The 60948-nt window shown below is 39.8% G+C and overlaps 4 protein-coding genes across 9 annotated transcripts; 1 reads left to right on the forward strand and 3 right to left on the reverse strand.

Moving 5' to 3' along the window:
- Positions 1-105: 105 nt before the first annotated feature.
- On the reverse strand, positions 106-4919 carry LOC134220937 (uncharacterized). Of its 2 annotated transcripts, XM_062700092.1 has the most exons (4): positions 4463-4919; positions 1166-1275; positions 735-1100; positions 106-653 (listed from the first exon to the last, which is right to left on the reverse strand). In XM_062700092.1, exons 1-4 carry the CDS (start codon positions 4810-4812, stop codon positions 310-312), a joined length of 1170 nt encoding a protein of 389 aa, XP_062556076.1. In that variant the 5' UTR covers positions 4813-4919; the 3' UTR covers positions 106-309. The 2 variants fall into 2 exon arrangements, with proteins under 2 accessions (XP_062556076.1, XP_062556066.1); XM_062700082.1 differs by having other exon boundaries at positions 106-1100.
- An 8184-nt stretch (positions 4920-13103) lies between these two features.
- On the forward strand, positions 13104-14381 carry LOC134205941 (uncharacterized). Its single transcript, XM_062681644.1, has one exon. The coding sequence runs from the start codon at positions 13104-13106 to the stop codon at positions 14379-14381; it is 1278 nt and encodes a 425-aa protein (XP_062537628.1).
- Positions 14382-24523: 10142 nt separating this feature from the next.
- Positions 24524-28912, reverse strand: LOC134220995 (uncharacterized). Of its 3 annotated transcripts, XR_009982162.1 has the most exons (4): positions 28590-28912; positions 28360-28528; positions 25291-28298; positions 24524-25225 (listed from the first exon to the last, which is right to left on the reverse strand). XR_009982162.1 is itself a non-coding variant. In XM_062700179.1 (3 exons), exons 1-3 carry the CDS (start codon positions 28872-28874, stop codon positions 28144-28146), a joined length of 609 nt encoding a protein of 202 aa, XP_062556163.1. In that variant the 5' UTR covers positions 28875-28912; the 3' UTR covers positions 25290-28143. The 3 variants fall into 3 exon arrangements, 2 of the variants coding, with proteins under 2 accessions (XP_062556155.1, XP_062556163.1); XM_062700179.1 differs by lacking the exon at positions 24524-25225 and having other exon boundaries at positions 25290-28298; XM_062700171.1 differs by lacking the exons at positions 28360-28528; positions 28590-28912 and having other exon boundaries at positions 25291-25637.
- Positions 28913-29768: 856 nt separating this feature from the next.
- On the reverse strand, positions 29769-57996 carry LOC134220952 (uncharacterized). 3 transcript variants are annotated; one of them, XM_062700125.1, is made up of 9 exons: positions 57787-57996; positions 56705-56820; positions 49826-50043; positions 39970-40091; positions 39468-39893; positions 39226-39394; positions 30772-30908; positions 30396-30558; positions 29769-30325 (listed from the first exon to the last, which is right to left on the reverse strand). In XM_062700125.1, exons 6-9 carry the CDS (start codon positions 39359-39361, stop codon positions 30135-30137), a joined length of 627 nt encoding a protein of 208 aa, XP_062556109.1. In that variant the 5' UTR covers positions 39362-39394; positions 39468-39893; positions 39970-40091; positions 49826-50043; positions 56705-56820; positions 57787-57996; the 3' UTR covers positions 29769-30134. The 3 variants fall into 3 exon arrangements, 2 of the variants coding, with proteins under 2 accessions (XP_062556109.1, XP_062556099.1); XR_009982133.1 differs by lacking the exons at positions 29769-30325; positions 30396-30558; positions 30772-30908; ... (1 more) ...; positions 56705-56820; positions 57787-57996 and adding exons at positions 54129-54206; positions 54278-54461; positions 55672-55914 and having other exon boundaries at positions 39472-39893; XM_062700115.1 differs by lacking the exons at positions 29769-30325; positions 30396-30558; positions 30772-30908; ... (3 more) ...; positions 56705-56820; positions 57787-57996 and adding exons at positions 44472-44935; positions 45235-45403; positions 54129-54206; positions 54278-54461; positions 55672-55913.
- Positions 57997-60948: the final 2952 nt, after the last annotated feature.

Below are 60948 nucleotides of genomic sequence, written 5' to 3' on the forward strand. Positions count from 1 at the left end.
TGGACCAGTATATCTAAAGTATGTCACCCTGCTTCAATCCATCTAAGGCCACAAACTAGGTTGATTTCATACTTCGTATGCATTCAAGATACTCTCTAAAAGGCGATAAAATTCGGTGAATAGGCTATAAGTGCATATTATGTACTATATTATATATTTAGTAACAACTTATACTATTGTTTCTTGTCAGTATCTATTATAAATCATAAATTAAATCTGATCAAAGCATTAATCTAGACATATAAAATGCCAATACTTAATAACAAACAGGAATATTTCCATCCCTCAGCATTGCATCATACGAAGTGATCATGTGTGTCCAAACGTCCAACACAAATCCGGCAAAGGCTTTGGAGTGAAATCGTCATCGACTGATGTAAAGTCGGCTCCTGCTTCGACGATCGGGACTGCATCGCCCAGGTTGGAGTTCGCTTCCTCTCCAATGGCATTCAAGTATTCCATAGCTCTTCCCGGCTTCAGCATAAAACCGACGATGCGGGGCTTATCCTCTTTCGCCGGAAGGGGTGGAGCAATCGTTCCATAGCGTTTCTTATCTTCCAAGGACATTTTTTCAACATCTATCATTAGGTTCGGTTGCACTCCAGCCTGGACCACGATAGCTTCTGGGTTGCATTCGGTGCACGGAATGTCACCTGGTAGAATATGCAATAACATATTGTCTTTTATTACTGAGATATATGGTAGGGACAATGGCTGAACAGTAGAAGCCATACCGGGCATATCGATTGGTGCTGAAATGGGAAATCCCATCGCGCTATGTATCTTTGCCGAATTGACCGCTCCCAGGAGACTTTCGGGCTTTCTCATCTCAATTTTTCCTGACTCCGGTTGCAAACTTTCGATCTGCTCCACATTAGGAGAATTTGGCAGCTCGACCGTTGGAGATATTTTATTCAACGCTTCGGATTTTGGTATCTCTACCACTGGAGAAGGGTTGAGCTTTGTGGCAGTAACACGACTTTTCAATTCTTTCATTTCAATTTCCTCTTTTTGCTTTTCCGATTCCAACGACATTTCAACAACCGATTTGAGACTCAGCATCATCTCATAAGACATGCGGCGGTCATATAGACCCACCCCTGCAAAATAAATATACCAAAAATATCCGTCTATAGTGTTCCATAGTGAAGGTATTAGGACTTACCTTTCAGATATTTAATTACAGTTTTACGTTCATTTCTCAATGTTTCCATTTCAATCTGCTGCGGTGTTTTCTTTTTAATGAAAAATCTCTTGAACCGCGTAAGTGGATTGCTGAAATATTGAACAAATTTAATGTTATAGGCTAATGTTATCTTGTTTAGATTCCAGACTTTCAATAGTAGAGACAAAATGTTCAGGAATCAAATGAAGCCTTTTTGCCTTTCATTGTTTTTTCTCCCCTTGGAATTTTTTTTTTCAAAATCGAAGAAAAAAATAGTAGTGGTGGGAATGCATAGTAATTAATGCAAAAACATGTAAAATGATAGAAAATATGCGATCTATTCCCCCAAATGCTTTTTTGACCTTTCTTATGTGATTTTTACAGTACATTTTACGATGCACGAGAAAGGCATCATCGCCGCTAGGTGGATTAATCTGGGTTAATCTAGGAATCAGTCCCAAATATATTAGAGTGCTGAGTGCAGATATCCGTGATAAAATACGATATTCATCTCCCTTCTTGTCGTTATTGGCATTGCAATAAAATGTGTTGTTATACAGTGTTGACCCGATTTTGTCACTCCCCGATTTTGTCTACCCCCGATTTTATCACGTTTTCGACCCGATTTTATCACGTCCCGATTTTGTCACGTTTTCGACCCGATTTTGTCACCCCAAAAAATTTTGTCATTCTTTTTATTTTCGTAAATAATACCAAAAACAACATTGATTTTCATGAAATAACTTTCCGCCTTTAGTTTATTACGAACGACTTCTGAGTACCTGGGAAATATTCTGTAAGCAATTTCGACAAAAAATATCGGCTACCATTCACGCATTTGGCCTTTCCAAGGCATAAAATGATTCATATTTGTGGAATGAATAAAAAAAAAGAAAAAAAATTTTTTTTCCAATTTTGTCACATACCCTGGTTTATTCTTGTTATTCTTGTTATACTCAACGTATCCCCGGGCCGTGGCCAATCTACGTTGTATGACATTAGGCAATACGTTTACACTGCTGGCTTAAATTTTCAACGTGACGATTAATTTATAGAACTCATGAAATCAATATGAACTCGACTCGTGGAAAACTTAGTCCAGGTTATCCGAGGCTTGTGATAGACCCTTTATCACAACGGACCTTTCCATCCACTGACTGGTAGGCTCGAGTGTCCCGTCCTCTGCTTCAGACCCATAAGGGGTCCGAAACAGTTCAGTTTCAGGTAGTAAAATTGTGAGATAATAGAAGATAGAGGAGGAGAGTATGGAGCGGCTTGTTGACCGCTTCCGGCTCTAGCGACTGCTATGGAACCTTTTTATTAGAGAAATGTTTGTAGAGATAGAAACGGTTGTGTTTATGTTCATAATAGACAGTGTTTAGATGTTTAGACAGTTCGGGATCGCTACGATAGAGTTTATTATAGCTTAGATGATTTATACTTATGGTAAAAGGGAAATGATTGAAATCCGTTTTCTGGTGATTGTCGCTTCTTGTATGTAGATTCGTATGTAGATTGATATGATAGAGGTACGTGCAGTTTGGGATTAGTGTGATCACGTTGGTTTAAGTTTGGAAACATAAAATAGAAAAGGAGGGAGCAGAAGGAGTGGGGGAACAAATATCTAACCATTTGACGCAGAAAGATTAAAATAATTAAAATGAATTAAAATAAATCAATTAAATTTTACAATTTTGGTCGAACTTGAGTTAAAAATATGTTCCAAGCGTGCCCACCGAATTAAGTATATTACGAGTACTGATAACCTATGCTACTAAATAAAGCTCGTGATTAAAAAATGGAGGTTGGCTCATCAAAATATAATATTATCCTAGATATTCTCTTAAGTATGAAAACTGAATCCTAACTATCCCGAAACTGCTTTCACCATGCTGCCGCCCAGAGCACAGCTGCCTCTGCCACTCATAGGCAATATCCCTCCCACCGTCTTGACAGCCTCCAGAAGTATCTACCAAAATATTTGAGATCTAGAATGAATTATTAACATGTCCCGCCATTACATAAAATGATTTGTTCAAGCAAAGGCGTCATAGATGCGGGAACGACATCGCCATAAACGACACGGGACAACCATGCCCCACACGACAGTGCAACATTGCACCGAATCGGGGACCTCCTAAACTTTTCTATGCAACGCAGAGTTTTACCCTCTCTTGCGTTATGTGATGTTGAAAATAAGCTCCTAATCATTTGATGGCAAAAATAAAAATAAAATAAAAATAATCAAACAAAATTAAAATATTCTAGCTAAATTTTACTATTTTGGTCGAGCATGGGTCAGCCGCCTGACACCCGCGTTGAAAAATATGTTCCATGCGTGCCCCCACATAAAATAATAACGCGTGAATTAGGTATTGTTCCCGCTTATCATTTTAGCACCGCCAGGGGGAACTTGGCCGATACCCACTGCAATTTTCTTTCCCTTAGCACAAACAATTAACCATCATTTGTGATATTTAAACGGAATATTATTGGGAATTCTGAAAAGGCAGACAATCAATGCAGTTAGATTGCCAGGTAATACGTGCACATCGTAGCACTGGTGATGCATCACAATCGTATATATACAGGAGTATATGCACTATATGATGACATTGACCGGAAGATTAAATAAGCATTTCCCCCCAATTTTGTCACATACCCTGGTTTATCACCCCAAAATTCACCAGGGGGTGATAAAATCGGGATATTACTGTAATTTGATACAGTGACAAATATTGCTGTTCCAGAGAAAGTTCTCCCTTTTCCGGTTCAATTTATAAAGTACCGCTCAGCTGTCCTTTCATACATTTTCTCCTAGATTTTCTCTTTCGTTTCGCAAGGCATACTTCGATGACAACACCAAATAAATATCTGGCTTTTGTTTGTGTTTCAAAGATTTTTAAGTATAAGTAGTATAAGTATATTTATTTGTTATGATAGCCTACCAGTTACAGGACTTTTACTTAGGTCTGCGGAAGAACTTTACGGATTCCACAAAATGAAAATATTTCAAAAAATCCGCAATATTAACGCAATAGCTTTATGTATAATAAGCGATAAGATTTTTTTTTCATATTCTATCTCTATCTGGAATAGAAATAAATGTCGCAAGTCCTTTCGCCGACTTTTCCTCTTTTAACTACAAAATTATATAAATATAATATAATATATAAATTATATCAAGCATAAAATTGTAACTTGGTTTAGCATTATTTTTTTTAAAGTAAATAGGTAATACGTATAGCATTTAAAATATTGTTCGTATTTAATTATATCAAAAATGTTAATTCTTACCGCTCATCCTGCAAGACCGCTGAACCTGCTACAACAGCCTGATCTTCCGTGGCTTCCGGGGCATCAACAGCATTAAGGCGTATTTCCTCCAAAACCTCTTCGCAACAACGGCTCTGACCGGCCCAGTGCTTCAAGACACTGGTAGGCTGTTGCATTTCGGAGACCTGCCCCGGCGAAGACCCCTTCTCCATCCGATCAGGACGGAACTTTTTGTTGCGTTTGGCTTGCTTGGCTTTGGAACTGTTACGGCCGATCACGGCTTTGTAGCTTCTTTCTTGTCCATCTCCCCGCCAAATTCCGTTTGAGAAACAATTCGGAAAACACCAACGAAATAGGTAACAAGAAGCCATTTTCGGAACCACTTTATATGCAACGCACCAAATCGAAACTTGCGAAGAAAATTACACACGCTTGAAATTTAAACTTTGAAGTTTTTTCGTTTTTAAAAATGTGGAGAAATAATTTGTAGAGAAGGCACGCACGCATGAGAGCCCTACACGGATAAACACAAACTGCTCATTATTGGGTTTTTATTCTTTCGAATTTTGAATACTTCTACACGGAAGAAAAAAATATACACTATAAAAAAAATACACGAGAGGACCGTGTGTTCTACACATGAATTTGCGCATGTTGTCAGAGCAAATCAATATCACGTGTAAAACATTCGAAACTCTGCATTTGTTTATAAACAAACCACACGGTATTAACGTGTAAAACAAATAGAATTCTGTTACTTGACTTGTCACAGTCACTTGTTTGATATGTGATATCCAAATGTATTCGTGTTGAATTTCGTTTGTTATAACAAGTGAATTTCGTGTTTTCTTCCATATTTAAATGATAATGATGATTGGACATTAGAGTGGGGCGCAGTTGTATGGGAAAACGCAAACTTCGTCTGATCAAGTGAGATCAAGGTTTTTCTGAATCATTTTGGGACCCCAATCAACTGTGCAAAATATGGGCTCGATTGGTTGCAACCTCGCATGCCGCATCGCGTTTCAAATTTACATGGAGATTAGTATGGGAAAACGTACTTTTTTACATTTTAGCTCTTAGCAGTTTTAATTTATCATCAATCACGTGACTCAATACGTTAGCATATAGCCTGGAAGATGCCGAAAAACTTTGCCGAAGAAGGTACGCAGCTGGAAGGTCCACAAAAAATGTTATTACGTTTCGAAAATTTATTGTTCAAACCATATGCAAGAAATCAATGTTTCTGCCAGCACTACCGGACAACCTATGGTTATCGAAGAGCAAAACCCATCTTCCTTCTTGTCGGATTTTTTTATTTGTGAAATGATTCCGAATAGCTCCCATTAGCTCAATAGCCCTATAAGATCAATTATTTTGAAATAACACTCAGTTAAATTATTGGTCTACGTAGTTCGGCAGTGCTGGCAGAATAAACGATTTTTTGCATATGGTTTAAACACTCAATCTTCGAAGCGTTATAACTTTTTTCGTGGACGTTCCAGCAACGTGCCTTCTTCAGCAAAGTTTTTCGGCATCCTTTGGGTTATACTTTAACGCAATGTGCCACTTGGTTTACGATTAACTGAAACCTCTAGTAGTAGAAATGCAAAAATATACGTTCTCCCATACTAATTTCCATACAAACTTCAAACGCGATGCGGAAAGCGAGGAAGCAACCAATCTCTCCCAAATTCTGCACAGTTGTTCAGGACCCAGAAAGGCTTCGAAAAACCATTGATTTGAAAAAATGACCATGACCCCCCACTCTATTGGACATCCATCCGTAATCCGATTTCCGTCAGCGGATCGAAATCCATTTCGAAAAACAGTTTTCATAACTTCAACTATTACTTGATTAGAAAAACCGTCACTCGTTGGTTTTCGAAACTATGACGGAAATCGCATTCCGAACAAATAGAATAAAATTCGAACAAGTGTGATTGAAATGTAGATGATTGTATTTATTATGTTAAGAAATGCTGAACCACACCAACCAGCATTAACGACTTGAGGCCGAAGAGTTTGTTCTAGGACAGGTGAGTGCTTTCATCTTCCGAAATCTGCAACCAATGAATAAGATTCTCATCATCTACACAGATCACCAAGAAATTCAAAGGATTGCTGTCGGAAAACGGGATCGGTTCGATGCTGATGCCAATCAATAACAGGAAGCCACCATGAAGTACGTACGTCGCAAAGAATATTCCAAGGGGACCGATACTGAGGATTCGTCGTTGTTTTTATGAAAAATGCCGCAGCAGCGGGAGGAGAACATGCATAAATAAGAAAATGCACCAAATTAGTATGCTCCGATTCGATTCAACACCAACGAGGAGCCACAGCAGGTCAGCCAGTTTTCCCAGAGCAAGAAAATCAATTTTGAAATATTTATATAAGTATATAAAAAATAATAAAATAATCAACTTACTTTTGTATTGTCATTGGTTTTCAACCGTATAATAGAAATCGCATTCCGAATGGATCAAATGAAATTAAAACAAATTAGGTATTTAAAGAAAAAAAAAACAAAAAAACTACATTTTTTACAGTTTTAAATGATATAGAATAAAAAGACTTCGAGAACTTCTTTGTACATAGATTTGTAGGCGTATACTTATGTTTACCTAAGACAGCAGTTCAGTTTAAATTTGGTAAGCTTCACTTTTTCGTCTATTTATGGTCGAAGTTGCTTGTTCCACACATGCCGCAATGTCTTCTGCCCTTTGGGTCACTGAACAGTGAAATGCCTCTTCCTTCCACCACCGCTTTATAGCCATTATAGAAACACGAATATATATATATCTTCATAAATAATATTCAAACATAGTATTTTTCATCTTTATTGAAGTGGAATTGAATATGAAACTATAGTTCACTATCGCTGATAGCTGAAAATTGTTACAACCTTTTCGAAACATGCATGAACATGTGCGATTTTATTGGAATGATGACAATTGGAGACTCATCAGAATCCATACCTAAATTCGTTTCAATTGATTCATAATATATTTAAGATAAACATATGACATCGTGGTGTATCAAGTATGAAATTTTCTATAAACATTGTCATTTCAACTGAGTTTGTAAAGAACATCGCAGTGATGTGAAATACATTAGACTTGCTGGTGTAACTTGGAATGAAATATCAACATTTTGAAACATACGAGTCGAACGTGTATTTGTTATGGGTTTTCATGGATATGCATATCATATCGTGGTGTATCAATAATGAATTCGAATACTAACTTTGTCATTTGAAATAAGAATGTCAAGAACGTCATAGTGATGTGGATTACACTAGACTTCATGGTGTCAGCTGATTGAAAATATCCATATTCCGAAAAACATGAATCGAACGTGTTTTTTTTATCAGTGTACTCAGAAATAGAATGTACACTCAGAATTTAAAATAAACGCAAATAGTTTAAATTTTAATCATTTTAGTGATTTTTAACATTAAAACATATTGTCGCGCTTATCTTTTTCTAGAATGTTGCGGCGGTCATACACTCGCAGGCTCGACTGCGAAGGTAAACGTCAAGATAGCCGCAGTGTTAAAAGATAGGCAGAAATTTCCTGCTCAAAACAAAACCACGTGCTTTTCGCAAAATGACAGCAGTGTTCGATTGTATTAGTGAGTGGCAACCGGATAGTCACTTTTCCAGTCCCATCTTGATGAGCTCAGCTCCGATACCATCCTTACCAGCTGCTTTATTGGTCTTTGGCTGTTGCATGGCATCCTTAACTTCCCTCAACGTGGGGGCTGGTTGGCTTCCATCGTCCGCTGAACTGACGTAGTTATCTCCTCCGCTGCCTTGACTTTCATTGCCTGTACTCTCAGCGCCATTCAAATGTTCCTCGTAGTGCTGCTTCCACCTTTCGATCACCACACGTTCGTCCGTCAAGATGCTCCCATCCTTATCCCTGCACATTTCGGCTCGCGGTACGAAGCCTTTGCGGGATGCGTTGAGCTTCTGACTTCTGATAGGACTTGCGTGTTTCTTAAAACGGCACAGCTGTTCCATCTCCTCGCACTCCGTTTCTTCCAGGCGGCGTTTCTTCTCCTGAAAAGGCGGGTCTGCTGTCTCCGCTTCCGTCTATAACGTTCCACGTTCTGCCGGGTAACTTGCTGCATTGCGATCGCCCGCGCTACGTCCTTCTCCTTCAGAATCTGTCTGCACTCTTCGTCGAACCCATCGTTCCGTCGACTTTGTCCCATATACCCGACGTTGGCTGCTTTGACTGTATACCAGCAGTCCTCAAGAGGAGCCCCATCGAGCTCACCCTCTTCCGGCAACGCTGCCTCGAGATGCTGCGCGTATGCAGTGGCGACATCAGCTTGCTTCAGTTGCTCTAGATCGTACCGCGGTGGTCGTCGGTACCGAACATTGTTGATGATGGATAGTTTTGGGCGCAATTTAACCATCACCAGATAGTGGTCAGAGTCGATGTTAGCGCCACGATATGTCCTGACGTCGATAATGTCGGAGAAGTGCCGTCCATCAATCAGAACGAGGTCGATTTGTGATTCTGTCTGCAGTGGTGATCTCCAGTTGTACCGATACGGGAGGCTGTATTGGAAGTAGGTACTGCGAATGGCCATATTCTTGGAGGCGGCGAAATAAATTAGTCGTAGGCCGTTTTCGTTCGTCAGCCGGTGAGCGCTGAACTTCCCAATAGTCGGTTTCAACTCCTTCTCTTAGCCAACCTGAGCGTTCAAATCTCCTATGATGATTTTGACGTCGTGGCTTAGGCAGCTGTAATACTTACGTTCCAGCTGCGCGTAGATTGCGTCCTTATCATCATCAGTACTTCCGGAGTGTTAAATTTGGACGTTGATTATCCTGAATTTGAAGAACCAGCCTTTGATCCTCAACCTGCACATTCTCGCATTGATCGGCCACCACCCGAAAACACGCCTTTGCATGTCCCCCATCACTATGAAACCGGTTCCCAGCTTATGTGTGTTGCCGCAGCTCTGGTAGATGGTATAATTACCTCTAAACGTTCGCACCATTGATCCCCTCCAACAAACCTCCTGCAGCGCTACGATGCCGAATCCACCGTTCTTGAGCACATCGGCGAGTATGCATGTATGTACTCCCGATGAAGTTGAGAGATTTGCATTTCCACGAACCGAGTTTCCAATCGCTAGTCCATTTTCGTCACAATGGTCTTCGCCGATGGTTCCGGTCCGTACTCTCTTGTTGATTGTTCGTTACGTGTGTTTTTTTTTAAGGCTGGCTTGCAGGGCCTGACACCATTCACCAAACCCCCTAAATTTCCGGAGGACCATTCCTCCTTATTCCCGGTGGACCATGGTGCACAGTTTCACTTAGAGTCCCTCGCTGGCACTCGGACGATGATCAGCCGCCCCTATTAAGGAGAACAGATGCTGTTGTGAGCCGAACCTGACATGGAGAACAGATGCTCAGTAAGATTTGCACCTCGGGAGATAAGCAAACCCCCTCCCTGTCCGCATACGACCATGGTTCCCACCGGGGTTGGTTACTCGATCTTCCCTAATGTTGCTCGTATCCCGGCCAGCACCACGAGGAGGTAGGGATAGGAGTTGCTGGGTAAGAGGCTAAAGAACGCAAGATGGGGTCTATTTTATTCTTTTAGGTACGCGAAGTCCCGAGCAGCACACATGTTACACATAGTTCATAGCAACTCATATATGACCAGATTTAGTCACAACTAAGTTGATGCAGCCAAATTCGCTTAACTTGTGCTGCTAGGGGTACCAATGGTACGCTTTATCCAGCATTTGCCGTGCCCACGATGTTAAGATTGTTGCGACGATGCGCACAATGATGGCAACACTGCCAAGGACGACCCTGTAGATGACAGCGGAGCGAATGGTGGAGAGACACCACCGAGCGTTGCAAAGGAGAAAGGTAAAAAAAAACAACAACAAACAGAAATAAACCACGTTTTTAGCTGCCGGGTGTAAGCAATTATATGGTAAAATTAATTCTACATTAATAGCTAATTAAAATACTAAACCTATTATCACAGATATTTGCAGTGCATAACATAATCTTACACACTTATTCTCGATTCTCTTGTTCGGTAAATTTGTTTACGGTTTTGCTCCGTAAACCTTGAAAACTATACCGAGAAAGTCATCTATTTCATTGGAAATTACTGATTTTTTGTAAACGTTTTCATTATTTACTGTATACAGTAATGCTTAGAACCGAATTTTTACTGAGTTTTTGAACAGCTGACTAAAGTCGGTAATTATTGCAATTACTGAGAACTCGGTAACCCGAAATAATCATAAAATGTGTCAAAAAGTACCGATCTATTCAGTACTTGTTTCTACTGACTTTTTCGGTAAACTATTTGTTTACTTTTTGAATGCTGAGTTTTTCAGTAAAAATATCGCCAAAAATATGATGCAATAATAGAAAACAAAAATGTTGAAATATTTAAATTCAAACTTATCCTTTTCCTCAAAAAAGATTTCTAATGTGCGATGAGAGAAAAATTAAATGTTATCCCAATCACTTATCGTTGCCGTCGTCTTAATGTACAATTTGTTATGTTCTTGGTTCCCAATCCGGAGCCACGAGTATGGCTCAACCCCAGCAACAAAAATCGCTTCTGGTATTTTTTCATAATTTTCATTGTAAAATAAATAAATAAATAATGTTTTATCATTTACATGCACTTTTTTCTCTGCAATTTGGCTGATTGGAACATTTAAAATCGGATGAGTTTTTTTAGTTTACGGTCCAACAGCATGGGAAAGAAATGGGTTTGGAAAAATGTGGGGCACGATGTCGTTATGAATAAACTAATAACCACGCTGAAATCTGTCAACAAGTTAAGTTGTCATTCTAATTTGATGAAAACTCAGTAACAAAATTGTTAAAACCGAAAACTCGGTAACAGCTTTTACTGATTTTTTGTTCGATATCAGTAAACCTCACAGTAAACATCACAAATACTGAAAATTCGGTTCTAAGCATTACTGTATACAGTAAATAATGAAAACGTTTACAAAAAATCAGTAGTTTCCAATGAAATAGATGACTTTCTCGGTATAGTTTTCAAGGTTTACGGAGCAAAACCGTAAACAAATTTACCGAACAAGAGAATCGAGAATAAGTGTGTAACTGTGTAAGTAAACTATATACGTAAAAAATGCGAAATTATTGAACTAAACCTATCGTAAGTACAGATAAAATGAAATCACAGTAAAGTTAAAATTAAATGCTTTTGTTTGTTAGATTAACGATAATTAAAGCGAGAAGCCACATCAATCCACTACCAATTCTAGACTAGAGAACACAAGAGAGAACACCAAATTTGTAAGTCGTAACTAAAATCTATTAATTGAACTCATTAATGAATAAAAATCTAATTGTAGCTTAAAGCATACCAACACAATACAAGTGTGCTAAACAGAGTTGGTGACATAGCCTAACAATTTCTTTAAGAAATTTGTCCGGGTATCAGAAGTATGGATACTGTATGTGGCTCCCCCCAAAATTGTCAGTCCTGCTCACGGAAGGACTCCGCGGAAAGTGAAATGGTCCAGTGCGATTCCTGCAAGCTATGGGAACACTTTGGATGCGCCGGGGTAGATGAGCAGATTCGACAGTCGCACGCTATGTATACTTGCAGGCTATGTGCATGTTCAGGGGTTTCCAATAATCTTCTCAAGGTCCCTCCTGCTGGTTCACGCTCAAAAGGGAAAGTAGGTTCGAAGGCCAGCTCGAAGGGGGGCTCTAAAAAAGGGAAAAATATTCCCGACCCTACTGGTAGCCTATCGTCAGGTGCACGAATTGCAATGTTGGCAGAACAACTAAAGCTTGTCGAGGAAGAACAAATATTGGAGGAACAGGAGCTAAAGGAGCAGGAAGAAATAAGAAAACAGCTATTAGAGGAAGAAGAACGCCAATTGGAGGAGCAAAGGAAGCTGGCCGAGGAAGCGAAACGGATTCGCGAGCGTAAGTTGCAAGAAGAATTGGAAGCAAGACGAAAGCAGCAGCAGGTAAGAAGAGAATCACTCGAAAAGCGCCAAGAATTAATTCGGCAGATGGCAGAAGTAAGTAGCAAGAGCGGATCGATGGCCGATGGATTCCGAACGACGATGTTTTTGTATACACCTTTGGTGCTAGAGAAGATCTCACTCGCATTCTGCGCAATGACTACGTTCCTACGAAGCGTGAAGTAGCTAGAGTGGTAATGAGTCTTTTCGACCCTCTCGGACTCATTGCGTTCCTACTTGTTCACGGTAAAGTTCTGATCCAAGAACTGTGGACGAAAGGCACAGAGTGGGACCAACGAATTCCTGCTGACACCAACGAAAGATGGCGCCATTGGGTAGACTCCCTGCAGCACCTAGACCGGCTGCGTATTCCACGGTACTACTTTCCAGCATCCCGGAAGAATTTCGATAACCTTCAAATCCACTTATTTGTTGATGCAAGTGATGCAGCATATGCCGCTGCGGTATACTTCAGGCTGGTGAACGAATGTGGCATTCAGGTAACGCTTGCAGGTGCGAAAACCAAAGTGGCACCACTGAAGGCTCTGTCAATCCCTAGACTCGAGCTCAAGGCAGCAGTTCTCGGATCGCGTTTGATGGAGACAATCCAAAACCAGCATTCATATACGATAAGCAAACGCTTTTGTTGGAGTGATGCACACACTGTTCTTGCGTGGGTTCGTTCTTCGGATCATAGACGGTACCACAAATTTGTCGCGGTTAGAGTTGGCGAAATATTATCATCCACGCAGCAGTCAGAATGGGTACCATCAAAACTGGGTACCATCAAAACTAAACGTGGCAGATCTAGCTACTAAATGGAACAACAGCCCACACACGACAGCTAGCAACTCGTGGTTTAACGGTCCACATTTTCTGTACGAACCAGAGGAAAACTGGCCCAAGCAACAGAAACCGAACGAGCCAACTGAAGAAGAACTTCGACCTGTCAGTCACAATTCAATACATTTTTCGTCATGCATAGCCTTTGGAAACTTCAACCGGTGGACAAAACTACAGCGAGTGGCGGCGTATGTGCTGCGATGGATTGATAATCTTCAAAGGTGTATTAACGGGAATGAATTAGAACTCGGTTACCTCACCAGTAGCGAGTTATGCCGAGCTGAAGAAGCACTACTGAAGACAGCTCAAAACGAATCATATGCAGATGAGATTGCTATTCTCCAAAAAACTCGAGGACCGCCTGAAAGCAATCACCCTACTGTACACAAATCCAGTATAATCTACAAAAAATATCCGTTTGTAGATGAGTTGGGCATTCTACGGAGTCGTGGCAGAATTGGAGCTGCACCATACGTACCAGCAGAGGCAAAATTTCCAATAATCCTTTCCAAGCAGCATCAAATTACATTTGTTATCGTTGACTGGTATCATCGTCGTTTCCGTCATGCCAATCGCGAAACGATATTCAATGAGATTCGTCAACGTTTTGAGATAGCTGGACTTCGACGGTTACTGGACAAAGTAGAACGGGCATGCATCTTCTGTCGTATAGCAAAAGCAACGCCAAGACCACCAGTTATGGCTCCACTTCCCGAGATGCGACTGACTGCATTCATCCAACCATTTACCTTTACGGGCTTGGATTACTTCGGTCCAGTTCTTGTGAAGGTGGGCAGAAGTAATGCTAAACGATGGATAGCGCTTTTCACCTGCCTGACAGTTAGAGCGATACATCTTGAGGTAGTCTACTCCTTGAGTACCGAGTCATGCATTATGGCAATACAACGATTCGTAGCTCGTCGAGGACAACCAAGGGAGTTCTGGTCGGATAATGCTACCTGTTTTCAAGGTACAAGCAACGAACTGAAAATACATATTCAATCTATTGCTGAAAAATTTATCACCTCTCAATGCAAATGGAAGTTCATTCCACCGGCGACACCCCATATGGTTGGTGTTAAGAAGTAGTTGGAAGTTGGCTAGATATATATCAGATGATATTTGGCGCAGATGGATCAAAGAGTATCTTCCATTCATTACACGAAGATGTAAGTGGTTCGAAGATGTGAAGGAATTGGAAGTAGGTGACTTAGTGCTAGTCGTTGGCGGAACAACGAGAAGTCAGTGGGTTCGTGGACAAGACGGTAAGGTACGACAAGCATTGGTGCGGACATCATCGGGAATTTTACGGCGAGCGGCGACTAAACTTGCTGTATTAGACTTAAAGGAGAATGGTAAACCTAGTCCCACATCACTTGAAGTTTCGGACCCTACTCTAGGTTTACGGGTGGGGGTATGTTGCGACGATGCGCACAATGATGGCAACACTGCCAAGGACGACCCTGTAGATGACAGCGGAGCGAATGGTGGAGAGACACCACCGAGCGTTGCAAAGGAGAAAGGTAAAAAACAACAACAAACAGAAATAGACCACGTTGTTAGCTGCCGGGTGTAAGCAATTATATGGTAAAATTAATTCTACATTAATAGCTAATTAAAATACTAAACCTATTATCACAGATATTTGCAGTGCATAACATAATCTAGTAAACTATATACGTAAAAAATGCGAAATTATTGAACTAAACCTATCGTAAGTACGGATGAAATGAAATCACAGTGAAGTTAAAATTAAATGCTTTTGTTTGTTAGATTAACGATAATTAAAGCGAGAAGCCACATCAATCCACTACCACTTCTAGACTAGAGAACACCAAATTTGTAAGTCGTAACTAAAATCTATTAATTGAACTCATTAATGAATAAAAATCTAATTGTAGCTTAAAGCATACCAACACAATATTGCAGTTTGCCTTGAAACATGGATTATCGATGCAGTTCGATAATCACACTTTTTTATTGCGTCTGCACAGTTGCCGAATTATTTTTCTCGAATCCTGCCAAATAAAAATATTTTTGGAGGAAATAATTATTTAAACTGCACAACTGGCAACCTTGGCCGTCATTTAGAAAGCAAAAATGCGGGAAGCTGCAAAATGCGTACGTGTCAGAAGAAAATGTTCAAAACAAAAGCACGTGGTTCTCACACCGTTTGCTTTCGTCTGACATTTATCGATGTCAAATTCCATTGAAATCGATGCCGTCACACTTTTGAGCACAGTTTGGAACCGTCACACTTTCAAACTGTGTTGTTCGATTTAGTGTGAACAGCGCAATACAAGTGTGCTAAACAGAGTTGGTGACATAGCCTAACAAATTCAGTTTGCAGATGCAACATGTTCAACATTCATCTTCGTTTTGCGAAAATAACTTTAAAAAAAGCACTGCGCCCTATGCTAGAGTATTTTTGCTTTTTTTGTGAGAGAAGAAGGGGAATGTGGGGTTTACCCAAGCAACCAAAAGTTCGGATTTTACTTAAATTTGTTCCTAACCGAACCAATTGGTTAACTTTTGGTTCACATTGAGTTCCAAGCACCTTAACGGAACTTCAAAGTTCACTTTTGCGCTCCCACCATACAAAAAATTACTTAAATCGCGAGCTGATTAAGCCAAAACATCTCCTCTTATCCGAACTTTTGGTTGCTTGGGTAAGGTTTAAGATCCCAACCCGACCACATAATCAAAGAGTACTACTGGTTTCGTGGGATCAAAACCCACCTAAGGAAGTGGTTACCCTCCAATACCTTTTCCGAACTAAATCTATCACATGTTGGGCATATGCATAAATGAGTTTCAGGCATAGTAATTTACTCAGTTGTTAATTGAAAGCTTTTCTATGCCACCATTACATGAGAGTGTATCTTGTGTGGCAAATACAATGAATACCTTATGTCTAATTTAGTCCGGCATCAGAGCAGGTCAAACATACCAGTGTGCAGTGTCTATTATTCAGTGATATCCGGAAGCACCAGAGGAAAATATTCGAAAGAGCGGAACTCTACCGTGCAACCAGCTTTAAAATCGCATAGCCACTAACATCGGAGTAACTTGCGATACGTAGAAGGTCCACGGAGCAGTCAGCCTCGAAAGCATTCCTTCGCAAACATAATCTGCATCTGCAATGAACCAATCAATAAGCAAAAACCGCCGCTATGAAATGAACAGATCGTGCCACCGTAGACATGTTCTGTCAAAAGCACAGAAATATGCGTATACAGTGCCGCCGTTGTTTTGATGCAGTGAGTGCTAAATGAGTTACCTTGATTGATCCATTGGTCCTCTCTGGAGTCACCAATGTTTCGGCAACACCCAGGGTGTCAAGAAAGTTACCAACGCGAAAGCATCTTAGAGACCGGACCGAGAATCGAACTCGCCGTCTCCGGATTGGAAATCCTACGCCTTTCTCGCAAAGCTACTGGAAACTGGATAACGCAAACTACGAATGAATATACATGATATCGTCCACGGGGGTGACAATAGCCTGGAGGGCCATTACTTTTATGAACAATCTATAGGTCGGATAAATAAATCGTTCAAAAAGGTCTCTCATATTTTGGTTTTCTTGTCCTTAGATATGTTAAATCAGTTATACAGACATTCCAAGTTGTTGAAACAGTGGCCTATTATACGTGATGAACTTATAATCGTAATATAAAAAATCACGGAAATAAAGTATATACATAAAAAAGTGGCCTATTATCACCCCCGACGACGGTACGACGTTTTTTAAGCAACCTATTTTTATCAGTAACAAATTCTTCACATTTTTTAAATATTACGTCATTATTATGTGAACGGGTTTCTTGTAACGATTCTTGCCATTGGCCTTCCGAATAATAGTATCGAAGCGATTCGTGATCTTGCCAGAGTGTCGGTCGTCTCCGACGTTGTCCAATTTGCGGTGGAAGTACATCGCATGTGGTTCGTCCGGGTGGTGCTCGCTGGCCAACTGCGGAAATGTCGCCACGATTGATTTCGCAAGAATAACCTTCTTGGCTGTATCCGGATACATAGAACTGCAAAGATACGATAATATTCTATGGATACTCAGCAGTGGAAATTTAAAATATAGTGTAATTTGCCGAAGCTACAATCTTTATCTTGTAACTAAAATATTGTACGTGGATTTCCCTATTGGACCCGACTGTTCGAACTAATCGCTCCTTGAACGGTCGTTGAAATCGCCGTTTTCACCGTCACACCCGTCTTCATAGTAAAATCTGTCAAAACTGACAAGTCTGCAACGTGTTTTTTGCTGCTTCCCTCGGACTTATCTTTCTTTTTCCGATGTTTTGACATCTGTTTTGATAGACAATGAGCAAAAAACAAGGTAATCTACCTAACATTTATTGAGTTTGGCAAACCTTGCTGGAAAAGGGAATGTTTGAAATAGATAAGTGAACCGACCTTCGAATCCATTGGTCAAGTAAATCCACAATATTGTGTCCCAGTTTCAATCAGTTTATTAGTTACATTACGACTTTTAAGACTCGACTCGTAATTACGTAAGCATTATTTTATGAGTTTTTCAAAACCTTAATTCCACCGTAAAGATTTTTTTCAATTATTTTTTTTTAATTTTGTGGAGTGTAAGAAATCATATGCCTAGATAAATAGATTGTCCAAAAACCATTCCAGACCAAGCTGGTATTTAATTCTAACTATGATCAGCATGGTCCGAGCTACAGCTGTGCTATTGGACGGCTAGAACATAGTTTGATTTAGTCTTCTTTCTTCTTCAATGGCTCTACATTTCAACTGGAACTCGGCCTTTCAACTTAGAATTCTATTAGCATTTTCTCAGTTTTTTAAAGCTTTTATATGCCCGCCATTGCATAAGTATATATGTTGTGTGGTAAGTACAATGTATAGTATGTATACACTATGCCCAGGGTGTCGAGAAAGTTTCCAACCCGAAAACAGGCTAGTTCTGACCGAGAATCGAACTCACCATCTCCGGATTGCCAATCCTATGCCTTTGCCCGCAAGGCTAATGGAGACCCCTCTCGAGTTTAATCTAGTACTACATATATTTATGGAGCAACAATATAATCTTTGATGGTAGAATATATCACTCACCCGTCACAGCGCTGCAGATGTTCACAACAGATTCGCACCAGTTCGTTGTTTTCGGAATCGGTCAGTTTGGACCCTTCCTTTAGGTAGCGCAATATTTTCGATCCGTTGCGATTCTCGTACAGATCGTTGTCGAGCAGTAGGGGCTCAATATTGAACACCTTTGTGTACGGATTGGTGTATTTGTCGAAGCTTTCTGTCTTTCCGGTGCGGACCCCAACGATTTTTCCCGCTGGCAGTAGCAGAACGTATGGATCACGCTGCCGTCGGTTGGAAATGCCCTTACGATGTTGTGATTTGAACTGGTGAAAACTGTATCGGCTGGAGCCTGTTAGATAGATCGTTCAACGTTAAATGAATGAATATTTTTTCAGTGTTATTATATATTATAATGTTATCAAATAAATCGAAATAAATAATTTGTGTTCTAAGTGACAAATTTTATTATTCATACGGTTTATAAATTCACGAAAGGAATTAACACTCTAGTTTATATTTTGTAATTATCTATAGCTTGAATTGTGGAGAAAATCGACGTGCTTATGGTATAAAAAGTAACATAATCGTTCATAGTAATGTAGTTTGAGTTTTACATGTTACGACAAAATAACCACCAAATTTACCCTAAATAAAAAACGGGGACTATTATATAAAATAGACACCATTTGAAACTAATTTGAATAAATAATTGTGCGTAATGACTAGAAATTGGAGTTAGTTAATAAAAAGTATGTTTATATTTTCATTAATACCAATCAATTCTTAATGGAAGCACGAACGGTTATAATTTCTTAATAGTTATTTGGCATACGTACGCTGAAGATTCTACTTCATTTAGACTAGATTAAGTACCTAATGCTTCTTTCCACTCTGTGAGATTTCATCGAAACTAAATGTACATAAATAAAAATTTGTTTCAATCATCTTCTTCTTCTTCTTATTGGCATTAGATCCCCACACTGGGTCAGAGCCGCCTCGCAGCTTAGTGTTCATTAAGCATTTCCACAGTTATTAACTGCGAGGTTTCTAAGCCAGGTTACCATTTTTGCATTCGTATATCATGAGGCTAGCACGATGATACTTTTATGCCCAGGGAAGTCGAGACAATTTCCAATCCGAAAATTGCCTAGACCGGCACCGGGAATCGAACCCAGCCACCCTCAGCATGGTCTTGCTTTGTAGCCGCGCGTCTTACCGCACGGCTAAGGAGGGCCCCCCAATCATTGAACTGTCAAATAAAAATCTACTTACTGAAAACACTTCACTAAATGGACCTGAAGATAGTTCAAATTGGGACATTTTTTTTCTCAAGAGTATTTTAATCAAGCATTTGAAATTTATAAATATGGCAACTTTTCTGAGTCAAATGAGACATTCCGTATAATATGAAAATTTTCGGTAACTCCTATTCGAATTACACAATTGTGTATCGTGGGATAAGTTATATCGAAGTCATTCCTGACGTAGAATGAGCACGAATAGAACTTAAGATTAAGATATATCTCCTGTGTTAAACATTAAGAAATTGCGAGGTACAGTTTTATTACCATCGCTTTTAATCTGTCCCCGTGTTGTTCATTGTGCTATTTTTTGTGTGTATTATGCTTAGTTTACGTGTTGTAATAAAAAGATGGTTTTAATAATATTTACATAAAGATTTCATTCAATTCATTTCGTGGTTTTTATGAATTCCAAAGTTAGTAGCAAATTACACGAATAAGGAATCTCGCAAAAGGCAAGTTATGCATGACTAAAATAAATATTAAAAAAAAAAATAAAGGTGTTACTTCCAATGTTTTCTTTTACTTGTGGAAGATTTTGAAGTCATTACTTTATATTTTATTGAATTTATGTATAGTGCTAACAATTAAATAGAATTGTGATATCTTTTAGTGTTCGATCAGCTCTTAGATAATCGCTTCCCTGTTTTGCTGAATACTTATACTTGAACGCTATTCTAACACTGTCTATTGCAAATCGCATTTACATTAGAAAGCTCAAATCAGTACTAGATTGAGATTTGCGTCTCGTGTATATCTCCTTAAACGCAGCTACATTCATTTTTTTGTGTTTTTTTTTTTAATTTGCGTGCAAATTGTCACGACTTCCATGGGCACAAAGGTTTCATCGTGTTAGCCTCATTATATACGAATGCAAAAATGATACCTTGGCTTAGAAACCTCGCGGATAATAACTGTGGAAGTGCTGAATGAACACTAAGCAGCGAGGCGGCAATGTCTCAGTGGGGGCAAGTAATGCCAATAAGAAGAAGACATCCGGGCAGTGGTGACACGGCATCGACGAATGTGAGTAATAGAAGAAGCGAGACCTAACTTCACAAACTGTGAGGACAAACACCGAGCCACCACGAGAGTTTGTTCGAAGGGTGCAAAATTCTTCGAAAACCAAAGAAGGCATCCATACAATTATTATTAATAGTAGCGCTCCACCACCGATTACCGAACGCGATTTTCAAAGTGTCATGTATCGAAGCCGTTAGTGTAGATGTCTCTGTTGGATTACCAGGTAGGGTGCGAAACTCCGATGTCGATGATGCATGTGCTGGTTAGTTGTTGTTGCTCTTAGGTATAGATTAAGGAAATATTTGTTAAAGATTATTGTATACACCCGTTGTGTTTGAATAAAAGAGAGCTGCAGCTGCTGGCAGAAGTATCAGTCAGTAGCCTGCCGTGGAGTAAGAGAACTCTTGTATTTGTTGTTCTTCGCGAGCGGGTTCCCTTCTCTGGTCAACAGGTTATGGGCCCAGGAACGATTCCCGTTTTCCATCTTTGTGGGATGACATGGCCGTCGACGTTATCGCAGTGGGATCATGGATCGGCCGCATAAGTCACGTGGCGCAGTGAGATCATGGATCAGTCACGTAAGTCTTGGGTAGCGCCGGACGGAATTCATCAGGAGGTTTGAACGTTTGGTAGGATGCCGGCAGGTCAGCAGGAGTCCCGGAGGTGCTTTGGATCGGAACATTCAGGAGCTGGTCGGCAGAGCATCGAGAGGCGCTGTGCAAGCTTCGGAGTCGGGCCACTTGTGCAGGCGCATGTGCTGGAGTGGAGGCCATTTGTACGGGCAACAGATTTGGACCACGAGGAATTGTTGCGACGAAGAGGAGCTCTGAACGGGAGGCTCGGTGTTAGAAGGAGGCAGGTGAGTTCCAAGGAGTGCACCCTATGGAGGAGTGTTGGATTACCAGGTACGCCTCGGTGTCAATGAAGATATGCATGAAGCAGGCGCAGCAGGTTAGTTGTAGTTGCTCTTAGGTATAGATTAAGGAAATCTCGCTGAACTTTTCAAAAGGATCTAAGTAACATTTTTTTCATGAATTAATTTGAATACTGGAATCAAAAGCTTTCATGTTGTTCTGTTGATTGTGCTATTCAAATTAATTCATGTAAAAATGTTACTTAGGTCCTTTTGAAAAGTTAAGCGAGAAATGTTTGTTATAGATGATTTTATATACCCGTTATGCAATGTAAATAAATACTAAGGTATGGAAATGCATATATTGTGTGAGTGCCTTTCGTGTATGGCGAAAAAGCTTTCACTACTACATTCGAACGAGCTCCCATAAGAAGCCGTGCAAATATGTACGTCACCATTTGCTGTTTACATTTTCCATCATCCACTAATACACTTGCATTTGGTCTTCTTCCTCACCTTCTATCTATTCTCATTGCCCGTTATGTTTGAATAAAGAGAGCTGCAGCTGCTGGCACTCTGGCAGAAGTATAAGTCAGTATCCTGCCGTGGTGTAGAGAGGTAACTCTAGTATTATTTTTTTCTTTCTTTGTGAGGGGGTTTCCCTTCTCCGGCCAACAGTCTTCTCTACCTCCGTCAGTATCATCATCCGGCACTTCTCAAGACGTCAATGATCAGCTCCAATGACCAATGATTCTCTCACCAGAGATTTGATTCGTCTGTATAAAGTAAATCGCAGGAAGTTCTAGCGTACTTAGTTGCAAAGACTCAAGACGCGTTGCAATCGCATGACGTTGAGAAAAATTCAAATTCTCAAAATTTATTCACGATTCAGATTTGAGCTTGATTCAACCAACACCTTGGAAATAGTGATTTCTCAAAAAAAGATAAGCCGTTCTGAAATTGACCAAATTTTTTAAATCCAAGCCACCTTTGATTCTATTAGACAACAACGGCTATTTGGGTCGCTTGATTACTCCAGCAGAGAAGGTGACCGAAATAAATTGTCGATTCGTGAGTTCGCACAATCTTGGACAAAACATTGTCAGTCCACACAAAGTAGCCGTATAGGAACAACGACTTCTCGGAGGATTTCGAGATTTCAGCTGATGAGCTTCAATCATTAATTAATTCATTCTTTCGCTGATCTTCAATCAGTGACTTCACCTCAACTACTTCCATTGTCAGTCCGGCGAATGTAATCCCTATCCGGAAGCTTGGGAAGGATTCCATAAGCTGTTTGAAAAGGCAATTTACCGCAGGCTACTCGAGTCTGCCGACCACCATAATATTTCACTCGAAAAAAAATTGATTTCCGGTGCGGTCGATCAACCGTGCACTAACATGCATCGCGAGTAGTGCGCATCTTTGCCATAGTCGTGCGCCATCATATGGCCTGTATTCCGGATTCCGAACGTTCCGCCGGAACCTGTTACGGGGTCACTTTACGGAAATAGGCGAATACCATCAAGCGACACATCAAACTTCATGCTTTCGAAAGTTATGGCATTCTATGGTAGTTGTGTACTTCCTGTACCGTATTTCAACCGATTTACGGTTCAAGAGTCAATTTTTGGAAATAAGCAAACCCATGGCATATCGAACTTCATGATTTTAAAAGTTATAGCATTCTTTGATAGTTTTGTACTTTCTGGTCTATATTTGAATCATATATAGGCCACATCTTGGACCGATTAAATTTTCGGTCATATTTGATATAGTTTATGCGCCTAACATCCAATTTAAAATCTGCAATAATTCCGGAACCAAATGGCCATTACTATAAACCCATAAAACTCCATAAAACTTGAATAAATTCCGCTTTTTTATGAAAGTTGTTTTCGTTTTCAAAAAGGGGATTGGTCACGGAAGTGTTAATATTAAGGAATAAATTATCAGGATTCACTTTAGTAAGTAATGCGATCTAAGGGAGGGGATTATATTAAATGCGAGTTAAAAACGTGAGTTAATTGATTTTATTTCCGCTTCACACAAACAGAACAAAATATCTCAGATTGGTCAGCCGTTAATCGAAACATGATCAATCGCGCACTCAACACAGAACTAAATATAGCGAAAGTTCTGCGTACGATACGAAACACGATCGAGCGCGCACTAATTTATTTACTTTCCCACCGCACAAAACTGAACTAATCACCGGAAATTAGCGAAAGTTACGCGTACGACACGAAACATTATTAATCGCATACTCTCGATAATATCTGGCATGGTGGTTTGATGTAAAAACTACAATCTTCACAGCTGCCTACTCAAATCATCTACAACTATCTGTTGGCAAGGACATTCCGGGTCTCAATCAATCCAATACGCACCATATCACCACAGGAACCTTCTACAGCAGCAGCCCCTGCTGTTTAATCTGTTCACCTCCGACATTTCAGAACCTCTATAAGGCGGCAATTATGTCTCTATTCGCAGATGACACCTCTCTCGTCTCCAAAGGTAAAGTGATCGCTAGTGGCAAAACTCCAACGAAGCCAAGATGTCCTGACAGGGTAAAGACCCAGGCTATCATCGTCCTTGTAAGTTATTTTCTGATAGCAAACAGCGGAGACAATGCTCACCTTATTCCGATGATGAAGGAGGAGGCTGATTTGGGACCACAGGAAATATACAACAGGATATAAAATAGGGAACACTTTCAAACTGCTTAATTTCATTATAAATAAGCTTCACAAGAATCTAAGACGAAATAATCAAAAGTTATACTCAGATCAGTTGGATTTGTTAAAAATGTTGATGTAAATTTTGATCTATTTGAAAAAAAAAAATAGCTGAATATATCAAAAAAATGACTGTGAATTTGAAATTATCAGATACTGATCTAGTACTTCAAAAAGAGGATGACTTATTTCGCTGTTGTAAATTGTATAGAGCTCATTAGTTGAAACATATCAATATACTTTGGTTTTTATATGTTAATATTTGGCATTCTGAGAAAATAAATAAAACTTAATTCTAAATATTAAGTTATTTGGCTTCTGAACGTCGATTTATCTCCACAAAGCATTGGTTACGAACTGACTAGGGTCAGGTGCTTCTGAAGCACCCCAATGCATTCTCATTGGAGAGAATAAGAGTACATATGGCATCGTGAGTTGTTGAATTCTACACAGAAGAGTATTATAATACTGTTGTATAAACTAAGGTAAATTCTGCGTGGTTCTTTGATGGCAAACAAGATCTTTTCCAATAAATCTCTAGGACTAGCTTTAGTTTTCACATATTTTGGCATCCGTTACATATTTCTTTGGCATAGGTTACCCAGTCCCTTGAATGACGTAGGTTTGCTTTTTGACAAAAAGCGCATGGCAACGCAGTTTTCGTTTGAGGAACTTTTCGATGCCTTCGTGGATCTCCTCCAGGCTGCACTTGCCGAAGCGCAAACGTCTGGACCGGTGCAGCAAATGGATGACACCGATGAGATTCCTGAAAGGTTGCTGTTCGCCCATGCCCCGGGCAATGGGCGATCTCGGCAGAAATCCAAACCAGCTGTATTTCAGCAGTACCGAGTAATCAATGGCAAACTCCAGCAGGAGCCGCATGTGTCCGGTTACGTTTTCCAGCGCTTCGTTTTGTATGGCGTTGTGTAACATTTGTGCCTGGAAAAGTTAGGATCATCGTCAACATTCTAGTACTACCCGTTCAGGTTTTCGAAATATCTTACGCATTTTTCCATGAAACTGGGATTTCCCAGCAGTAGGGTGTCAAGCTCGTTCAGTTCGTTCACAGTTTGGATGGGAAAGGGTTGCTTCAGAAGGTTTCTATTCTGACTGCAGACACTTGAGATTTGAAACAGATCCTCAATCTGTAGCCTTGTGGATGATTGCTTAGATGTGGCAATTAGAAGGTCCTGTTTGGTGTCTTCACCACTGCCGTCTGACTTAACGTTGTGTTCCGAGTAGAAAGCATACTCATCAAAATCATTGCTGTCTTCTTCGATTTTGATCGTTGGTTCCATGAGACTGTTGCAAATCGTTGCTAAGAAGAAAAACGGTGTTATAGATTGTTAGTTTGACAAACAATAGTATTTTTTTGTTAGAAAATTGAATAAAATTCATGATAATTTTGTTTGTAGAAATCTTTATTTCTGATGATATATACTAGGACTGTTATAATTCAATTAATTCTAAAAGTAGTGGATGAGTTAGCCACTTCGAAATGTTAATATATTTGATACGGTCGTCAATAAACATCTGTGAAAATAGTAATTGGCATCAATCTATATAAATAAAAGATAATGTGTACGTCTGCTGGAATGTATGTTCCAGTAGCACTCCTATTTGGAACAAAGAAACTATGTAGCTTGTTCAGCATAAATTGTTTGTTGGGTCTTCAGCTCGAGGATATGATCATAGAGGGAGATGCTATAAAAGGGAGATGTTAAGCTCGGAGAACAAGCCAATGTTCCAATCAGAAAAAGGAAGAATTGGCATAAGAGCATTAGAAGACAGGGTGGAATAAAGACTATTCAAGGATTCCTTGGGCAGGATTCCTATTCAAGGATTCAAGTGGCAGCGCCACGTCACAGTCGTTTTCGGCGGCAGCGTTGATCAACGCGCTTCAAGTTTTTCTTTTATTTTATTTTTTTTCCTGCGCTAATCACGATAAGCATCAACGAGCATAATATTTGGTTTTATACTAATTCCAGAAAATACTATAAATAAAAATTCTAATTTAGTACTTAATTTGCTAATCATGACGAGAATTCCCCACGATTGTTATAGAATGAAATTTCCAAAATTTCTGCGGAAGAATTTCCGCAAAAAGCTAGAACCAGGAATTATTCAGAATTTATGAGGCCGATGGGTATAAGAAATTGACCAGAATTCTTGGATAAGCAGTTTGTCAGAACACCGATTGGCCGAATAGGTGCAGATTTTTTTCCTCAGACTGCACTGCCGTCATACGCATATTTGTCCCATGTTTGCTGGGATTCCTTATATACATGGGACAATTATGCGTATAATGGCAATGCAAGTGTTGGAAAAAGAGAAGTAAGAAGTAAGTAGGTAGTGAAATTTGCAAAGTGAGAAACTAGGAATGAGATATTTCACACTTTACATGATAAATTTGAAGTAAGAAGTCGGAAGTCACAAATGCGGAATGAGATATGAGTACACCCGATTCTTTTTTTACACGGGGGATGCGTTCCGTGTAAAAAAAGTTTTTAGTTCAAAATTTGAAAATCCGTGCAAAAAAAGTTTTATGATTTCTCGACAAATCATGCAAAATGGAGCAACTTTGCAAATAATTAATACGCATTGTCACCATCACCGAAAGGGGGGCCCTTGGAAAGAGAAGAGAAGAGGAGAATTTAATCATTTGTTTGAGAAACTGCATAAGTCCATTTTGGACTATTTCGAGAAAACAGCAAAAAACTGTTTTTTAACAAATTTGCACCGAATCTTTCGATTTCTTCGATACAGATCAATAGTTTTTGGCAAAACTCAACACCCTGGGGCATTTTCAGTGCAAAAAATGTAAGCAGTACTCCACAATTGCTCTTCAAAGTACGTGGACATATGTAGTTTCTCAAACAAACGAATTTTTTTTCATACATTCCTGAACAAAAATTTTTTTTTCGTTTTTTTTGCCAGAATATGTATTTTTGGACAAGGATTCAGAAAATATAAAAATCTCATTTTGGCTAAAATGTTACATATGCAGTTTCTCAAACAAACGGTTCAATTATTCTTATCCCTTTTTTCTTCTTGCTTCTTACTTCTTCTTTCCTCGTTTCATTTTTCATTTTCTTCCTTCTACTTTCTTCTGTTTTCTTTTACCTGCTCTCTCCTTCCTTTTGCTATCTTCGTATTACTTGCTTCTCTCTTCCTATTATCCTCCCTCATTCTATGTTCATTCTTCCTTCTTCTTTTCGTCTCACTTCTCAAGTCTCGCTTCTCACTTCTCACTAATTACTTTCGAACATCTCACATTCATCTCACTTCTCATCTCTCGGTACTAACTTTACTTTTCAATTCAAACATCTTACTTCACATACATAAGGACACAAATTTCCAACTAAAGCTAAAAAGATGAATGAGCCAATTTTTTCCAAACAAACTTTTTTTTGTATGGATTGGTGGTATAAAAGTTTCAGTAGTATGCTACAAGATCATCATGGGACCTAAATACAACCCTAAAAAAGTTTTAATCAAACAATAAAAAAATGACAAATGATCAACCTTTCTCAAAATAAATTCTAATGACAACTTTCCACATAAGTTAACAAGATTTTTTTTATTATTATTGTATCCTTTTGTAAATTACAAATCGTTTTTTAGTAATTGGGCAACTAGGGAGAACCTGGATAAAAAGAACTTATATATTTTTTATGCCAGTAAAAGCAACACTGTAATTGAAAAGTAACACTCATTTTACTACTTCTGAGCTCTTGTACAAATATAAAGGGACATGTGGTATATTTCACTAAAACATCCACCCGTTCCCTTTCAAAATAGCAGTAATTAATTCAATCACATAAACAGTATATCTCTAGTGATGAACAATAACACTGTTATTCTTTTTCCGATGCCAATTTTTTCATCCGTTCTTGTTCTCGCCGCTTGGCGAAATACTTACGATTCCTCTTGCGTCCATTTATATTGCGAATCACCTGATAAATATTTTCCTTGAGAGTGGTTTCATCTAAACCGTGATCTTCCCAAGCCTCTGCAAAAAAAGAAATTAAAATCCGTGAAACTAGTACTACACGAAGCAATATTAAACAAACCAAGCATGCACCCCATGAAAATACTGTAGTGCTGCATAGCTTTACGCTTCGATCCTCGATTGCAAACGCCAGAATAGTTGTAACTGTACATCGCTTCATCGGTGAACAGCATATGAAACACATTGATAAGCCCAACAGTAGCAGGCTTCCTCGCTCGCAAGTAGTTGATCTGTAAACATTTAAGCAGAATTAGAGGACTCGAAACCATGTTTATCACCGAATCAACTGACATAATCCGTCCGTACATCCTCGTTTACGTTGACCGTGGCCTCCAGCAGTTCCACCGTATCTTCGTCAGCAATGGGAAAATTAAATCCAAGCACCTGAGTCGGCAGACCAGCTTCCCGTTGCAATCGTTTGTAATGCCGGATTGCGTCACAGTGATCTAGTACCTCAACCCTAATATTTTCAACCTTGTACTTTAACGGCCTATCCGGCTGATCGTCGTCCGTAAGTTCCGTAGTTTCCTGATGCCGTATCCGCCTGGCTCTAGTGTGGGACTTCGAGCTGTCCATTGCTGAAAAAAATATTCAGACGTCATTTTAGATGCACTACAATGATGAAAATTCAAATAAAGAAAATAATAAATTATTTATTCTAATATGTATTGCAGTATATTCAATAATTGGTAGAGATGAAATCGAATGACATAAAAATCTAAAATATTCGCACAGCCATCGGTTGCCACAGTTAGCCCTGAAGACCTCAATTTAGTATCGCCTGACACCAACGGGTTTCCTTATTTTCCTACTAATGACCATCACAACAGCTCGCAATGCATTTTTCAGAGCGGCGCTATCCACTCCCTTGTCTGACCAAGCCTCTGAAAATAAAGACAAATCCATTTTGAAAATAATTTAAGATTTGAAGATTTGATTCGATGATACCACGTTCAGGGTTTAAGAACCATTGCTGAATACACTTACCAAGCATGCACCCTTGAAAGATGTCATAGTTTATCATCGCCTTTCTTGTGGCTTGTTTAAAATACGGTTGACGATCCATGGTTAGGTAGTAGTTCTGCAGGGCCTGGTAGGTGAAGATCTTACTGGACACGATGTCGTAGATCCGGTGGGCGTCCGTACTCCGAGGCATATGCGATCGCAGCAGGTTCACATAGGCCTGACGCACAAGCCAGTTACTGCGCACAGTCTGCTCCAGCTTCTCTACGGTCTGTTCGTCTTCAATTGGAAAACTGAAACCGGCAATATTGACCGAGCCGGCCGTTTGTTTTGGGCGCACAGGAGAGTCAGCCATTTCACTTCCGAACGTTTCTTCACGCTTTGAAAGCAGCCTCTCTTCACTCACCACTCGAATAACAGCTGAAAGCGGGAAAAATGAATGTATAAACTTTTTTCCGCTATAATTAAAAAGAGATAAAAAGTGCAGCACTATATTATACACCGAAATGCTTTTTTGAAAGCGATTTTATTGGAGCTCACATCAAATTGTATTAGTTTGTAATTTTTAGCTGACAAGTCCCAAATATTTTATTCCACATTTAAATCAAAAGTATCTCTATGGATACCAATCACTGATACTGAAGTGGTCTAAAATGTAAGAGCCGAGTTCTATGGTAAAACCTACATATTTACGTTATCCAGTTAAAAAAGAATTGAGCTCTTGGTTCATTAATCATTATTACTAGACATAGCAGTAAAATAAATAAAGATACTGATTGCGTCGAATGTGAAATCATCTTAAAATATGCCGAAATAAATATTGCATCGCTTAAAGCTAGTATTGTGATCCACCATGAATTGCAAAATCCCCGATTATGACTGTATGTCGGGAAAGTTGTCCGGGAACGCTTCCGGATAGCCGGAAAAGATTGTGCCAACATTCTGGAAGATTCGTCGCCGAAAGTTGAATAGCTTGGCTCGTTTTCGGCCATCGGCTCGTTTGATGACGATGTTGATACTATCCTGTAGATGTTCATCGCTCACACCATACGCTGACCATGCCTCTGTGAACGAAAAAAAAGACATTGTCAATATGTGCCTCTTATTCTATTTATTTCTGGTGTGATGTAGAACCTAGCATGCAGTTGTGGAACACGTGGTAATCCTTCATTGCTCGACGTTCTTTCCGCCCGGTTCCATTATAGTTGTACATCTCTAGTGCTGCATCCGAGAAAAGCACTGGGAAGGCCTTCGTCACCATCTTGGTTTGTTCTTTGACCCGTCGGAGGTGTTCAACCTATCCAGGAGGAAATTACGTTGTAGTGATAAATCTGTCATGAAGTGGGGTGACTATTCGACATCACATCCACTTGGAATGTTTCGTACCCAGTATGGCCTATTCTTGAATCATAATAACATGAATGGTTTAAAAACAATCATGATCGAATTTCGATTTATAAACCAACATGTTACTGGGAAACGATAATTGAAATAATCTGTGCCATCTTACGTATTGTTTTCTGATGTTGGGGAACATCCGCACCGCTGCTTCTAATCGCTCTATCGTGTCGCTATCCGGGATTGGGAACGTAAAATTGTCGACACCTTGTTGTGCACTCTGTTTGAATAGCTCGATTCGTTTAAGCACTAAAATGTGTACAATTCATATCAATATTCAAAGAAGTACTAGATCATACGCTAAAATAAAAGACGTTTTCTGTGCAAAATAAAATACTATGATATATTTTTTCTAGTTCGAATGTGGTGATTGTTGGGGGCCTAAGTAAATAGTTCTCGGTTCAAATATAAGCTTCTCCTCCTCGAGGGCCTTTTTAGCGCGGTAAACACGCTTCGAATGGCGGAAATGTGTCTTGCGAATCGCATCCTCTACAATTCTACACAGCACATCCACAGTGTACTCCGTCCAAGCATCTGGAAAGACGAGCACTATCAATCAAGTGATCAGGATTGTCATATCTTCTAATTGTCAAACGAAAACAAAATAACAGAGGCTGTTCTGTGAAGTTTATTTATTCTCATCTGCGCGATCTATTTCTATAATGTCGTAATCAGCATCATTTTCTGCAACCACAACCAATTGTATTTCTGCTTCAGCTTTCAATCTTATTTGCTTATTTTCCCGGCATCGTTTGACTCTAATGCGTCTTTTCGAGGCCGCAATTGCGACACTTATCTCTTGCTGCAATCTCTGATGATCAACCATCTGTTCACGCCAAGCCTCTGTTGGAGAAATATATCGATAGGGGTTGCGGTTTGTTTTCTATATCTCATAAAATACTTAATAAAAAAAAATACCAATAAACCGAAAGCCACTAACCTGGAACATGTGGCCTGAATAAGAAAGATAATATCAAAGGGCAAAATGGGATCTAGTAACTATAGAGAAGGAGGCAATGTATGCATATTGTAACTAAACATTTCCTAAACCTTAAAATTTCCAATTGCAAGGAATCATCTTTGAGAAAAATGCTGAAATGAACTTTAGCTAGCTAAAATAAATGGAAAACAAAAAGAAAACTTTTTGATTGTGCATCAATAGTTACTTGATTGTTTTCAATAGTTACTTAAGTTGTCTAAAAATACTCTAAAGGATTCCATTCGAGGAACACAAAAGAATTCTGTTCAATACCAACAAGGAGTTCAGTTCATGAGTCCAATAGAATTTTGTTTTAAAGCCCAATAGGATTCTGTTTAGAAGCCTAAAGGTATTCAATTCTGAAACTCAAGAGAATTCGTTTGGAAGCCAAAAAGGATTCGGTTCTACTTCATTGAAAAGTGTTGGCTTTGGAACGGATTTCTTTTGGGCTTCCGAACGGAATCCTTTTGAGCTTTCGAACAGAGCTCGTTAGGGCTCCCAAGCAAGGAATGTAAAATAACAACATTGGCAATGACAACAACATTGTCCTCTCTCGTAAATGTTGGGACAAACTCAACTCGCAATAAGCGTTTGTCCCAAACCGCAACAGAATAGGACAATGATCGCCTGCCGCGCATTTAGCGAGGTAGTCGGTTTTCGACGATATTTTTGGTTAAATAAGTATCAGTAATCAATGTTTAGATATAAACTTAAACATCTGTTGACATGATTTGTGTTTTACGTAAGAAATATACAAGTTATCGCAGTTTGAAAAGTTCACAACAATTCCCTCTCCATGTTTGTTGCAAATAAAATGGAACGCAACAATGTCTTTATCCTCTGCAGATGAGGACAAAGAGTTATCGCTATTCTCTTTTGTTGCTTGTTTTTTGCATTTTTCAGCGACAATTACATTCCTTGCTCCCAAGTACAATGTTTTTGTGCTTCCGGATAAAATCCTTTTGAAGCAAAAGGATTCTGTTGAGAAGACCAATAGGATTCCGTTCGAACGCCTAGAAATATTCTGTTCGAGAGCCCAAAAGAATTGCAATCAGTAGCTCAAAAATCCGTTCAGATGGGTCCCGAAGCCCTACTTCGTTTATGGCTACAAACGATAGCATTTTTCATCTATTTTTAAATTTCAAATTAAACAATGTTTTTTTTCGATTTTTGGGTCGGAAAGAAAGCTTACGCATTCAGGATGATTAACTTCATCGCTCCCTAAATATATATAAAAAAATATATATAAAAAAAAAGAAAAAAAAAAAAAAAAAAAAAAAAAAAATATATATTATGCTCTTTTTAGTGGAATGTATTCAACCGTCTAAAACGAATTTAGTACTCTCCATTTAATTCCACCAATTATTTTGATATCTTTGCAGTACGTATATACTAGGGTGGTTCAAAAAATCGATTTTGCTCCACAGTGCTCATCTGATTCTTTATCATGTTCTGAGTGTCCTCTGAAAATTTGAGCTCATTTGGATTAAAACTGATTTAGCACAAGCGATTTCAAGTTTGCATGCAAATTAGTATGGGGAAATTTATTTTTTCATTATACTGTTGATGACGCTTCCCCATTAAGCGCAGGTTAAAAGAAAACCTACATAGCTAAAAGGAATACTCAACATCTTTCACTCAGTGAAAACCGCAAAAAAAATAAATTTCCCCATACTAATTTCCATGCAAACTTGAAATCGCTTGTGCTAAATCAGTTTTAATCCAAATGAGCTCAAATTTTCAGAGGACACTCAGAACACGATAAAGAATCAGATGAGCACTGTGGAGCAAAATTGATTTTTTGAACCACCCTAGTATATACGTATTTGCAAAGATATTGAAATAATTGGTGGAATTAAATAGAGAGTACTAAACTCGTCTAAGACGGTTGAACGAGTTCTGTTCAAAAGTCCAAAAGAATTTTGTTTTAAAGCCCAATATAATTCTTTTTATTACCCTAAAGGTATTCCATTCAAAAAAAGAAGATAATTCGTTTGAAAGCCCAAAAGGATTCCGTTCTAGATCCTTAACAAATGTTGGCTTTGAAACGAATTTCTTCTGGGCTTCCGAACGGAATATTTTTGAGCTTTCGAACAGAGCCTAGAAGCCTAGAAGTATTCCGTTCTAGAGCCCAAATAAATACGGTACTGAAGTACAAAAATCCGTTCGGAAGCCTAAATAATTCCGTTAATAAACAAAAAAGAATTCCAATCCTAAGCTCAAACAGATTCCACTCGAAATTCTTCTTGGGGGTAGGAGCATACTTCTTTTGGGCATTCGAAAAGATTTGTTTTGAACTTTCAAGCGGAATGCTTTTAGATTTGGCATCTGAACGGAATTGTTTCAAGCTACCGAATAACATCATTTTCGGCTTCCAAATATAAAAGGATTTGGATTTTTTGGAATGGAATGGAATCTAATTAAATTCTTTCCAATTGAATTCTTCTGGATCTCCGACTGGAATCCTATATTGAGCTTCCGAAGAACTAGTTTGCGCCCTCGAGTGAAATCCTTTCTATTTCGTTCGAAAGTCTAACAGGATTCCGTTTGGAAGCTCAAAATTATTCGATTCGGAATCCTAAAGGATTTCCTTGGGAAGCCAAAAAGAATTTCGTTTGAAATCTCAAAAGTATTCCGTTCAGTATCCCAGAAGGATTTCGTTCGGAGCCCATAACATTTCTATCCGGAAGCCTAAAAAAATCGTTTGGAAGCTCAAAAGGATCCCGTATCCTTCGAAATATTTGGATAGGAAAGGATTTCTATCGGGCTTCCGAAAGGATTGATGTTGGACTTCCGAAGATTCTAAACGGAATCTATTTGTTTTTAGAACAATTTTTTTCAGGCTACGAACGGAATGCTTTTGGGCTTCCAAACTGAGCTCGTTTGGGCTTCGGAACGAAATTCTTTTTTATTTCGTTCAGAAGTCTAAAATTATTTCGATCGAAAGCCCAAAAAGTATCCGTTCCGAGGCCCAAAATGATCTCAAAAAGATTTTGTTCGAGAAGCGAAATTCTTTTAGGCTTCAGTCATAACGGAGTTTTTTTTTTAGATTTCTAAGCAGAGCTTGTTAGGGCTCTCGAACGCAATTTATTTGGTGCTTCCGAACAGAATCATTTTGAATCAAAAGGACTCCGTTGGGACCCCTAATAGAATTCCGTTATAAATCATAAGAAAAAACATACTTCTTCTGGACTTCCGAAAAGATTCGTTTTGAACTTTCCTTTTAGATTTCGAAGCGGAGTTTCATTTGGCATCTAAACGAAATTTTTCAAGCTAACGAATGAAATCCTTTTGGGCTTCCGAGAGGAATCCTTTTTGGCTTCCAAACATGAAAGAATTTGGATTTTTTTTTTTGGAATTTAAATGGAATTCATTTAGGCTTTCCAATCGAATTCTTCTGGATATCCGACTGACATCCTACATTGTGCTTTCGAACAGAGCTCGTTTGGGCATTCGAGTGGAATCCTTTTTATTTCATTCGGCAGCTCAAAATTATTCGGTTCGGAAGCTAAAGAAGATTCCCTTAAGACGATTAGAAAGATTTCGCTCTGAAGCCAAAAAAAATATCATTTGAACTCTCACAAGTATTCCGTTCAGTAGCCCAGAAGGATTTCGTTCGGAGCCCAAAACATTCCGTTCGAAAACCCAAACCATTTCGTTTGAAAGCTTAAAAGGATTCCATATGACCGTATCCTTAGAAAAATTTGGCATCGGAATGGATTTCTATCAGTCTTCCGAAAGGATTGATATTGAGCAGAGTCCTTTTAGGATTCTAAACGGAATCCTTTGGTTTTTCCGAACAAAGTCCTTTCAGACTTACGAACGAAGTGCTTTTGTGCTTCCAAACTGAGCTCGTTCGGCCTTCAGAACGAAATACTTTTTTTTTCGTTCAGAAGCTTAAAACTATTTCGGTCGAAAGCCCAAAAAGTATCCGTTCCGAACCCCAAACGGATTCCATTCGGAATCTCAGAAAGATTTCGTCCGAGAAGCTATTTTTTTCTTCAGTCAAAACGTAGTTTTTTTAGGCTTCCAAACAAAGCTTGTTTGGGCTCCCGAACTCAATTTATTTTGTGTTTCCGAACTGAATCCTTTTGAATCAAAAGAACTCCGTTGGGCGCCCAATAGAATTCCGTTCTAAATCATTAGAAAAAATGGGCACCGGAACGAAATTCTTTCGGTATTGATCAGAGTCCCAGAAGAAATGAACCAATAAGTCATTTTAATTTATAATTATTTCCAACTAAAACGTGCCTTTTTAGTAAACATAGATACAGAAAACAGTAATCAGGTGGGATGCAAAATATGCCCCAAATTGCTAAAAAATATATCCGGGAGAGTATTTGCATGAACATTTCAGTCATTGTCAAAGTTTAGTATTACGTTGAAAGTGAATCAAACTGAATAAAATAATCAATTAAACGAATGTACTCCAAAAATAGAGCAATTTACGAGGTTTTTATTAGATCCAATCCAATAGGAGGTACATTCCTTAGGTTTCTACGCGGCTTCTAACTGACTGATTATTTGATTTTTTTCTGATTATTTTTTTCCGGAATGGCGGAACCGAAAGATGCAGATTAGAGTTTCCGAGTGAAGCTTCATCTGGATGCAGGGGAAATTTTGTCAGTGATAATAACATAGAATGAATGTCTTCATGTAGTCTGTGGGAAGGAAATAACTTGAAACAAGTGAAAGCGTCCTAAAAGGTATGTTCCGTTCGTCACAGCAGCGACGCCCAATATTGACGCAGCGTCGACTTTGAGAAGACAGCGACCCGCAATGCTATTAAGCCGGCCGGCGAACGAGAGCGTGCGAGCGGAAAATTTGGAACGAAGTACAGTCGCGTATAAGATCTCGAACAGTGTAGAGCGTTTTCAAAAATAAAGTAGAATTAAGTGTTAATGTGTTAATTAATTCGAACCGGTCTTTATTAATACAGTCCACTTCCGAAGATCCATCCATCCAAGGGAATCGCAATCCAAGGACACTTCCGTGTCATTCCAAAGTTTACGACGATTACCCTCCACCAAGTCTTATGGTCCATTGTTACGGAACAAGGTATTTTCACGAAGCGTTCTGTGGCCTCGTAAACGCTATATATAAAGGAATCTACATGATTTTGAATGAAGGAACACCTGTGCGTAATCATTTCGTTGCTTATAATCACTATGTCCGACAACTGATCATGCACGTGCCAAAGTAGTACAAAGTAAAAATAATTTTACAAAAGAAATTAACCAAAAAAGTTTAGATGCGACATTACTGGCTGGCCTTAAACAAGAGCAAGAAAGCCTGCTTCGACAGTTTGTGCCAGAGCGCCAAAACGAACCCATGAGGAGACACTTATCGGGTGATAATGGCCAAAACAAGAGCACAGGCTACCCCCGAGGACGATGTCCAATAAGACTGAAGACGATAATGAAAGTACTATTTCCGCACCACGGGTCAATCCATTGATCGCCAGCAGCGATGGTAGGAGCAGACGATGAAGAGGTGGCGAGGTTGACGACAGAAAAGTCCCTCGACCTCGGGTAAAGCGCCTGGTCTATACGGGATCCCGGACATGGCAAATCCGGCCATGTTCAGGTCAGGCATGCAAAAGTGGCTGAACGAGCGGACATTCCCTGATATACGGATGAACAAGCATTTGATCCAGTTTCCGAAACCTGGCAAGCCACCAGGAGACCTCTCAGCGTGCAGACCAATATACCTGACAGTTAAAAAGAAGTTAATCCTGAACAGGCTGTCGCCGTACGTGTAGGACGCGAGAGGATTGGCAAGCGAGTAATTAGGCTTCCGAAGAGGAATGTGTACTCTGTCTGGACGCCACTAAACCGGTGGTAGACACTGCCGAGGCCACCATCGAATGCAATCGGCCCGGTATCCGTTACTGCGCAGTGCGGAATGCGTTCAACAGTGTCTGCTGGACGGAGATTGCGAACTCGTTGCTTCGACTGGGAGGTCGCTGGCGCATCATAAAACGGAGATCATAGTTCGGGACTGAATTGCGATTTATGCGTAACTTATTTTGTAAACAAACATTGCTTTATCAATTCCGTAGAATGCAAGCATTTTACTCCAAAACTAATTCTCTTTTCTGATAGAGGAAAGTCTATTCTGTCGAATGCATACGGTGTTTTCTTCTTTTTTTTTCTTTCAGAAAATGCTTGCTTTAGCAGGAATTTGCCTTCCAATGTTTGTTTACAAAATAAGTTACGCCCAAATCGCAAATCAGTCCCGAGTTGTCAACAACCGGAGATCGACACAGGAGGCGTCAATAAGAGTCGCCGGCCTCGACATTCCCTCGGAGAGATCTCTTAGACAATTGGGGGTGATGCTCGACAATAAGCTGAGCTTCAAAAGTCATGTCGACTACGTCTGAAATTGCGCGTCGAGGTTGTTAGCAAGCGTGGCGATACGAAGATCCAATATGGGTTTTGGCGTTAAACGCAAACCTCAACGCCCGGAAGTTGGGGAGTACTTATAGCCTGATGTGCCTGAGAGTCATCAGCGCATATCGCACCGTATCTCGGGAGGAGGCATGTGTACTCGCGGGCATGGTGCCCATCAAACTGGTGGTGAAGGTAGACGAGGAGTGCTACGACCTTAGGGACACCGGTTATGCCCGAAGGCATATAAAAGCAGCAACGATAGCCAAACACCAAGTGGGATAAGTAGACTAAGGACAGGTGGACTCATCGCCTAGTCCCAAGGGCTTCCATCGCCTGTTTTGGGAGGAGTACATCTGCTTAATCGCTGATGCTGATTGCTGATATATGTATATACGTTCCTTCTGCCAAGCTTCAGTATGTAGAGGGAGGGAAGAGTATCAACGTATCAACTAGTATCCACTGGAAAACGGAAGGTGGTTTGATTTGCCATATGCCATCACATGCGTAAAGAGTTTCTATCGACGAGTACTGGCTCTAAGTTTCTAATATGACATCACAATGTAATCGAATAGGATTTTATTTTACAATATCTGTTTACTCTTTGCGTTCTTCTCATCATAAGGATTTTATTTTACAATATCTGTTTACTCTTTGCGTTCTTCTCATCATAACCAACTTAGTTACTTTGGAGACGATCAAAGCAGCGTAATGCCACTGTTGCTCTACCGCCAACAAACAACTGTACTGATGGTGACCCCGGATAGTACACTTTAAATACATTTAATTCGGAAAGCGAATTACGTACGTTTTAACGTAACGACAATATTTAATTCTCGTCCACTTAATCGTAACCCTCATTGTCGAAAGGATCAATTTTTGTATACGACATTAAAGCCTGTTCAAATTTCTAGAGGTTCAGAGGTTTCTTATGTGATGTCACATTACCCAATTCTTTTTTAACACGGAGGATGAGCGCCGTGTGAAAAAAAAGGTTTTGGTACACGGTTTATCACTCTCAAATCTTCAGTTAATGATTATTGATGATAAAAGTAAAATCCATACACAATATCGAAAAATAGTATACCAAATAGTATTTACCCAGTAGTGAGTGGCCTTCGGGCTAGTGGGATGTATGTAGACGATCGCAACAGCCTCTGGTATTTTATTTGTAACTGGTTATAAACCGCATACTCACCCAACATACAATCGATGAAAATGGCGTACATCTTCAGCGGACGTTTCTGCATTTTTCGTCCTTGAATGCCGTTGAAATTATACCCATCGAGGGCTTCGTCCAAGAACAGCAGCTTCATCACACTCGGGATGTCCATGACTTCCGTTTTCTTATCCCGCAGGAAATCAACCTGTATTGTTTGGAATAAATTTTTAATTGGGTTAGTTCAATTTATTCAATCATTAATCTAGTACTGCACTTACATACTGTTGCCAGATTATTCGGTTTTCTCGCACGGCCGATTCTAGCCGTTCGATGTCGTCAGCCGTTTGAAGCGGAAAGGTAAATCCGTCCACACCGACGCTTCGGTTCGTACTTAGTGTGCTCAATCGTGTGAAAGATTTGATACGCGTCTTCGGCGCTGAAGTGTTCGCGCTTAGTGGGGGTTTCCGATCGAGATATGCCAATGACAGATAAGCTAGAGCGGAAAGAACAAACTGATTAGACTGTCAGAAGATTTTATTATAACAGACAGCAATAATTTGTGAACTGTTAAGATTATTAAAACAATGTTTATTCGCTTAAATATGACTGGACAATGTTTCGGATACAAGTGTTTGTTCCATGTATTGCTATTATTATTATTAATAGCTTCTTTCCTTCAGGCACTTGGTTTAGTAACATGGATTCTAAAATAGGAAACAAATATTTTTTTTAAATTTAGTACTGCAATCTAAAATATTGTGATCACAGCTTTCTAGTTACCTGCAGGATGAATATATACATAGCGAAATATGCAGAACGGGTGTGATAGCATTCCAATTCTTCAACTCTAGCTTTGAAGATTGGCCTCAGGAGCTGTTGCAAATAAATGTTGGTGATTTAAACTGAAAAAAATATTTAATACAATATTCATTTAACGATCGTTTAATAACTTTTATTTTGATAAGAATTGTATTACAGTTTCATGATGAAAAGAGACTCGGAGTGCGAACACCCTGAAGGCTGAAGCAGCATGATTTGCATATTTAGAGAAAATTCAAGACCTATGCCAGCTATGTATATACCTTTAAAGTTAAATTAATAGCAACAAATAATACTGGGTCGCTTTTTGGCTTGAATTCAATTTATATTGTTGATTTATAGTTAGCATAGATACCTTAAATATCATGGCGGCTCAGCCTATTTGGTTACTTGGAAAGTTATGCATTGATGCTTTAATTTCTATGTGTCTTTCTCATTATTGGCATTATGTCCCACAACTGGGACACTGCTGCATCGCAGCTCAGTATTTATTAAGTTATATATGGGTACAATCTAGCCCCACCTATCTGACAGTGATATGATAGAAGAAAGCTGTCTGTATTATAGTCTGATTTAATCCGGGGATAAGAGGGTGTTAGCTCTACTGCCTGATATGCTTGGGACGGCAGTGCAGCTCCAGTGAACCATTTCAGGCTTCGTTCGACAGCCTGGTATTTTAAGAGCAGTCCGAGGTCATTTTTACTTACAAGCCCACTTGTTTATGCATTTGAATAATGGAACTATGAACAAACTTGAGGGGCTGCGAAATGGTGAGTTGACATCCGGGAAGGGGCGCCTAACATAGCTCTGGTCCTCACAAGTTCCAATACTCACGCTTCCACGGGTCTTCCGATGACAATTGACCGCCAGCTAAGGGTTGCGTACTTAGCTGGTAGTGCAGCCTGGGCACTGTTGTCCTTCTGACATCAGCTAGAGTGAGAGGGTGCGTACTGTGGGGTCTGCCTAGGATGTGGTGGGGTTCGACAGTGGGCTCTGTTGAACTTCTATAAAAGCTGCATGTGTCCCCAAGCAGGCCCTATCAAAGCGACCGTGTGCCGCTCAAAGCGCACTAGCCTAGTCCTGGTGTTGGGTGGGACTTTAAACAAATTTGACCCGACTGATCGAGCGTCTGTCCACCAAGGAGGTGCGGCTCCAACAGCGTCTGTTCTGGCATCCAGCGGCTGAGTATGAAATGCTATTCCCCGGAAGCTATACCTAAGATGGCAGCCCCATCCCGGTGGATAGGGAACCTTGGGCCAACAACCTACTGTTCCCGAAACATCAATTTGTTCGAGAATCCGATAATGAAAAGAATACGGACTGATTTTACGGCGACGACTCTTAGCGCGAAACAACGGACACGAATAGGAACATGGAACGTTTTAACCCTAGCCCAGCAGGGTAAATTGGCACAACTTGCCAATGAGGCACGCCGCATGAAGCTTGAGATCCTGGGACTGAGTGAAGTCCGTTGGCCAAACTTTGGAGAACACAGAACGCCGTCGGGACAAGTTCTGCTATACTCTGGTTTACGAGGTGAACACGCTCCCCGGCATCGCGGAGTTGGCTTCCTACTAAGCGCTCAGGCACACTCTGCGCTTATGAAGTGGGAACCTATAAGTGAAAGGATAATCGTTGCCAGATTTAGAACACGGGTCCGAAACCTTACTATAATCCAATGTTATGCGCCAACCGATGCTGCCGATCTGCAAGACAAAGAGAACTTCTACAGTCAACTCAATGCCGTCGTAGATAGAATTCCGAAGGGTGATATCAAGATCTGTTTGGGCGACTTCAATGCGAAGATCGGATCCGACAACTCGAACCATGAGCGCATTATGGGACGCCATGGTCTCGGAGAAATGAGCGAAAACGGAGAGCTGTTCGCAGAATTTTGTGGTAATAACGACATGGTGATCGGGGGATCGCTCTTCCCTCATCGACCGGTTCACAAGGTCACGTGGGTCTTCCCCTGACGGCTTTACTGAAAATCAAATCGATCACATCTGCATCAGCCGAAAATGGAAACGGAGCCTTCTTGATGTACGGAATAAACGTAGTGCCGATATCGCGTCTGATCATCACCTCCTCATCGGCGAAATACGCCTGCGCATTGCGCGGATTCGTCGGCAGGAGGGAAGAGTTGGACGACGATTCAACACACGCCGACTGGAAGATGCCACGGTGAAACGGTCCTTCGTTGAAGAACTGGAGACGCGTGCTGCAGATATTCCGGAAGGTGGCAGCGTGGAAGACCAATGGACCGCCATCAAGAATGCCTTCATCGCCATCAGCGAGAACAATCTGGGTGAACTACGCACCCAGAGAAAACAATGGATCACCGATGAGACCTGGAGGAAGATAGAGGAGCGAAGAGAAGCCAAAGCCGCGATAGAGCGATCGAAAACCAGAGGAGCCAAAGTCTTAGCCCGTCAACGATACACGGCTCTTGAGAAGGAAGTAAAACGCTCATGTCGACGGGACAAGCGAGCGTGGGCAGACTCTCTGGCCGACGAAGGAGAGAGAGCCGCCGCAACCGGGGACATTCGCCTCCTCTACGATATCTCACGACGCTTAAGCGGGGCGAAGATGAATGCAACGATGCCTGTGAAAGACGCGAATGATCAGTTATTGACCGACCCAACTGACCAGCTGAAACGCTGGTTCGAGCACTTCGAACAACTTTTTCAAGTGCCAACCAGGCCATCACCACCTCGGCATGATCTGCCTAGGATCCGACGTATAACACGTGTCAATACCGAAGCTCCATCACTGCTAGAGATTCAAACAGCCATCCAAAGCATGAAATCGAATAAAGCCCCAGGGGTCGACCGCATATCAGCCGAGATGCTCAAAGCTGACCCCATGACATCCGCTCAACTACTGCATCGTTTATTTCGTAATATCTGGGACACCGCAACTTTCCCGGTCGACTGGATGCAAGGTATCTTAGTGAAGGTGCCCAAAAGGGTGACCTGACTGTATGCGATAACTGGCGAGGCATTATGTTGCTGTGTACCGTTCTCAAAGTTCTGTGCAAAATTATCCTAGCCCGGATTCAGGAGAAGATCGATGCGACTCTCCGGCGGCAGCAAGCCGGATTCCGTGCCGGAAGATCCTGTGTGGACCATATTGTCACGCTCCGCATCATTTTGGAGCAGGTCAACGAATTCCAAGAGTCCCTTTACTTGGTATTCATTGACTACGAAAAAGCTTTCGACCGTCTCAATCACGAGAATATGTGGGGCGCCCTGAGACGCAAGGGGGTTCCTGAGAAAATCATCGGCCTCATCGAAGCACAGTACGAGGCCTTTTCGTGTAGAGTGCTGCACAATGGGGTCCTGTCCGACCCTATCCGGGTCGTAGCTGGTGTGAGGCAAGGATGTATTCTATCACTGTTACTGTTCCTCATCGTAATCGATGAGATTCTGGTAGATGCGATTGACCGTGAACCAAACCGCGGGCTGTTATGGCAGCCTATAACCATGGAGCACCTAAACGACTTCGAATTGGCGGATGACGTTGCACTACTCGCGCAACGGCGCTCTGATATGCAGAGTAAGCTCAACGACCTTGCCGATCGCTCCTCCTCGGCAGGTTTAGTCATCAACGTCAACAAAACCAAATCGTTGGATGTAAACACGGTGACTCCTTCCAGTTTCACAGTAGCCGGGCAACCAGTGGAGAATGTTGAAAGCTTCCAATATCTTGGTAGCCAAATGGCGTCAGACGGCGGTACCAAGATCGACATAGGCGCACGGATCAAGAAAGCAAGGGCTGCCTTTGCGAGTTTAAGAAATATCTGGAAAAACAGGCAGATAAGTGAACGCACCAAAATACGAATTTTCAACTCTAACGTGAAATCTGTGCTGTTATACGCTAGCGAAACATGGTGTGTATCAGTGGAGAACACTCAACGGCTGCAGGTGTTCATTAACAGATGCCTGCGGTATATAATTCGAGCCTGGTGGCCTCACAACTGGATCTCAAACAACGAGCTCCATCGTCGTTGTCACCAGAGGCCGATAGCAACAGAAATTCGGGATCGGAAGTGGGGCTGGGTCGGCCACACTCTACGTAGGGGCGGAAACGAAATCTGTAAGCAAGCGTTAGACTGGAACCCAGCGGGACATCGCAGCAGAGGCAGACCCAGAGGCTCATGGCGGCGAAGCCTCAATAAAGAAATAAAAGAAGTCGACCGAAATCTAACCTGGCAACAGGTTAAAGCGATAGCCGGGCATCGCTCAGGATGGAGATCTTTCAAGTCGGCCCTTTGCACCACCGGAGGTGTACAGGATCCATAAGTAAGTAAGAACAAACTTGAGGAGTTTAATATCCATTGCGATTACTCAAAACTATAATTGAAACCATAGTGAACTTACCAAATAATGAATTGGAAGGAAAAGAACAATAACCTGGTAGGCATCAAAAATATTGATTTAGAAAAAAATATGATTATCTATTATGCAAAGTCACTGAATCTAGTTCCGAATAACCAGTTTCTTATTTGCAATATTTTTATTTTGGTTCACCTGATTCGGTGTACAATTCTACAATATAACATGTCAATTAACAAACATTGGATCATTCATGATGCCAATCGAAGGTATCCCTTCTTGTCAGCTCTACAACCTCTGAACACTTTTAGATTTTTGAGATGGAAGTAGTAATAAATGTATAGATAGGTTTTTAACAAAATTACAAATTCACGTATGAAAAAAAAAATCGAGTTCAACATGTCAAATCAAATAATAAACTTAAGCTATACAAAAACCATTTCAGCATCCCAATGCCTGCCGATTCTACAATTATTTATGAGTGCTCTTAAGAGCCTTATATTCGCGCCGATAAGCAGATTTTCTCATTTTCGGAATCAATTTTGAAAGAGCGTCCGTGAGCGAGTCGTGTGTCATATCCGACCATGCATCTAGAAATGAAAAACAAAAAACAATGGTTAATTGTTAATTAAAAGAAACTAAAGGCCAAGAATAATATTATTTATTCTGACCCGAAACTCCCGCAAGAAACAATGCTTTGGGTTCATTCTACGAGTTATCAACGCGCATTGAAAAAAGGAATTTAACAAGAACTTCAAAACATAATTTGAATACATTCGATTATTATCACCTAATTCGTTAAATTTACGTCACTCGTAGATTAAACCCACTTGTGTCTACCGAGGGACGATTTAATCGATTTAATCTTGCAGGAACCATTTCTACATACCTAGCATACAATCATTGAATATGCAATAACTCAAAAGGTTGGGGCGTGATGTTGGTCTCGGGAACCATGTGTAGCAGTAGCCCATGAAAGCTTCTTCGTCAAACATCCGTCTCAGGACCTTCTCTAAATCGTTTTTGCATTCGAATCTACTTGCCCGCAAGTAGTTGATCTGTATGGAAGACATCATAATTGGTAAACAAGTGTGTCCAAAAGTATATTCATGATGTGATATTGTCACGACAAAATATTATATGCTAACACAAACAACAAGGTTGTGTGTTTTCAATTGAATCAATATAGGAGCTTTGGGATAAAGAAAAAGGATAGATAGGATAGCCCCTGGAGCAATTGGCGCCTACCCTAGACTTCTTGCTACCCTCATTCACACCTGGGCCTTCTTTTCGGCCCTTGACGTCTTCGGTTTCCTCTTGTTCTTGACCAGGGTCCAGGAGGCGTCATCCCCCTCTATTTCCCTGGTCTGGTGCGGCTGAGAGCTCTCAGCCTGCCGTAACCCCTTACCACCGTCTTTCCTGGGTAGACGGACCTTTCCAGGTCCTTCCTCCTCCGGTTTTGGAGGTACCTGGCCGGGGTTCAGCTTCCCAGCCTCACTACCCTTGTTCGGGGTTGCAACCCTCCGCATTTTGGAGCGGCCCCCAGGGAGCTCATCCCCTGGAGACTGTCTCCCTCGTTTTTGTGTCTGCTCCGTTGGAGCAGTCACCCCCGACGTACCCGCAAATACTTGAGCCTCAGTCTGGGTAGACTTTGGTATCACCGTCTTCGCTGGCGCGCCTTCGGTCGATTCGACCTTGCCCGAGTCCGCGAATCCTTGGGCCTCAGCCTGGGCAGACCTCGACTCCACGGATTTCACGGGTTTACACTTGGCCGCCCCGACCGCCCTCTCCAGCTTGGCATCCAGCATCGACTTTCGAAGTTTCTGCAAGCTCCTCTTGAGGTCCTTACTGATATTGTGCTTCGATGACGCAAAGTCGATGATGGCGTCCAGCTGTTCCGTCGCCACCTCGAAGGCCGAAAGCCCATCGCGTTTGCGGTTCATCGCCTCCACAAGCCATGGGCCGTCAATAACTCCTACCGGCGTTTTTTTAGCCGAGATGAAGGTTAAGCGACCCACGCTGGCGCTGCGCACTGAGCTGCCGACTATTGCCTCTGGCCTCCTAGGCGGAGACCTGAACAACCTACCTCTTGCGAAAGGGTTGTCGCCTACACTACTACCACTAATTGAAGAATTGACTTGGTTTTCCATTTTGGTCCCACGAGTTGCTCGGGAAAAGAGGTCCACCACGCCAAAGCCCAGCATGACGCGGTGAGGGACAATTACTGTGGAGGGTGCCCACCCAAGCAACCAGAAGTTCAGATTTTACTTAAATTTACTCTTAACCGAACTAATTGGTTCACTATGGTTCAAATCAAGTTCCAAGCATCCTTAACGGAACTTTAAAGTTCACTTAAAGTTCCGTTACATACAAAAAAATACTTAAAATGAGAGCTGATTAAGCCAAAATAGCCCTTCTTATCCGAACTTCTGGTTGCTTGGGCAGGTACCCCACAGGCTCCGTTAAAGGCCTAGCTTATTATTTCATCCCCTCGGCACGGGTCGCTTGACGCCTTGGGATTAGGGGTTAGGGACGATGGTCCCGGTCTAACTCGCAGTGGCCATGGGGAGGGGTCGTCAAGCCCTTGGACAAAGTCCCTGCTGCCCTGTATAAATAAATAGACCTCTATGAAACACTAAAAGACATGTTATCATTAAAAACAACATTGATTTACCATATATACACCCTCGTGCGATAAAAGTACATACCTAAATGAAAAAAAAACTATATCTCGCGCTTAGTTTCATAGGGGCGTAACTGTATTGATCGATTTATCTTCGTCGATGTTTTCTTTTTATTATTGTACCGAATTGCGCTAGTTTGTCGATGATTTCATGGTTTGGTGTGATAAAGGATGATTGTATCTTGCACCAGAATCAATAATGGCGTGTCTTTTGAAACAATTGAGTTATTAACAAAATATATAAATCGATCAATACAGTTACGCCCCTATGAAACAAAGCGCGAGATATCTTATAATTTTGCAATTTTCTCTAAGATGTTTAAAACTTTCCCTATTAGGCTATTAGTTAGAAACATATTGGGTTCCCAAATCAACCCAACAATTTGTTTTTTTTTTTTCCTAAACTTGGACGAATTCTGTCTGTAATACTATTTTTGAAAACACTACGAAAAAATAAACAGATTAATCCACCTAGCGGTGATGATGCCTTTCTCGTGCGGTAATAGTATTTTGGGAGAGATTTTGGGCATTACTTTTGAGCCCATCGTCCGATCCGGCCAATTTTCAATAGGAAATAATGAGACAAGATTCTGCGTCGAATGCAACCTGTTGCGGGGAAATTGGTTTGGGGTAAGTGCATTAAAAGTGAGCTAGACTTTTCTCGCTTTATTTTATGAGAAAAAGTATTTTGGGCATTACTTCTGAGCCCATAGTCCGATCCGGCCAATTTTCAATACGAAACAATGGGACAGAATACTGCGTCGAATGCAACCTGTTAAGGGTGAGTACAAAAAAAGTGAGCGCGACTTTTTTAAGCCCTTTTTTATGAGAAAAAGTATTTTGGCCATAACTTCCAAGCCCATTGTCCGATCCGGTGAATTTTCAATAGGAATGGGGGCAGAATACTGCGTCGAATGCAACCTGTTGCGAAGAAATCGATCAATGGTAAGTACAAAAAAAGTGAGCAAGACTTTTTGCTCTTTTGGTGCGCACACACACACAGACATCACCTCAATTCGTCGAGCTGAGTTGATTGGTATATAACCAGGCATTGCATTTTATCCCATCATTCGATCTTCTGAGCAAAGATACTGATGATATCCAGGGATATCGATCTTAGTTATCTATCTGCTCAGTAAACAAAGTGCAATGTTCGCCATGGAGAAACATTTTTTCACTGTTTTTGTTGTAGCAACGCCCTCGCAACGTGGACAAACCCCGAAACACGCTGGCTATCTGGATCATCATTGAATGCTCAAATGATAATATCTTTCCAGAGTGCTCTTTGATTAGGGATAATATCTTTGCATAAGCGAATATAATATCCTGTGCTCAGATGATATTGCAATGCCTGTATATAACACTATGGGTCTCCGAGCCTTCTATAAAAAGTTTGTTTTTGGAGCGAACATATAGCCTTTACGTATACATTGTATACGGGAAAGGCAAAAATATTGTCAGTATCAGTTTAATCAATGATTTATTTATTAAAAGATAATAAATCAAAATAGGGGAAGTGCACCGATTTTGGCCAACTTAGTGCCTATTTTGGCCAACCCAAAAAAATACATATTTTTCCAAAATAATCGATCAGTTGAAAGCAGCGTTGAAGCGTGAGGGATATATCTCTTGTTGGAACTATTAAAATCCTTGCGAATTGCATTATTTTTGGAGTTATTCGCAAAATTGGCCAAATTAGGAACATGGCCAAAACCGGTACAGTTCCCCTATGTTTTAAATATGATATCAAGAACATAATTTGTTGATAATATTCTGATAGCGGACTCTGCTCGAGTAATGAGATAACAGATGTTTAGGCTAGCACCCGATACATGTGTCAATCCGCAACCTTTGAATCAAATGTATTCATTGAAAACGCAATTAGGGAGCGTCCATAAATTACGTAACATTTAGAGGGAGAGGGAGGTAACCCCAAGTGTGACATATTAAAAAATAAATGATAAAAAGTGTGACACAGTGGAGAGGGGGTTGAGATTTACCAATTTTAGCGTTACGTAATTAATGGATCTTCCCTTAGCAATTGTTTGGAGATGGCCCCACGGTCATTGCACTCTTGTCGATATTACGTGCATTTAGACCAAAACTGTTTGTATGACGCTGATGAACTGGCAGCAAGGCCCACTCTCGACGAGATTCACACGGTAAAATAAAATAAATATGCAGCATTGCACGGTGTTATCTGGTCTCAATCAAAAATCGAGCTTGTTTTCTCGCTGACAACGTCGCTGGCACCAAATTGATGTTCGGAAGTCGATTTCCACACTTCCGAACGCTCTTCCGACAATGTGTTGGTAGCAAATTCAAATTTTGTTCCAGACGTTCATGATGTCGGAAGTAAGTTCGGAAGTCGGAATACAATTTAGTGCTGGTGAGTGGTGACACAATATTTCCCATGAACACGAACGCACGATTCGTGGTTGAAAATAATCCCATTTGACTTTGCCGTAACAGCTGAGCTTGTGATTGCAAACAAACTGGGTAAAAGCGTGAGGGAAATGTGCGTGTATGTTCACGCTCACAGAAAACCAAAATTGTTGTGTGAAACGTGAAGGCGATTGTGAAAGCCCAAAGGCGATTGTCAAACGTATTGGCTATGTTCAACACTTGCTAATCAATTCGGCCGTATGTACTTCCGCAATCATTTGAGTAGATGGCAGTAGTGAGTCAAAGTATATCAATTTAGTATTTTACACAAGATTTTCAAAAAAATTGATTCTGGCTTATATCTGTTATGTAATGCTGTAACTTAAATCGTAAAAATTATATTTATACTTACGTATTGCTCACGCACGTCCACGCTGCCCTTCACGTTATCTTCCAGCAATGCCAATTGTTTGGAATTATTAAAGGGAAATACCAAACAATCATACTCATAGTCCGAACTATAGCCAAAAGGTGGTGACGTGAATGTAGAATCCAAAACAGCTTCATTACACTGTTCAACCTCTAAGATGGAGTTTGTTTTATTCATCATTTCCTTTTTTTCCAACATTCCTGTAATGATATAAAAGAAAGTACGAAAATTATAAAAAAAAAAAATTAAAAGCTTGTGTAGTAGAATTTATTTAAATTATACTATTATTAGACCCTTGGACAAATAGGGCGATAAGGAGGACTGTAGCATATTATATTGATATTATGCCACGTAACTTTGAGCAAATAGAGGTAGTCTACATCAGACAACAGGGGAGTTAAGTGGATCGGACTAGCCATCAACCAGTCAAAAACGATGTACATTATAGAAAGCGGTAGGTCACCCACCACGAGTTTGTAACGACAATGACGAAATCGAAGTGGTTGAGGAGCTCTACGTATTTGGGCTCATTGGTGACCGCCGAAAACGGACACACATCGTGGCAGGAAATCGAACAGTCGGCCGCCACCAACCGGACCGCAAAATTGAACACACGCGATGTGACGCGAGTTGCGACAATTCAAGATGTGTCATTAGTAGTGCGTTCCAACCGAACAGAGTTAGCCGTTGTACCAAACTGACTTAGTTAAAAAAATAATCTTGGGGTTGTATACAAGACACGACCGCTCGACATAAACTACGTAAAACCAAATATAGTACACTGATCCAATTATTCCGCTCTATATAGAAGAGAAGGAATCATCCCATCGCACAGTGTTTTCTAACCCAGGAATTCGTGATCGAAAATGTTTTGGCCATGAAAAGTTAATTTAGAGTCTCAGTAACTTCAGAGAAAAGTTTCAGTATGTTAAGCTCCATATTCTGTAAAAAAATTTTTTTTGGCTAATCCCCCTAAAAGTGAGATGGAAATTCTCTTTCCTCCAATTATGAAGATACATTATTGGTGTCTTCGAGAAAGTTGTAGAAAAAGTTTCTACGAAAAATTTTACTATATAAATTTTATTTCTATCTGCTATGGAAGTCGAGATATGGGTCGTTATTTATGAACGACCACCAAAAAACAAGTTTTTCACGATACTTTCGTCAATATATTTTTTAGATTTTTCAAATGTTCTACAAAGATGTCCGTCGCGATAAAAAACATGAACCTTTCGAAGACAGTTTCTTCTTATTTTCAATATTGACGAAGCTATTGACGATTTTCGGTTAAAAAATGAGCATTTTGACATTAACTGCATACATGTAGGGGCAAAATGGGGCAGAATTTTATTTAGGTAATTGAAAGTATAACTCATGCACTAATGGTTGCATTGCAACATATATGTGACTTAGCTTTCCGTAAATACCGTATGGAGATGTTTTCTTCTTCTTACCATACCCAGGCATCGGCACCATACCCAGCTTTAGCAGTCCCTCCCACTTTGTTGGGACTCCACAGATCTACAGCTTCTCAGAAGCCTTTTTTCAGTACGCAAAGCTTCGATATGCATTCAATCATGACCATTACATTATTTGAGAGGTTAACAGATATCGTTGGATCGTTTTGGGATATTCTGCGTCATCCAAACTGTTCTTTAGATCGGAACTTGAGATCTACAGCTGCAAGTACAGTTTTTCGGTACTCAAAGCTTCAATATGCATCCAATTATATCCATTACATCTCTTGGATGGTCAACAGATGTCGTAAGATAGTTTCAAGATATTCTGTGCAATACAAACAGTTCTTGAGTTCGGAACTTAATATCTACAGCTGCTAGAATATCGTTTTTCTGTACTCAAAGCTTCAATATGCATTTTATTATATTCATTACATCTTCCGAGAGGTCAACGGATATCATAAGATAGTTTTGAGATATTCTGGGCAATCCAAGCTGTCCTTGAGATCTACAACTCCAAGAAATCTTTTTACAATATTGAAAGCTTCAATATGCATTCAATTACATCCAGTACATCTCTTGAGTGGTCAACAGATATAGTAAGATAGTTTTAAAATACTCTGAGCAATCCAAACTGTCCTTGAGTTTCGAACACGAGATCTACAGCTGCCCTCCTTAGCCGTGCGGTAGGACGCGCGGCTACAAAGCAAGACCATGCTGAGGGTGGCTGGGTTCGATTCCCGGTGCCGGTCTAGGCAATTTTTGGATTGGAAATTCTTTCGACTTCCCTGGGCATAAAAGTATCATCGTGTTAGCCTCATGATATACGAATGCAAAAATGGTAACCTGGCTTAGAAACCTTGCAGTTAATAACTATGGAAGTGCTTAATGAACACTAAGCTGCGAGGCGGCTCTGTCCCAGTGTGGGGATGTAATGCCAATAAGAAGAAGAAGAAGATCTACAGCTGCAAAAAATATCGTTTTTCAGTAATCAAAGCTTCAATATGCATTCAATTATATCCATTACACCTCCCGGGAAGCCAACGGATATCTTAAGTTAGTTTTAAGATATTCTGGGCAATCTAAACTGTCCTTGAGTTCGCGACTTGAGATCTACAGCTGCAATAAAATATATTTTTCAGTACTGAAAGCTTCAATATGCATTAAATTATACCCATAACATATTGGGTGGTCAACAGATGTCGTAAGATAGTTTTGAGATATTTTATGCAATCCAAATTGTCCTTGAGTTCGGAACTTGAGATCTACAGCTGCGAGAACATAGTTTTCAGTACTCAAAACTTCAGAATGCATTCAATTATATCCATTACATCTCCCGGGAGGTCAACGGATATCGTAAGATAGTTTTGAGATATTCTGGGTAATCCAAACTGTTCTTGAGTTTGGGATTTGATATCTACAGCTGGTTTGAGCTATCTACAGCTGCTAGAAAATATGTTTTTCAGTACTGAAAGCTCCAATATGCATTCAATTATATCCATTACACCTCTTGGGTGGTCAACAAATATCGTAAGATAGTTTTGAGATATTCTGAGCAATCCGAAATGTTCTTGAGTTCGGGACTTGAGATTTACAGCTGCTTCAAAGTTGTTTTTGTCTTTATTTGAGAGATTTTCAGCCCTAGGCTGGCTCACCTCTTAGCTGCTTAAAAGCTCATTTCGGTACTCAAAGCTTCAATATGCATTTAATTATATCCATTACACCTTCTGGGTGGTCTACGGATATCGTAAGATATTTTTGAGATATTCTGAGTCATCCAAACTGTCCTTGATTTTGAGACTTGAAATCTACAGCTGCGAAAGTAGCTCTTTCGTCACACAAAGTTTTTAAATGTATTTAACCATGTGCAGTACAGCTCCTGGATGGTCAATATAGAACGTAAAATAGTTTTTTTATCTATTCTGCATCATCTAAACTTTTCAGGACTGGCGACGTGAGCAGCTCTCGGCAATATAAAGCTATCTAATCCAGGCTCTATAAGGCAGTATAAAGCATATTTGCACTGTGACAGCGTTATAGTCGCACGTACGAGTTTTTTTAAATGCTTACGGTTACCTGGAAAATCTACTGCTGTGGCTGTAGATCGTAGGTTCTGAATTTAAGGACGTTTTGGATAACCCATGATGTCCCAAAACCATCTAACCATGTCTCCTGGACCGGTTCACCGAAGAAAATTGTGGATGTTATGGAGAAAATGAAGTTTGAATTCCAAACCAATCCGGCAGATGTCATGATGTTTGGCTTGGTGGCCACAACTGTTTGAAACTGCGGCCTGTTTTCATTTATGTTTAATGGTTTAAAATTAATACCGAATTATTTATCGGTATTTTAAAGGACCAAATGCTTCCCTGGGTGAAGGCCAAATTCTCCGATGATCATAACGTTGTTCTACGGCATGATGGAACGCCATGTCAAACGTCCAATCGACCCAGCAATGGCTGAAGAACAAAATGAAATTTTGGTCGAAAGATTTGTAACGCTAAAAAGTGATTCGCTACCAGACATATTATCGCTCTAATCGTGATGAAGCAATACGATGTACGTAAATTCCTGTTTTTGATTCGACCTTTTCCGTCAGAAGTCTTATTTCGTTTCATTAGCTCAATCATTTTCTTTCTATTGAAGGTCAACTTTCAGCCACTCACATTTGTTGACGCCCTTAAAATTGAAAAGAAAAAGCGAAACCCAACTAAATCTACTCATACTTACGAACGATGACATTTGGCTAATATTGTCCATAGTTGGATATTTCTTGCAAATTATATTCGCAAATGTTTAAAACATGATATTTGCATATGTTTTCTTACCTCCATTGGTACAAGTAGTGCCAAAAAATGCAGAAATCTTTTCATACAAAGTATTTTTGTTCAGGTCCGGCCATGCATCTGTGGGTAAAATTAGAAAATCTCAAGTTAGTAATCATTGTATGATGTTTTGACGTTTGACACCATCATACCTAGCATGCAACTGTTAAATATTTCGTAACTGGCAAGATTAAGTCCTAAGCTCTTGATGGAAGCATTGGCATGGGAACCAGTCGTGTAGGGATAGCCCATGAATGCCTTGTCTTCAAACATTCGATTTAGAACTCTTTCTATTTCGTGCTGACACTCATACCGGCTGGCCCGCAAATAATTGACCTGGGTGAATAACGACATAATTTATATAGTAATAGTCTGGATAGGTTGTCCGACATTTCGCGGTAAAACATTCCGCGGTAAACCATTTCGCGGTGTACCATTTCGCGGTCTGTAACATTTGGTGGTAATCTGTTTCGCGGTTTATACAATTTGGCGGTATTCCATTTCGCGGTATATAAAATTTCGCGGTTTACAATTTCGCGGTGCTTCGTTTCGAGGTATTCAAGCTTAGCTTATCTTTTTACCTTTTTTTATTTTTAAGAGTTCTCCATTTTTTTCTACCAACTCTTAATTTCCTCTTCTTTATATGACCGTTTCTTTAAAGCGTTTCCCTTTCATTTTTCTTTTTTCTCTTACGAACTATTTTATGCTATTTCCAAAAACATACATACTTGTCAATATGATGATTAGATGTGTGAACTTTGTCATCAAGATACACTAATGATAAAGCTCGCTGTTTGTCTATTTATTTTGGTAGAACTCAGAAGATGGAATGACTAAAAATGATTCATAAGGCAAAATGTATCTTCATTAAATGTTAGCCGGTATTAGGCGAAATATCATGTACTGCCTTCTTTAAATGTTCGCATTATGTTCGGTATAAGGCAAATTGTGATGTTTCGTATTCTTTAAATATTTGCATTTGTCCAGTATAAGGCAAAGTGTGTTGTTTTGCTTTCTTCAAATGTTTGCATTTGCCCGGTATAAGGCAAAGTGTGTTGTTTCGCCTTCTTTACATAGTCGCATTTGCCAATATGTTTTGCATCTACATATTTTTTTGTTGGGATTAAAATTTAAACAAGACTTGTTTGTAAAGCGAATAATCATTGAGCTTACACCAGACTTCTGGTGTAAGCTCAATGATTATTCGTTTTACATTAAAATTAGGTGAGTTTAGAGGCTTTTCAAAGCTAAAGAACACATTATTGAGCTACTTGTAATATTAGTAAAATTAAACCTGCGAATTGGTATTGACCGCGAAAAAGTTCACCGCGAAATAGTACTAACCGCGGAATGGTATACCGCCAAATAATATAAACCGCGAAATGTTATACCGCGATATGATCTGAACGCGAAGTGGCAGACCGCGAGCTGGAACACCGCGAAATGGTTTACCGCGGAATGTTTTACCGCGAAATGTCGTACAATCATGTAATTATGTAGGCTCAAGAGATATGTACTATCATGTTGTTGAAATGCTGAAACTTACGTATTGCTCCCTAACGGTTCCGGACTCCCTTACGGCAGACTCGAGGTTTTCCAAATGTTCTAGGTTTACACACGGAAACATTAAATTACCGTACACATAATCCGAGCTGCAAGCATAGAGCGGTGGCGTTGTGAGAGGGCTCCTGAACGCGTTGGTCATTTGCTCAGCCTCCAAGATGGGAATCATTAGTCTCAACGATTCGATTTTCGCTGAAATTATCAACATTCGAAAAGAATGAACATTTTATGACGGTAATAAAGTGGTCGACTTTCTGAACAACTCCTGTAGAAAACCGAAATCTTGGATTTGGTACTAAAACATAAAAACAGTACTAATTTATTTCTTTTCAATTTCCATTTTTTAATGTATAAGTCGTGACAAATAATATGATGAAACATCAGCGATTCAACCTCCCAACTGTCCTTGTGCTCCCAGCGGGTCGAAATCTGAAAAACAAAGAAATGTTTACAATCAATTTATTCCGGATATTCAGCTGTTATTCATTGCTATATCTTTCTTGTTCTATTTAATTTAGTATCACTTACACCCATGTTTTTCTTTACGCGGTTGGAATTCATTAATTTCTCAGTGAACCTGAACTTTCACAGCTTTTTAAATACCCCCGAATTTTCTTTGATTTTTTTCGTAGGGTTAAAGGTCTTAAACGACTAAAACAAAACCGTGTAAAAAAACTGAGTGTATAATGTTTTTATTGAATTCCTCAACATGATTCACAACACTTTTCACAACTGGAATAGTCGCCTCACAGTTTAGTAATTCATTTAGCACTTCCACAGTTATCTACTGTGAGGTTTCTAAGCCAAGTTACCATTTTTTTTTCGTTTAATTTATGGGACTACATACACCTTCTACCACCAAATTTCCTATATCGGATCGGTATTCGGCTCAGTAACCCTAAAGTTTGTCTGCTTTGTCTAGTAACCGATCACTGCGATTAGTTTTGTAGCAAAATACAGAAAACAATGGACAATAAAAATACTCATTTTTGAGAAACGTGAAAAACGAAAATTACCTTAGAACAACTTTCGCCATCTCAAGGTGTGATCCTCCCATTATTTTTTTTTTTGTTTTTAGGTCGTTGGTGTGATTTTGATAATCGGTCACGATCACGGTCGAGTTCCATAAGTCCTGAAAGCAAAGGAAGTGGTATTAGTCAATAAATTCACATTCGACCCAGTCATTCTCTCAAGCGATATGAGCATGAATAATATGATTTCCCAAATTTAAACTTTCATGTTCATGATAATTAAGCGGCGAAAGTATAGATTTTATAGCTCCGTGAGGATACGACAGATATGGGGCGATTCAAATATGACGTCCACTACTTTTGGGGATTTCTAGACCCCCTCCCCCCTCTGTCACGCTTTTTTGTATACCTAGTACATGTACTGTCACAAAATCTAAAACCTGTGATTTCATTTTTGAACGACCCCTTATGGAGATTTTTTCATAGAAGTGGATTTGAAAGGGAGCGGATGGCAAGTGATGATATAAATCTCATGACCTTCATTCTACCAAGACGAGGGAGGGGAGAGTATCAGTGTGAAAGCTGACATCTATCCACTGGCTCTCAGCTTCCACACTGATACTCTTCCCTTCCTCTCCATACGAAAGCTTGGCAGAAGAAAGATCGTGAGAGATTTATATCATCACAAATATTGTCCTCCGCTCTCGTTAAATCCACTTCTATGAAAAATTCATGTCTGACGTGTCCTAACGAAACTATCAAATCTATACTTTCGCCTCTAAGTTTGGAAGCGGAAGCGTTTTACCTCACGCAGAAAATAATACACTCATATCATTAATTTAAATAAAAATGAAGTTTTACCTTTACAGCTTTAATTGTATTTTTAACTACAACAACTTTTAATAAGTGTTGTTATTGATTAATTTAAACATAATTACAACATCTGATACAAAAGTGGACAAACATTTACAGAAAAGAATTTCAAAAATGTTGTTACGGCGTAAAAGTTTGTTTTTATGAAAATAATAGATTTTTGTATTAGAAATCTGTATCTGGCCAAGTCACGTGTTACAAAAACCTATTAAATACTGACATCTAGTACAACGATTGATATGTTCGTTTTATACCTGATGCAAAGCCACTTGCCGATCCTTAAAATCTGTCATGTCTAGTGTTAGGCTGTGACGATAGATTCTTAACTCTGAACCCACCGCTCAAGCGCAAGCCCCCTCTGGTATGGACTTTCTTAGAGATGCGATTTTTTGCCTTCAATGCCTCCTTAGCTGCGCGTAAGGCTTCCATGGCGCCAATGTTGCGATGATTCACGAACACTAGGAAACATTAGAGAAACAGAATAAGAAATTGAGTTTATTTATTTCAGTTATTCCCTAGAAAGAAGAAAATAATATTTCACACATTCACTATTACTTGTCCATTGATTATTTTAATCTTTTCTCAATGATATATTATGTTAAAAATGGAACCATTAAAAGAAAACTTTTTAAATAAAATAAATTAAAATATACATAATCATTGCTTGAAATCTAGTACTTCATTCAGCTCAATTTTATATACACGATTAATAATAATAAAATATGCTAAAAGGTTGTAGGTCAATGCCCAGAATACCAATCCCCAGAATCAGTTCCCCAGAATGGTATTTCCCAGAATTCCATTTCCCAGAACGACCAATTCTCCAGAATGATATTCCCCAGAATGCACCATTTCCCCGAAAAGAAATCCCCAGAATGACCCATTCCCCAGAAAAAAAACCCCGAATGACCCATTCCCCAGAAATCAAAAACCCAGAATGACCCGTTCCCCAGAAAAAGGTATCAGTCTAAGAAACTATGTTTTTCGCTGTCATTTCTATAAATTAAAAATACTAGATAAGGTACACTGGGGGAAGTGGAAAAAGGGGGTAAGTGTAAAAATCGACTCGAAAAATTGGAATTGTACATACTTTACAGTTTTCACCACATCATAGCATCATGCAATGTTATACTTTGATGCTCACACTAATACTATGTTGAAATTTGTATAACACATACACTAACACGGTTAACGCTTGAACTGTAATTTTAGATTTCGCGAAAAATTGATATTTGCATTCATAAAATTAATTCTTATTTGCACCAATTGTTCTTTTTTCAAGTGAATTTATATCACAGGTGACCATTACAATACAATTAAACTAATCCCATTCAATTGGTAGTGGTTTGTACCAAGAAAGCAAATAATTCAAAGATTTTACACTTACCCCAGGTATCAAACACTGCGGGGGAAGTGGATAATGTTCTAATTACGCAATTTTTTCTTCCTTCCATGGTTTATTTCGATAGCTGTGAATCTTAATATGTTCCTTCTTTGTTATCATGGTGATTCCAGTGGTGATAGGACTCATATAAATGAGAAAATGCCTGATTAATCCACCTATCGGTACTGATGCCTTTCACATGTTTTCCATATGAAAAAAATATATAAGAAAGTTAAAAATAGCACTGATAGGTAAATATATTGTATAATTCACATTGATTTTTATTCCTAACAAGTTTCGCCGTTGAATGCAATTTTTTGCAAACAAATCGGTTAAGGACAAGTGCTTAAGAATAGCTGATAATTTTGTACGTGCTTTGCGAACACACATACATACAAATACGCACATACAGACATCATCTCAATTCGTTAAACTAAGTTGATTAGTTTATAACCCTGTAAGTCCCATTTTTCCTTTAAAATGTTCATCTTTGGGGCGAGCATATAGACTTTATGTACACTTAGTATCCGAGAAGGCAAAACCAGCCCTCCTCTAGCTATTACGAGAATTCCTTGAGGATCTAGTCCGTTGAGGTAATGAAATTATTCCACAAAACATACTCAGAGTTATTATCCTATTGATTTTAGTTATATGTAACTACTCATCACTATTGAAGGTCAAGGCAACATGTGTTTTCCACTTACCCCATCCCACTAGGGAAAGTGGAAAAAGCACTCCTAATTTTAAAATCTATTTCCATAAATTTCAAGCGACCAAAATGGTATGAATTACCGCACAGTTGGTGCAAAATTGACTGTTTTTGATAGCCCATTTTGATTGAACGCATTTAAATCATTTAAACTGGTTTTACACTAATTCAAACATGCACTATCGATTTTTCCTTTTCCACTTCCCCCAGTGTACCTTACTATATTTCTATGCAAAAATACTTATAATGAAGTACGCATTTGCCCGGAATAAGGCAAAACGATATATGCTGCGTTATTTTAAAGCACGCATTTGCCCGGAATGGAGCCCATTTGATATGTTTGTTAGGGCTCACATATAATACGAAGGAGCATATAATCCATTATACTCGTTGTTCATACACTGGTGGAAATAAGTATAAAGACAAGCTCGGTTTCCATACAGAATGGCCATATTGGGAAGTCAATATCTCGATTCTTAGCGATTCGATTGGGCTGATTTTTTGCCAACAAGCGTAAAATGACTTGAATTTTTATTCAATGATAGTTATATTTATGCATATATTCTGGTTATACGCGTTTCTGTTGGAAATAATTATAAAGACAGTTCCGTTGTATGGAGCTCCATATAAAAAAGTGGTGTCTTTATAATTATTTCCAGATTTTGAGGTCAAAATCAACAGAGATGTATGAAATTTACTCAAAGATCCAAAGTTCAAGTTAAAAACAGGTGCCTAGTAAAATTTCAGCCAAATCGAATCGCTACGAATCGAGATATCGATCCTCAATCATGATGAAAATGTATGAAAATCATGCTTGTCTTTATACTTATTTCCGGCGGTATATTGGGGGAAGCCCATATGGCATAATGCCATTTGGCATAATGCCGTTTGGCATAATGACCATTTGGCATAATCGTTGAAAAGAGTATGAAATGCAATGGGTCGTAGGAATATATGATTTCCATTTTTAGAAGTATGTATTTACCTGACAAAAGAGTAGATGACTCCTTCTTTAAAAGTATGCGTTTGCCCGGAAATAGGCAAACGAGTAGATAACTACTTCTTCAAAAGTATGCATTTGCCCGGAAAAGGTAAAAGACTAAATCACTCATTTTTCTAAAGTACGAAATTGCCCGGGATAATGCAAAAGAGTAGATGACTCCTTCTTTAAAAGTACGCATTTGCCCGGGATAATGCAAAAGAGCAGATGACTTCTTCTTTAAAAGTATGCGTTTGCCCGGAAAAAGGCAAACGAGTAGATAACTACTTCTTCAAAAGTATGCATTTGCCAGGAAAAAAGGCAGAAGAGTAAATGACTCCTTC

The sequence above is a fragment of the Armigeres subalbatus genome, chromosome 1, assembly GCF_024139115.2.
Source record: "Armigeres subalbatus isolate Guangzhou_Male chromosome 1, GZ_Asu_2, whole genome shotgun sequence".
Classification (NCBI taxonomy): Eukaryota; Metazoa; Arthropoda; class Insecta; order Diptera; family Culicidae; genus Armigeres; species Armigeres subalbatus.

What these genes read in the sequence shown, in the direction of transcription:
- LOC134220937 (XM_062700082.1), bottom strand. Translation starts at nt 4,812, where the DNA reads ATGGCTTCTTGTTACCTATTTCGTTGGTGTTTTCCGAATTGTTTCTCA. An exon ending in GCGGTCTTGCAGGATGAGCG is followed by an intron (nt 1,276 to 4,462) that starts GTAAGAATTAAC and finishes TCAATATTTCAG; the next exon opens with CAATCCACTTACGCGGTTCA. An exon ending in TGTAATTAAATATCTGAAAG is followed by an intron (nt 1,101 to 1,165) that starts GTAAGTCCTAAT and finishes TTTATTTTGCAG; the next exon opens with GGGTGGGTCTATATGACCGC.
- LOC134205941 (XM_062681644.1), top strand. Translation starts at nt 13,104, where the DNA reads ATGCACACACTGTTCTTGCGTGGGTTCGTTCTTCGGATCATAGACGGT.
- LOC134220995 (XM_062700171.1), bottom strand. Translation starts at nt 25,584, where the DNA reads ATGGAACCAACGATCAAAATCGAAGAAGACAGCAATGATTTTGATGAG. An exon ending in CCAGTTTCATGGAAAAATGC is followed by an intron (nt 25,226 to 25,290) that starts GTAAGATATTTC and finishes TAACTTTTCCAG; the next exon opens with GCACAAATGTTACACAACGC.
- LOC134220952 (XM_062700115.1), bottom strand. Translation starts at nt 55,896, where the DNA reads ATGTTGATAATTTCAGCGAAAATCGAATCGTTGAGACTAATGATTCCC. An exon ending in GAACCGTTAGGGAGCAATAC is followed by an intron (nt 54,462 to 55,671) that starts GTAAGTTTCAGC and finishes TTATTCACCCAG; the next exon opens with GTCAATTATTTGCGGGCCAG. An exon ending in ATTCAATGATTGTATGCTAG is followed by an intron (nt 44,936 to 45,234) that starts GTATGTAGAAAT and finishes TTTCATTTCTAG; the next exon opens with ATGCATGGTCGGATATGACA.